General features: G+C 53.4%; 1 protein-coding gene across 1 annotated transcript; it reads right to left on the bottom strand.

The window, feature by feature from the left end:
- Positions 1 to 2,894: 2,894 nt before the first annotated feature.
- On the bottom strand, positions 2,895 to 45,745 carry LOC309602594 (zinc finger matrin-type protein 4-like; the record flags this gene model as incomplete). The annotated part of the gene is made up of 6 exons (XM_082336254.1): positions 2,895 to 2,907; positions 3,376 to 3,472; positions 13,142 to 13,369; positions 21,834 to 21,990; positions 30,961 to 31,050; positions 45,644 to 45,745. The coding sequence occupies 6 exons, from the start codon at positions 45,743 to 45,745 to the stop codon at positions 2,895 to 2,897; spliced, it is 687 nt and encodes a 228-aa protein (XP_082192380.1).
- Positions 45,746 to 71,360: the final 25,615 nt, after the last annotated feature.

Here is a 71,360-nt window from a genome sequence, read left to right on the forward strand (position 1 = left end):
AAAAGACATGGGTAACTCATTCCCTCAGTCCCATATAGAGGACAAGGAAGCTGCAAACCCAGCTTTAAACAAGGAGAGTAAAATCTGGTTACATACTAATTAGAGGGTGGGAAGAGCTTTTGTTGTGCACAAACCCAAGCTGCCAATCTATTGTCTCCCATGCTTCTGCGCTTTCCTATAGGCGCCGGAGAGATCTCTGCTGTGCTCGGATGCTTAGCCTCAAAGAAAATTGTGTGAGAATCAACAATGGATGGAGGAAATAGAATAATCGGAACAATTTCCCATAGAAATTGGGCAGACGAATGTCTCTAATTGGCATTCCATTATTACATTTGTAACATACTTTCTTTTGAATTTATTACTTACTTTCCTCTTGTACTGAATGCCCGTGAAAATCTCTCGGGACCAGATTTAAGCCATTATGAATAAATGATAAGAAACTAAATTTAGAAAGACTGATAAGAATATTAATTTGCAAAAGAGGAAGGTCCTTAAAAAAAAAAAAGCGGGAGTCCTGCAGGCTTCTGCACCACCCTGGTGTTCCCTGCACAGGCTGCCTCGATCCGCACCGAGATGAAGGAGAAATGGGCCTTCCTATTGATAATTTATGTGTTTTAGAGCTCGGGAATGCTCTAGGAACGCCTGCGAGTGCCACTGAGCCTCGACGCCAACACAGTGCAATGCTGTTTGGGTTGCTGGCGTCCCAGTGAGACGGGCTGGGACCCCGGGAGCCTCTGCAAACCAAGCGCAGCCCTCCCCGCACCGCCTGCTCCTTCCTTCCTCACCGCCCCGTGTCTTCAGGACAGTATTTGTATTTGTGTGCCCTGCTGCTTTATCGTCACCCCCCCGGTTCCCTGGCGTTTCTGCTCTGGAGGAGTCGCTCTCGCGAGTTTGAGCACGGCGGGAGGATCTTCTGCCGAACAGCAGCAATCCCCCCCCCGGAATGGGGATTCCTCCGTTTCCCCATCCTACAGCCTGGCCTCCAGCCATGCACGCTCAGTCGGGGAGCTGGGGGTCTTCTCCCCGATGGGCAGCAATACAGGGATGTGAATTACTGTCTCAACTCTTGCCGATTCTTTACCCAGGTATTCCCTTCAATCCCGAGCTCTGCAGCGCACGCGATCCCTGTTAGGCTCCTACTCCAGCTACAGAAAGAGATGAAGCAGAAAGATCCTTTGTCTTTGCAATTTTTGTCAGAAGAAAACATTTGGGAAAGCAAGAGATGCAGAAGGAATTCTCTGTCTGCAGAATTGCCTAAGTGCGGAGATGACGCTCTGCTAATCGCAGATGATGGAAAAACAAAACAAAGCAGGAGGTGTGGGCATGAACCAGAGGGTGCGAGGCACTCTCCCGACACTGCAAAGAAGTAGCGCATCTTTTCTGCACATCTCTATTTCCCGTCCATAAGGCTGCTCTGATTTGAAATGAACTCTTTATCCTTTGCAATAATACCAGCAGCAACAAAAGCAATAATAACACAAACTCAGAAGGACTGGCAGGGGAAGGATAAATTACAGCTCTGTGCCCGGGCAGCACACCACAGCTGCTCTCATTCCAGGTGTCCGACGGGAAGAGCTCTCAGCCATATTTTCCAGCAGTGGAAGTTTGTTGCACCGGGTACGGGCACGGACCCCATCCGCACTGTCCCGCACGCTGCGCACGTAACGCGGAGAGCGGGGACGCCCCATCGGTTAGATGAAAAAGAGAAAGAGAGATGGAGGCAGTAAAGGACTCCCCGAAGGTCCCAGATTGCTCGTGGCACAGCCCAAAACCACGTCTCGCTTGCCTGACGCCAGCCCTCTTCTCCACCAGCCCTCTAGACTGGGAGGTGTGCTGGATCACCGCGGCCGCTCCACCTCTCCTTCCACTTCACCCGTCCTTTGCACGCAGGGGAGGGAGGACGCCACCTCATTAGGAAGCCTCACGCCATCAGTTCCTTCTGCTAATTGAGATCTGGAACATGACTACACACTCAGGCCCAGAAAGGCTAGCATTTGGAAGACATTCAAATGCTCCATGAATAAATAGCATAGAGCTAATGTGAATAATACCGTGAATCTTTGAAGGTCTAACATCAGCTGGGGAAGGTCTGCACTTATCCTTTGGTAGCTTAAGCAAAATTAGACGTTAGTACTTACTGCTGGTTCTGATCGTCCTGCCTCATCTGTCAGACTGCCCGTAAAGCTACCTGAAGTATTTCAGTAACTAATGACACCTTTTATATCCCTCTTCTAATCTGGGCAGTCCTGAGTCCTTCAGCCAGAAACAGTTCCCAAAGCTCACATCTAAGTGTATTAAGAGAGATTAGTTCATTAATCTACTCTCTGGTACCATGTATCTTTATCACTTCATTTTAATAATTTGTACTAATTGACAGAGCAGACTCCCTCCAAGTCTCAGAGTTGGGTAATACAGAATTGCTCTAAATCGCAGCATAAACATTTTCACTTGGAAACACCTAATCCCATTACACTCCCGGTGTCTCTTCGGAGGTTTAACACATGAAAGAAGCTGCAAACTCGGTCTCATTAAGCACAAATGCTTGTGGCATCAGGGCCAGGCATCGTTAATGTCTTGGGTCACTGCTGCCCACTCCTTTATCCGTCCCAAACCGCTCAGTCTGAGGAGAGGACGGGCATATGTTGGGGTTCCCCGCCATCCTCTGCCGTGGTTCAGTGGGGAGGGACAGCAAACCTATAACCCGGCTGAGGACACGGGGAGGAGGTGTGCAAAGCTGTAAGGTGCTTTGTGCTGCAAACGCATACGGCGCTGTCGCGAGTACGAGTGCTCCTGCCCAAAAGCCGACAACCTAAGAAGGACAAGCTGAGGCCGAGGGGCGTCCCTGAGGACGTGCGGAACGACAGCCATGTCCCGAGGTTTCCTGAGAAGGGGGGCTAGAGGAGGGGCCTGCGGGAGAGAAGGAAGATGTTCAGGAAAGCAGGACATCCCCTTAACACACTGCGCCTCTCCAGGCAGGAGCCCCTGTCCCCGGGACATCAGCAGGCTCACGACTCCCCGGCCCCAGCCGAGCCTGCAGGATTATCCAGGCAAACCCCAGGCAACCAGGACAAACGTCCAGCGGCGCGACGCAGCAGGCTGCGCGGAAAGCGGGATGAGCTGACAGCAGGGCTCCGCCGGGGCATGCTGCGACTGGCAGGAAACTCAGAGCAAACAGCCCGCTCCGCTTCGGTGGGACGCTGGGAAGCCCATCTGGGCTGTCTCAAGCCGGAGCTGCCTCCCATATCTGTGTTTGCAAAACACCCAAAGCTCCTCAGATGACAGGGTTATCGGAGTGTAAAGCATTATAATATATATATTCATCTAGGCAGACACAGACAGACAGGAGGCCACCGGGAAAAGCACAAAGATACCCACTTGGTCTGATGTTTGGAGCCCTTCAGGTGCGCGTGGTACTGCTCTATCGAGTTCAGGGTGACGTTGCAGATGTTGCACGTGTAGCTGCGCTTCAGGCCTGCAAAGGAAACCCAGAGTCATCAGCTGTGCAGCGCCCTCAGCGCCTTTCGCTGTAGGCTGAGGGCAAGCTCAGGGCTGCAGCGGGAGGAAAAACCCCTTCGTGCCTGGGCTACAGACTGTTCAGAATGAAAATGGCAGCTGGAAAGCACAAATGAGTGAAAATGCCTGAAGAAAGGGGGGGGGGGGGAAAGGGCGGGGGGGGGGGGGAGCATTAGTCCTTGCCCCCAGCAAACTTCTAATTAATTAGAAGGTACTCAGATCTCAAATTTCATTTCCAGTTTCCTAGACATTTCTCTTTACAGTAACCCATCTATTTACTTTTCCAGGCCAGGGTATCCAAGCGTTAGTGAAGCCTAAAGGAATATTTTTAAGAGGCACAGAGCGAGCAGAACCAAGCAGGGTTCAAAGGCAAATCCCTCCGGGAGCCCACGGTCCCCGCAGTTCGCCAGCGCTGGCATCCCTCTCCCGCGGCTTTCTACAAAGCATCCCTGCGCTCCGACTAACGAGCACACGAGGCCCCGCTTATTCCTCTGGTTTTTTGGTGGCGAGCACAATTCAGGGCGCTTCTGTGTATTTAAGGAGCCAGATCCCTTAGGAACCTTTTTTTTTTCTCCAGAGGGATCAACTCTGATGTATCCACCGAAGCGGACGGCCTTTGCTGAACACCGCCGCTGATCTCCGAGAGCCAGGGACTCGGCAGCCTTCGTCTGAAGGTCAAAGCTGGAAGCCTGGCGCGGGTACCAGGTGCCCATCCAAACGCTGGAAGCCAGGAGCTCATTCGCCCGACGGATTTACTCTTGGCTGCAATACCTGCCTGCAGCCTCTGACCGCAAAGCAGCCCTTGCTTTGCTAATTTTAGCCCTTCACAGATACAATAACAACTATTTATAAAGCTGTTGCTCTTGCTGCTGGCCAACTGAGTACCACTGAACTAGAAATAACGTCGCAGTGGGTTCACAGCAGAGATGTTATAAGCAACTTTTGTTGTTGGTTTTGTTTTGGGGAGGTTTGGGGGCTTTTGTTTGGTGGTTTTTTTTTTTCTTACCTTCTAACCAATCTCTTAGCTGCCTCTGCTACTTTCCACTTCATTGGCTATTTGATTGCCACAGTTAACAGGTGATTTTCCAAGTAAATCTACTGCGTTTTATTTTATTGCTCTGTAAATTGCAGAGAAGGTGACCCTAAGGGCAGCAGTGCAGCTGGCTGAGCAAGCGGACGCGAGAGCAGACAGCGCAGGCGACCGCGCCGGACGCCGGAGAAGCGCGCAGGTCGTACGCGCGCAAGGTTTAGCTCCTGCTAGCAAAAAGGAGACGCGCGGTGCCAGCGGCGCTCAACCAGACCACACAAACACCCCCAGAGCAACAGAAACGGGGACTACGGCCCGTCCCACTCTCTGGGAGATGAAAAGGCAAAAGCTGCACCCTCGGAAGGGGCGGCTGGCCGACGGGAAAGACCCCGCGCGGAGCAGCACCCGCGGCTCCCCGCGCGGGAAAAGCGCGTGGGTTCAGCAGCCTTTCTCTCCTAATTCACTGCTCTGCCTCTGGGCACAGATTGCGGGGAAGAAAAAAAAAAAACAGGCAATTAAGCATGGTCACACACATCTCAAACAGACGCTGCAAAGCGATTTATAGGCAAAGTCGCAGAAACAGTCTCTCGGCGCATTCAGTGGAAAACGTCGGAGCTGAAGAACTAAACCCAACAAAATCAGCCTGGGCTCTGCCTGTTCAGCTGAGATCAAACCGCACATCTCCGGGACATCCACTGCAGCCACGACGTTCACTCCCCCAGGAGCGTGCGCGCACAGAACGTGAAGAGGCGACTGTGGGATGATAATGGCAGGCGCTGCCGACAAGAGAACGATAAGAGAAGAGCCACCTTTCTCTGTGTGCAACTCAGAAATGTCTCCAAACTGTATGCCACTGACTCATGTAAGGTAAAAAAAGCACGAGACAGATGATTTATGGATATAATAAAAATTGCTCATTTAAAAATTGTAATAGCTTTTACATTGCTACCAAAGTTCAGTTTTTTTACTGGAGATTGATACTCGGGCTGGGACAGTTATTACAGCTTTTCTTCCGATACCATCCTTTCCACTCCCTGTTATTTCAGACCTTGCAATGCAGCGAATTGCCCTGGGGGGGTCCCGGGGAAGGGGGAGGAAGGTCAGGGTTAAAGAAGCCGTCCAGGGTTACGGATGCAATCTCTGCGCCACGCAGCCCGAGAAGAACAGTCGCCTGAGGTGCCCAGAGAGACACCCGAAACGCTATTCTTGACACTATTTATTGTACCAAATCGGAAAATGATTTCTTCGTCGTTTAACATCTCAGAATTATAATGTAATGACTTAAGGCCGAGAGTATTTTCAGTTCTCAGCAGGACAAGGAAATCAAGACTTTGCCGCCTCTGAAAAGCTGAAAATCTAAAAATAGGAACCCAGCAGACAGGCAGCAATCAGAACGGGAGGTGAAGGAGAAAAGGCCTTTTCCCAAGACAGTGTGCTGCCCGCTGGCTGCTGCAAGCGCCTGGTATTATTTTTGATTCGTGTCAGTTTAGATTTCCTGGGAAAACGCAGGGCTCGGTCCATTTTGGAGGCATTTATTCTTAGTGCCCCGGTGCAGCCCTCCCTCCCTCCGGAGGGGATATTAGCCTGCTTGGCACAGGAGAGACCGAGTAATTATTTACACACTAATGTTCTAGTTTGCCCTTCTAGATGGGTTTTCACCCAAAACGTTCCTCAATGACTTTTGCAATCACAGAAGAACACGATGCTGCTGGGGAAGCTCCTCCACACCTGCAAAAGCTGCAAAAGCCGATTTTTGGGTTTTTTTAAATTTCTTTCTCCTTCCCGAAGGAAGTGACCTGGCCCAAGAGACAGCCGCTAGCTGGGTTCAACATCTTTTTTTTTGTGGGAGAAATGAGAAGTCTCTCTTACAAACTACAACAGCAACACCACCAGTTCCTTGCCCTTCTGCATGACGGGATGTTTCCAGTCCCTGGGCCGGGGCAGCGTCCCGGCCGCCGGCGTGCCCTCAGCAGGACCCTCGCCGGGCCCGGAGGACCGGGGTGGCATCGCAGCCCCGAGGGGTGAAAACCCGGACCCCGAACCGCCCGCCCTGGCAGCAGTCGCTGGCGGCAGCCCGGGGCGGAGGAGCAGCCTGCCCGGTGCCGCAGCCTCACCCGACGGCGCAGGGGGAGGGAAGGGCTGCGTCGCCCCGCGGCACCCAGGCGCTTTGCGGGCACGGAGGGCAGGAAAACAACGCGCTTTCTGGTTTCTACAAATGGAGCAAACCTGGCGCCAAGGACAGGGAGGGTCGGTACAAACCCAGGCGCGGCAGAGTCCCCGGGACAGGACGGGGCTCTCCTCTCCCTGCAGCGTAACTACAATTTAACTCCATTCTTCTTCTACCTCGGGGAAAGAGTACAGCCATTTCAGAGCAGATTTACAGAAACAGTCACTTCTCTGCCTCATCTAACATGTTTGCACCGAAAAGCCAGAGTGCAGCTGAACATACATTAAACGCCTGCTTCCCTTCTGGACGTCCCCGAGAGGGACGGCAACCCGAGGGCTCCTACTCCTGGTACGCAGGGCAAAACCTGACGTGAATTAAGCATATAAATGCAGACTAAGTGTTTCCAGACCCTGATTCTGTTGTCTTCCCTACTATGCTGAGTGCCAGAGAGTGGTTTCTTCTCTCCTCCTCCCTTTTGTATTTTAACATCCTGATAGTTCCCTCGGCATCACGGACTGCATTAGCATCACTGACATTACGCGTACCTTGGCACTGCAGTAAACCGCTGATGCTAAAGTAATTTCTGTCCTGTCCTCCTAGAAAAAAGGGAATTGCAAATTTAGAGTCTCTGTGGTCGGGTTTCTGCTTTGCACTGATTCACTTCCATGAAGATCTGAGCAGAGCGTTTCTAGCTTAATTGAAGGGCTCGGCTTAATAACACCAGAGTTGTGGAATTCGTACCATGGGCCGCTGTGCTCTTGAGGAACAGCTTTAATGTACCATGTAATAGTCTCTTTTGAGTTTCCACAGCATTATTTCTTTGCAGAAATTGTTAAAACAATTCATTTAGAACAAGTAATGTACAGTATTCTCAAATTCGATCAGTTTATGCCTATCGTAATTAACTGCATAGGCTATATACTCACGTACCGTTCCCCAGCTGTATCTACAGACTCCCAAAAAATCTCTTTTCCTTTTTTGAACTTCAGACGCTAGCTACACAAACAGTCCCACTTTTCACAAACACCTCATACATCTCTCACTTGGTCCAACATAAAGTTCAACATCTTCTTTAAAAAGATATTTCAAAAATGTTCAGATGAGCACTTGAAAAAAGCAAGCAAGCAATAACACAGAAGTATTTAAATAGTCACCTATATTTTTGTGTGCCATGATGCGGCACGGAACAAAACTCAAATTGCAAATATGCTTACGGATGCTCTCCTAACTGAATTTATTCTTGATGCAGCAGCAATGGTTTTATAGTCGAACCCTCTCTCCATAGCTGGCAGCTCCTGTTTCCTTTATTGAGCCAAGAGGAGTCAGAAATCACGTACATTCGTGCCACAACGCAGGGAAAAGGACGGAAAAGGCAGCGCGCGGCGGACACGGGGGGCGCGTTGGCACCTCGCCGCAGACCGAGCCCTCGGACCACGCCGTGACCGCCGCACGGCAGAGATCGGGACTGGGGAAGTAAGAAACTGGTAATACTTTAAATTAAGGTAATAAGGTTCTAATGCTCAGCAGCTAATTTAACAGCATACATTAACAGCAGCCTTATTGAATCTTAATTACTTGTGTAGGTGGAAACGCCATCAGCGATTACAGTTCCTAACTGGGGACGCTGATTTTTTTCCACCAGCATGTTAAGGCTGCTCACGACGATGAACAAGGGGGAATCCTGTCCCTCCGCCCCGCGTCCGGCACGGGAGGACTCGGCGCTGCTCCGCCGCAGGGGCTCTTCCCGCTGCCTGGAAAACGTGGCCGCAGAACAGGCCGGTCCTGCGAACTCACGCCCAGCAGAATCACACATCTGCTAGCGCACACGGGTACGTTTTAGGTGGATGGAAACGTTGTCGGGGCTGGACCGGCCAGTCGGGAAGACACCAGAAGCTGCACCGCGCTCCCCAACGCCGCGCTGCCCCGGGGCGGCCACGCTCCCGCTCGCCTCGCGCCGGGATCGCCGTTCCTGCGGCGGGACAACGGCTTGCAGGACCTCGCAGCTGAAATCCGGCATCCTGAGACCGACTTGTACAGGAAAAGTCTGGAGTGTGACGTGACCTCCACCAAAACAAGGCACAGAGGAAGGAAACTAGCCTCAGATCAACTGCAGGCCGAAACCACAGGCAACAATCACCTCTAGAATATCAAAATTAACAGTATCTGATCTCACTGGAGCTTACCAAAGCTGCCAACTTGGCTGAAACTGGCGTTTCATAAAAGGCACCCCACCAAAGCGTGTTGGAGCCGAGCATTAGCTCAGCGGGCAATGGGAAGGTGGTCCCAGCCAGAGCAGCCTGCGTTAGGAAACGCCGGGCTCTGTGTTCGCATCTACCTTTGCGGCCTCACGACACATCAGCATTCCCTACCCTGCATCATGACATGCACTCATGTAAAATTGAATGTGCTCCTATAGCCATTAAATAAAATATTAACAACTCAAGTCATTAATGTCATTCTGCATAAAATGCATTAAAACACATTCCAGGGGAGTGCTTGTTAAATCACCTTTTACTAACCAAAAGTGACAGCACAGAATGAAAAGTATTTATAAGGCATACAAAGAAATTATGAGCTGAGAAGGAAAATGAAACTCAGCTCTTTGCCTGATTTTTCAAGATATGCAACGATGACAATTTACCTGAAAATACAAAGGCTTCAGGTGACAACATCCCTGTGCAGCCGTCCCGATTCTGCTTTACTGCAGAGGCTGCTGTATTTTATTTTAGGGATTCACAGTGTCATCCCCTTGAGAGGCACCAGTTTTCCTGCTCACCAGGGACCAAGCGCCCTGGGAAGAAGACCCACGTTCCTGCGGTTTACAGCATCCCATCTAACCAGCTCCAGGTACACAAGGCTGGCCCCGAATCTAGCTCCATCGCTACGTAAAAGCCAAGTTTTGCTGGCAGGCATCAAAGAGAGCCCAAGGTGCCTCGGTAAGTCGTTTGTTGTCACGCAAAAGGCGCTGAAGCTCAGGTTATGAAGGCTGACGAGATGAAGGAGGGTCTGCCTGTACGTGAAGTCTTCTGCTCATGCTGTTCATTCAAAGGTGTACATATAGGAAAGGAAAGGACATACCGAATCCACTTAACGAAGCCCAGACTTTCAAACACTGCACCAGCCTTCAAAGAGAGAGCATTTTGCTGTGGGGTTTCGGCTCAGCACCAGCAATAAGCAGAGTCCATTATTAATTAAATCCCCCATGAAGGAGATCTGCCAGGCTCTGCTGCGAGGCCTCTGCCCCCGCAGAGCCCACCTGCGTTAGAGGAGGAATGACAGAGAGCTCGGCGATGGATAATGCCAGCCGTGAAGTAAAACTGGTGAAATGTGACCTGATGGAGCAAAAATGCAATTCGCTCTCTGCCTGGCGCAGGCTGCGGGAAGGCGAGAGCTGCCAGACGGAGCCGCGCCGGTGCCTCCGACGGAGCAGCTTCTGCTCCGTGTTGCTGAACAGGCGCAAGCTGTCGGGGGAAGAGCCCAGAATTCAGGGTTTGGTACCATACCCACCGGTTTTTGTCTTTTTATGATCTGCGCCAGGATGGGCTGGGGCGCAGCATCAGCTAGAGGAGGCAGCTCCGAAGGAAGAAAACTCTTCATTTCTCCCTCTTTCGGGGTATGTCCATGCGCTCTCCTAAGGAGTAAGAGCAGAGGGCTTTCCCGACCAGCCCTCGGAGCAGGGGGTCCTGGACTGGTGGTGCTGGCAAGGCTGGAAAGCCGCACGAAGCCGCTCGGAGAGACGGGGCTGGACTCTGCCCAGAGCAGCGGCGGGCACTGCCGAATGACCCCCAAAGCGCCCTCCCTCCGCTCGGCCAAAGCATGGGGGCCGCGCGGCCGTGCGCCCGCATGCATTGCGGCTTTAACTCAGTACAGACTAGAGAAACGGCGCTGTTAGTGAAACGGTGCTGCTAGTGAGGTTTCTTTTTCCTTTTTTTTTTCCCCCCCCCCTCGTCTTTTCATTTCTGAGAAGAAAATAAGACTTCAAAATTGCAGGATGAGCACTTGGCAAGAAGAATCAATGCTTTTGTTTCCTATAAATATCAGTTGTCCAAAAATATATCTCTATTCTTATTTCACCAAATACACATTCATATTTATCAATAAATATTTTATTATAGCCATTATCAAAACATCAAAGGCTGCTGGAATGTTTTACTTCAGCCGACACTGCTTGTTCCAGGCTCACACAATGCATCAAATGTTCATCTCCCACAGTAGTCAAAATAGAATTAATATTTAAGTTGCGATGGGAGAAGCCACCAGGGGTGGGAAGGAAAGGAGTTTGCATTCTAGGAGTACCGAGGCAGCCAAACAAGCGGGGAGCGAGGAGAGCGCGCGGCCGTGATCCTCACCGCGCGCTGCCCAACGCCAAACCCGCCGCACGTCGAAAGCAACGGTCAGGCAAGGCTTCGGACAGAAGTCCGAACCTGGGACAGACCGCCCCGGGTATCTCTGAACTGCCGCTGTCATCGCTTCTCTTGAATTCAGATATGACTTTATCTGCCAAGGGAAGGCTGTTTTCTCGGACAGAAGGCAGAGCTCATTCTGTGCTGGCTACTGCGGAGATCTGCCTTCTGCATCTGTAGAGATCTTCTCTAGCCTCACAGCTAAACGCATACAGCAGAGCATATCACACCCCCTAGTTCAGAAAAACTGTGAAAAAGAGGATTTCCCAGCCGCACCGCTACTCCGGCAGCAGAGGCAAGCTTTGCAGGACACCACCAGCAGGCCCACGGACACCGCCTCGGCTCGCCGCGGCTGGCTGTGCAGCTTGGCGGCACCAGAAAGCACTGGGCACCCGCGAACTGCAGGCTCCGAAACGACAGCCCGGCAGGGACAAAGCTGGCTTCCCCCCGTACCGGGGGACGCGTACGGCCACCGCACAGCTCCGCCGTCCCCCTCTCCCGCTATCCACGGGCACTGGCGGGACCACGCCAGATTGAGCTGCAAATCCCAGCCACCGCAAAGTTAAAAACCAACACGGGCTGCTGAGCACGTAACGCCCTCCAATTGCAACTCTCCTAGGCGCAAGCTAAATGTATAAAACACTTCACAATTGATTTATTTACAGTTAATGACATCCTCAGCCACTCTCGAGCTTGGCACAGTGCAAAGCACTAAGCACTTCCATGTTATTGTCCCAGGTTTTATTTCCCTGCATATTTTCAACAGCGGGCAGTGACTCAGCCCCATGAATCATTTATGGCATTGTGAGTCACACTAGGTAGCACACGAAGGATCTGGATAACCATTACAAGGTTTATCTGAGATCAAGAAATGCACAATATGCTGCATAGTCATTAGTATTTAAAGGAAAATTATTTCATTTAACAAGGGGAAAAAAAAAAGGTATTTTAAAATGTTAATGCAATGTCTTGCTGGCAAACCAGACTTCCTCTCCCGCATGGTTTTGAAAATCAAACCTGCACTTTTTCCTCAGCCTACTTCAGTCAAACACATTGTGTGCACAGAGGATTATAATCAAGACCACAGAGAAAACTTTCAACAGGAGGCTCGTACCTCTCCTCCTGCAATCCCACCTCTACCTTAAAAAGGCGCTTTGCTCAGAATTCAGTCTTAGCCGCATCCTCGGCCGCTAGGAATCAGCACATCTCCATCAACAGGCACAGCGTGATGGAGCCGGTCCCGCAGCAGCGCCAGGCGGCCGGGAGGGATGGGGTGGACCGGGAGGGACCGGGGATGCTCGGGGGCTCTGGCAGCCATGGCCACCGGCCAGGCGGGGGCTGCGGTGGCGGCTCCACCCAAGGGGGCTCGCAGAGGGGTCCAAGGCCCAAATCCGGGCGACCGCAGGGCGCAGCCCCTGCAGGGACCCCGTGGGTGCCAGAGCCCCTCCCGGCGGGGCCGGGATAGACGGATGGACGGACAGACAGGCGGATGGATGGCTGCTCTCCCTTCAGCGGGAACACAGACAACTCGTGTTTTCTGCTCTTTGCTGCCGCTGACCCAGGGCCATTGCAGTGTTTTATAAGCGCACTAATTAAATCTCAAAAGACAGCTAATGCCCTGCTCTCCAGCAGGGAGATGCAGGGAGCGCTCTGCCTCCAGCAACAAACAGCCCCGTCCCCACTTCCCAGCGGGGCTGAGCGCTCCACCGTCGTCTCCTCTCTCAGCTCCCAGTCCCCATTTGCTGGAGGACAGAAGCGTGTGCTAATGGAAGGGACTATTTTAGGAAGAGGCAAAAGAAACACCTAGGAAACAACTTTTAAAGGATGCTGCTAAAACTGCAGACTGTCATCTTAGAGGAGGGGATTTTTTTTTACGGGAACGGGAACGTCATAAAGCAGTAAGAGCACCACGGGCTCCCCTGCACCACTTGACCAGAGGACCAGTGACCGTGGCGGGCGAGGGCGGTGTCGCTGCGGCCACTGGATCCCACGGGGAGCCGGTCCTTGCTCTCCATGTACCGGTGCTCTCACCTCTCAGCTCTCCCAGGTCCAGGGTCTTCCCCAGCTGCTCCAGGAGGTCGGCCCTGGCCGCGTTCTTCTTGTGCTTTTTGCCATCGTAGTGCTGCTGTGCCATCATGGGGTTGTTGAACCAGGCTGCGCAGAGCTGGCAGTACCTGTCCGAGTCTCTCCGCTGATGCGGTGACGGTACCACCGGGGGACTATCCGTGTGCGGCTGCTTTAGGGAGCTCAGAGCGGCTTCTGTAAAAAGGAAACGTTCCGACATGAGCTTTTCCAGGCTAGCGTTGCTGTCTGAATAACAGTGGACCCCGAGGCAGAGCCCACATTAGACACGGGGAATAATTAGTAGCAGTTACAGGGTCCCACTGGATATTTTGGATGGTACTGCTTGGAAATCTACCATTTCTCATAAAAAAAGCAGCACGAAAGGACAGCCCAGGATTATTCCTCAACTAGCTGCGTTTCACTAGCTGGGAAAGGAGGATGCTCTCATTGCAGTTACACCTCTTACCACTGTTGTGACTAAACCCGCTAAACTTATCCTGCTTAAATTGGTACCTCCAGGAAAAATCGCCAGTGGAGAATAAACAAAACATGCAAAGCCATCTACTTCTCAAGATAGACAGACAGATTTATCGTTATCTCTGGATTCTTATTTTTCAATTTATTTGGTCTCGGAAAGAATAGGGAAAGCTGCAGTCACTGTAAATTGTCACGGATGGAAAAAAAAAAAAAACCATTCAGTAATCAGTCCCCTCATTCAAATACCTTCACATTGCGAACGGACAGGTACCAGCAACCCAGGACCTTAATTTAATCCCATTTCCCTTCAGATTCACCAAGAGGCCATCTGGGAACACAGACATGATCCCCAAACAATTTCAAAGAAAAATGGGTGATTGGTCTTGACATAATGGAGCTGCACCTTGTTTGCCAGAGTTTTCCTACTTTGTACAACATAAGTCACAAAGCTGTGGAAAAACAGTTTAAAGTAAAGTTCAGATAACATTGGGATACAAAAATATACAATGACGAGCACTTAGTTATCACACCTCATTCAAAAATTCCCTTTTATGTGGTTTTCCTTTTCTTTTCTTATCCAGATGAAATGCCTGCTATCTAAATAATTAACAAACCACTCTCTCCGTGACACAAGAATAGGCAGATTTTAAGGTGCTGAAGAGGAGCTCGATCGCTCTCCTTTGATCAAGAGGCCCCGTGCTATTCCAGCTGAGCCCTGACGAGAGCGCGGGCTGGCAAGTGACGGACCCACCTCGGCGTCTGATACTGGGAACGGCAGCAGTGAGCAAACAGGGAGCTATTTAGACGTCTAATTACAACCGAAGCCCACCGTGATTGACTCCACGGCTCAAGAAAGTTAGTATCATTATAAATCTTCTGCTGACCTGCTCGGGAAGGGACGTCTATTAACTTTCCTCAAGGAAATTGTATCTTACGTATAACGTTACTTACAACCTTATCGATTTCCAGGCGTTTAAAAGCTTCTATTGTTTTGGATGACAACTGCCACGGTATCGGAGTTTCACGGCCTGGCCGGTTGGTTGAGGCACCGTCACCCTCCTCGCCAGGCCGCCGCTGGAGCAACGCCTGGGGAAGGGTCTCCTCGCTCCTGCTGCTGCCGCCAGCGCTCTGCGCAGCGCCAGCGGAACGAGCTCTTGCGGGGATTAGTTAATAAAGCCATCACACAACGGGCTCCCGCGGAAGATATTTCTTCTCCTCGTTCTGCTGTCTCGCAAACCGCCCGCTCGTTTGGATTCATTTCACCCCGCTAGAGGATTCCACTGCCTAATCTCTGCCCGCCTTCCGTTTAACTAGCCTAGTTAGAAACCAAGCACGATGCCGACGAAGAAAACCTTCTTGCTTTGCGCCGGGCCCCTGATGCCCCCCTTGCAGCGCGCCGGGGCCGGGGGCCGCGCTGGGACACATCCCGGCTCTGCCGAGGCAGCCGAGCTCCGCAGCTGCTGTGCCGCCTCCCGGAAAACTGCTCCTGGCAGAGCTGGCGGGCAGCAGGCAGGGCTCAGGGAGGACCCGGCTCTATTTTGCTCCTAAAAATAACATCTTCCCTAACACCTATGGTTCCAGTACGAGACATGCACCCCCAGCCCCTCCAAGACGCCTGCAACATAAACAAAAGCACAAGTACAGCAAGGAGCAGAGCCAGGGCCAACACACGGTGATTAAGAAGAAAATTAGGAAATAACAACACTGCCTGTCCAAACTAAGATTACGCACGTTTTGCATATGCTTGATGCCTGAAAAGCAAGCGTAGCTTGCCTATTCCTCACGTACTCTTGCGACTACCCGCAGGCGCTCCCCAAGGAGCCTCCCTGCAGGAAAGAGCGGGTGCCACGAGCTGCCCCGCGCGGGGACCGGCACAGCCCGGCGATGCCGCGGGACCCAGCCCTCTGCCGCTCCCCGGGGCCAGGGCTGAGCAGCTCCAGGGCACGGGCGAGACGCGTGGGCATCTGGACCAGCATGAATAACCAGTTATTATGGCAGCCCGGGAGCTCTGTGATATATTTGACTTGCTGCTCTCCAGGCCCCAGGCTATGAAGTTAAATCTATCAGACCTTTTGGTCAGCTTTCTCCTTGTTTATATGTTATCTGCTGCCAGAGGGGAACCAGGGAGGCTGAAGTGCACAGAGCTGGTGGTGTCCGCGGGAGTTATATCTCCCGCTCACTAAAGAAATACGACTGAAGCATCCTCTGCTGCTCAGCCATCAGCCGGGCCGGCGGCCCCGGGGCTGCGCGTCCGAGCCCCTCTCGATGAGGCTGGGGGCTTGTGCTCATCCAAACGCGGCGCAGGAGGGAGGCCGTCGGTGGGACCGGCGCTCCTGCTTCGGGGGTGGCACCGCAGCCGCCCCGTGCCCAGCCCAGCCCCGCTCCGAGCCCACCGCAACGCCTGGCTCCCCCCGACCCCGTGGGCTGCAGGCACCCTGCACAGAGCCAGCGCCGGACCCTCGGCCCACGTGCACGGGTGCTCCCGCGTGGCAGCGATTTCCTCTTAGCACACGCAACACTGAATATTTTCTTGTAAAGCCGCATTCCTCAGGTTCCATTCACAGCTACCACTCGTCCCAAGGCGTGCTGAACCCAGCCTGGCACTTAATGAAAACATCCCCTGTCTTCCCAATCCTCCTGAAGAAAAATAGATGAAAGTTGACTTCTCCACAAATGTGGGTTTATCATTTTGATATGCGCTACAGAACTACAACAGAACAGGAAATATCATCATTCCCTGAGCAGCGACATGAAAATTAATAATAAACACTCACAAAACGTCAAATGTTAAAAATGTTTCTCCATCTAAAACACAAACATAAAAGCTGCTACTTTGACTATTTCAAGTATTTCAAAATGCTAAATAGCTCATGACAGTCTGCCTTACGTTCCCTTTTGCTGTGGGAGGGAAGTGAGAAAGTCTTACTTTGCTGCAAGAAGCAAAATATAAAGTTAGAAACACTTTAGCACTCTGGCAATGAACTAATGTTTGACTTATTTCTTGCGTGCAAAGCTTTTTATTCATAGCTGTATTTAAATGGCACCCAACTTTTTATCATCGCCACTCTCCAGGAACGGAGCACGAGAAAGGAACTGAGCCACGACAGCGGGGCACTGGAGAAATGCCGTTTTCTTCAGAAGGCAAACCTGGGACCGGGGCAGACTCCAGCTGCCGCTGGACGGATCCTCGCACCCCAACCTGAAAGCCATTTACTCTGTCTCCTTCAGCGCACCTGAAAAGCAAACCCTACGCTAGGAACTAGAGAACAAAGAGGCAAAAACGCCAAGGTAACTTTTCCCACTGGCAAAATCACGCCCTTATTCCTCAGCCCGAACGCAGGGGACCCCGGTGCCGGCATCGCCCCTCCCGGGAGCTTGGCGCCCACCGGCCCAGCACCTCCCGCAGCCGTGGCCCTCGGCGGCACTGCCGGCGCCGAAGGGCTGGTCTCCACCCTCCAGAAATGCTGCCTGCGGGTACCCGCGCTTCGATCAGTGAAGGCAGCAGCTATCCCCCCCCCAGTCCTTTGTTTTATAACTCCTACTGAGGACTGGAGGCAACCTGACAGAAGATGTTGGCAATGACTAGAGAAATTCATCAGCAACAGCAGTGACATAAAGCCTCTGAGGGCTACAACCTTGTACAGCAGGAGCAACAGAAAAGATCACAAATATTTCGCTGTAATGATGAGACATCGCTTTCCTATTGTGAAAAACCCAACTGTTACGGCACTTCTCCCTCTCCTGAAAGCACCAGCAGAGAAATGAGAGATCCGTACTTCATTAAGATGATGAAATTGAAAGGGAAGGTGTAACTCCGTAAGGGGACTGACAATAGATGTAATTTTCTAGGGGACTGGCGAGACAGAAAACCCAGAATATCAAGCAGCGGTCTGTTCGGAGGCAGAACGCAGTCGCCAGCGCATCCCCGTGCATCTGCAAAATGGATCCGAGCCCTCCCGAAGGCAGGCGACGGATGCTGCAGCTTAAGGTGACCAGAAAGCGTGCCTGGATTATCTGGTAGGAATGGGCCTGGATTATCCGGTAGGAATGGGGGGAACAGAACCGTCAGGGCACAGGGCAGGGTGTAGGTTAACGTCTTGCACCACTTCATGCAGAGCACAGGTTGCTCAGAGTTCAGGACTGACGTAACCGCCGTGGTGACGAGGGGGAATTCTGTTCTTTACCGACTCAGCGGAGCCGAGATAAACATCTCACCTTGCGGCATGAAACTCATCGGGAAGCCCCTGAGCTGCTCGCAGGTGTAATATTAAGCAGTGCCCTGGCACTACGCTGCGTGCAGGGAAGAACGCTCAGCACTGGGGCACACGTTGGATGCCAGCAGCAGAGGAGGCACCTGCAGAAACCCTTCCCTCCGCCGCTTTCTGGCTGGAAAGGGATGCGAGTCCAGGGTGAAGGCTCGGTGTTTGGAGCGGAGCTGCTCTGCAGAGGTGAAGCCTCAGGGAATTTCTGGCCACCGGCAGCGGCTCCAGGTCCCACGGCAGCCTTGCAGCACAGCGCGTTTCAGAGCCGATGCCTCCGGGAACCATGACCAGGAGCAGAATTCCAGTTGCAGACATTTTTCAAATTTTTGCCTTCACTGAGAGTATTACATATTTTTTGATGCATTTCTTTTTTTACTGGAAAACACTGCTCTTCAAACAGCTGAAGAATTCTTCCTAAATTTCCCCTGCAGTTTCAACTTCTTAGTCTTTGTTTTGTCCCCTAAATTCATTTTGTTACCGTGCGATTTAAAGAGATGCCATGCTCCAGAGGCACCCGCACACCTGTGTGAATGAAACGACTCCTGCCAAGACAGCTGTGCAAAGAATTTCACAAACTCTTTCCTCCCTTTACACACAGGCCCACTAATTAAGCAAATGGTCAACACAGAACTTCACAACGATTTAGGGGAGCAAAATAAATTCTTGTGCAAGGCTGAAAATCAGACATTGCAATCTGGAGGCTGTTACCTATTTTCCTTGCTTGTGGCCACTAAAATACCTTTTCAGATTAACTGTATATGTTTAATCTCAGCCACAATAAGAGCACTTGGGGAATTCTGAAAGCATTTTAAGCTTTTTTTTTTTTTTTTTAATTAAAAGATTATGAGAGTTCAAATATTTGTACAGAGTCTCACTTTTTGTTGATCGCACATGAAAGGTAAAAAAATACATCACTCTTAAGATCTTAGGGAAACACCAAGGAGTACATTCAACCCATTTAACCCTCTGAAGGATTACCGTGTTATGATCAGAATAGCAGCTGGACCTCTTTTAAAGATGCCAACCAGTCATACTGCGACCGTGAGCTCGTGGCCCCCGAACCGCCCGCACCCGCTCCTCAGTCACTGGGCTCAGCTCCCCGGTCCCCAGCACAGCAGAAGGGGCTGGATCCCTCGGCAGCGACACACTGCTGATTATCAATACCTCTTAACTGGTAGCAGCTTACGTCTGAGCAGATTAAGCCTATATTAAATGTTATTTATCTCCTTTAAGAAAACCAAAGGGAAAACAAACCATGACTCATCCCACCCCAAGGCGATGCGGAAGGCGCCCTGTCCCTGTCCCGCGGCTCCAGGGCTCTGGGACCGAGCGCGCCCGACGGCCATGCAACCACAGGGAACCGTCGCAAGGAGCAGCTCCGCCACCAGCACTTCCAGCCTCCATCGCAGGGGTCTCAAAGCTGACGCTGAAACGTTCATAGGCCTTCTGGCAATCAGGGCTTTAAGGATGACGTACAAGAGCCTCTGGAGTGCCCTTCCATGGAGCGGGGGAAGAAAAACGGCTGGATAATCTCAGTGATGAATTCCTATGGAAAACAGCAGAGCCACCACCCAAATCCTGCACAGCCACCTGCCGCACCGCAGCCAGGCCACGCTGTGGTCACAGACACGCGTGAAGCCCCCCGGTGTGAAGCCCTCCCAGGAGCCGGAGCTTGTGAAGCTCTGTCTGAGAGACCAAAGGCTCCCCGGTGCCAGCCATGACGGACTGGGAGAAAAATCCTGGGTGACTCCACAGGAAGCCCAGAAAAATGCTGCGTCCAAAGGGCACGTTTCTGAGAACTACTGGTGAGCAAGGAGGTGCTTATTAACGTATTCCTGCAGCTCAGCTTCATCAGATCAAGTGTCTGGAAGAGCTGATGAGTCCTTGAGTTACTCTTTCCTAGTGATTACTACAGCTGAAGAGCCCATTACTCTCGGAGCACGCGGTGCACAGCTCACTTAGAGCCTCTGCGAGGCTGATCCAGATGATTAAAAAATTAGACAGAAACACAATGCAAAGCTGTTGGAAAGCCCTAGCACAGACCCCACGGTACGTCAGCCTTGGCACCGCTTCAGAGAGGTCTCTAACAAAGGAGAGGGTACAACTGCTTCTCATCTACCTATTGCCAGTCCACGCACATCTCCGATTGCATTCACAGAAACGTTGGTTCACCGGAGTCCGAGCTCTCCACCGGCACCTGCTGTGCCGAGATCAATTCCCTCCTGCCATCGATTGAGAACCGCTGCCCACCGTTTGTCCGTCTGCCTTTGCGTGGCTCCAGCTCCGCAGGCAGACCCTGAGCTCCCGCCTGCTGCCTCTGACCTGCCCAAACAGCTCCAGACCCGCAGGCTCCTGCCCAGGACAACGGTCCTGGAGGTGAAAACACCGACTCCTTCCCCGCTGGCGGGTGAATCCCAATCGTCGACGTACGTGGGAATCGGTCCATGCACTATTCCCTGAAGTCCGTCACCCCTGTGACGCTCAGAAACTCACCTGGCTTTGACCAGAAAACACCAGGTTTCGAGGCAGGTCCTTTGGTGCTGGAGGATAAATCGCTGGAAGGCTGCACCCGAGGGATGGGGTTCTGAGTGCTAACGCAAGCACTGGACAATTAAATACCATAAGCGAGTACACCACTTCTCTCGGTGCCCTTGTAATTATTTGCCAGCTGCAGAGAAGAGCCTGAGGAGTCCTCAAGTGAGCCAGCTGCAAATTATCACGTTAGCTCACGTTAGATCCGTCCCGCTGGCTCGCTGCGGGGACAGGCAGGAGCTGCCAGCACCCCTGCCCGCCGCGGGATTCACAGCCGGTACCCAAAGCACCGGGCCGCTTCCAGACGCACCTCGGTGACTCGGGAACTCTGCCGCACCTTCGCTCAACCAGCCTCCTGGGAGCGCGCTCGTTAGTTAAAGCAAGTAAGCCACCATCTAAAGCGATTCCCCGTGCTCCCTCAAGGGCGGTAACATTTCCCAAGCCAATCCTGGTAAAGGACAAGTGATATTCTATGCATCAGCATCTACAGGCTGTAAAGTTAAAAAAGCAACAAAACCGCACGCAGCGAGCCAACCCCCCCTTATTTAATCACATCTAGGATTTATGCACATCGTGTTAGGCAGGAGGTAAAATGCACAGCTAAATTTACGCTCTGTTCTGACAGAAGTGCCGCTGGTAGTAATACTGAAATACATCTGTCTGCAGGACCACAGCCCAGTTATCCTGCCTGCTTAGCACGGAGAATATTTTGCTCAAGTATCCTCTGGCCCGACGAGCACAGGGGAAGTTTTGTTTCACAGTTTATTAGCGGTTTGCAGGGACTTTATGGTTAAGCAAACAATAAGATGGTTAAATTATCCGATTCCAACATTTGACTTTTTAAATGTGAAAGTTAATAGGCTTGCATTATCGGAATCACCGTGGAGGCAAGCATGAATACCCATCTGGGCAAAAATCAAAAGACAATCAATCCAACAGTTTGCAAAGACTAGATTTCCCTCTAAGGTAAAGGCAAATGATATTCTGTTCTGTACAGTAACACGAAAGGTTTATTAAACATATTAGCTGAGCTGTCAAATAACTCCTGATAATTAAAGTGAGGCTTGGCTATCGGTGCCCAGAGGAGAGATTGTCTTCCACCGAACAAGACATTTCAGAAGCATGGAGCCAGAGATAGGACTCTCGTACAAAGGCCAGCCCTGGCTGATAAACCACTGATACATGTGAACAAAGCAGGCAATAATGAGCATCAGCAATTTTTAAAGGTTGTTATGACAGCAACACAAATGAATAGCTGCTTCTGCCGGCCTTCATCACTCAGCTATCCATTTTCTGCCGCGCAGGCACCGAGCCGGCGCCTCGGCACAGCGAGCCCGCTCCACCCCGCGCCGGACCCTCCTGCTCCAGCTCGCTGGCTCTGGACCTACCTGTGGCCTTTAATGCTGGTTGTTCACCTAGCAACAGTTTTAACCTTTTGGCATGGATTTTCCCTTGGTAATGCGATTCGGCCACCACTGCCGAGGTAAAGGACATGTTACATAGTGTGCAGCATTTGTTCTTATCCACTGAGTCACCATCACTGCCCTGGGTGGAGACAAAAACACAGACAAAAAAAGAGGTGTATAAGCCCACCAAGCACAGTCACGGAGAAAGGAGAGAGGGGAATCCAAGTTGTTATGCCAAGGTTTCCAAGGGGCTTCCCTTCCTTGTCTCCCCCAGACTCACTCCTGCCCGGTCCCAGCCCTGCTCGGCCTGGGGATGCCTCCGACCCCCCAGCACCTCCGCTTTCACTCGCACACTGGGAGCTCATCCCGTTGCTTCGTGTTCCCCATGGCCGAGAGGCTCATCCTTCACATCCACCAGCCTGCCTTTCTTTAGTCTTTATTCCTATTCCCTGACTGAGGGAGTCATACAAATGTGGGGCTTTCCCTGCCATCAGACACCGGCGCTTCGCCCTGCCACACTTCTGTAAGAGACCCCAAAGCAGCGGCGGGGGACGGGGAGCAGCCCTCTCTGCAGGTGGGAGAAGCAAATGAACCAGTGGGACTCAGGCGGGTCCCCCAAGAAGGATCGCACGCCAGCCCCAGACGCCTCCTGCCTTTGCTCTGCCATTCTCGAGCCCTTGGAGGAGACGCCTTTATCCCCCGCCTCGTGCAGAGACCAAGACGGAGGGGGGAGATCGGCCGGAGGAGCGGGGACCCCGGCTGCACCCCCTCTGCAGCCTGGGCGCCTGCTCCCCATCTGCTGGCCCTCGCGGAGGAACCCGGCTCAGACCTCGCGGCCATAACCTCCTGCCAGCTGCTGCCCAGAGAACCCCGAAGGCAAGGGCAGCCTCATGGCACATACTAAAGACAGGAATAACCGCTTGCTGCAGGGCTTGCATAAAAGGAAAAAAAGAGCAAAACACGTAAAGAACGCATCTATGTTCTGCTGCTTTCCTAGAGGTGGATTTTGAGCTCTTGAACACTGCCAGATGAAGAAGGGCAACCATAAAAAGTCCAAGACACTTTGCAGACAACGGTAAAAAACACATCCTAGAAACCAATGTTGCCTAAGCCAAACTCGGAGCTGTGGCCCGTGGCCCTGTTTGAGGATCTGCGCAACGCGGCACCTTGGTGCACAGGTGATGATACTCCCTTGCGAGATCCTAGGCGGCAGCTAGCAGGTGACTGGAAATTTTAAGAAGTTATGAACGTCACCATTCGGTATTTCAGCATCAGCAAGAGGCTTTCATGGCTGCAGTGATACAAGTAGGGGCCATTCTTCGCAGTTACTAAACGCTGCATCTTTATTTTTACAAGTAAATCCCAATTTAATGAGAATATTGTCTCCAACCTTCATCATGGTTATTGTTGTAGGAATAAAAGCCAGCGTGCCTCTGCCCAGCTGTGTAGCTGAGCTTAGACCTTCTACTCTAAGCAAACCCCATGAGGAGGAGCGGTTGCAGCCGAAGGCTGCCTGTTCCCACGCTGCGGCAGGAGCCGCGTTGCTGCCCACGGCACCGTACATCCCGGATCCCGCAGCAGCTCCGGCACTGCCCCGTGTCTCACCCGGGCACCCGTTACCCCGAGGGGGCACCGAGCATCCTGGCATTACCCCCCGACGCCTCCCAGCACCCGGGTGGGAGGCACCGCCGCTTCCCAGGCGCAGAGGCGTCTGCTGGGATTTCTCCCCGCTCCGACGGGGGGTTCGGCCCCTGCGCTGGGGGAAGCGGAGGCATGGAGGCACGGAGGCATCCCTGCCCGGCAGGGAGGAGCTGAGCAGCCAGGGAGGCTTTGGGAGAAGAGCTCACCAACAGCCCCTGGGCTGAATGGCTGTCAGCAAAACATGACCGCTGCTGCCGGCAAGTGTTTACGAACGGCTTCCACAGACACAGGGGTAAGCGTACAAACAACAAGCAAGCAGGGGGAAAAGCACGCTTGCACCATTAGTCACAATTAATTATTCTAATCTGTTCCACAAAGGAAATGAGAATCACGTTTAGGGCCATACATACATGGCCTCGCTTTTCCGAAGATCTCAGTATGTCGTGCTGGCCCCTGAGCACAATTTATAAATGATCTCTTTTGAAAATACTCCTCTGTGCAGAGCAAGACCTTTCCAAAGCCGGGAGATGACCTGCTGCGTGCAGGCAGTTAGCATCCCGGTCCATTCCCTGGACAAGATGGTCAGATCTGGCCCCTGTGCCAGGGTGAAACTCCCTCTGGTGACAAGCCATCTGGAGACGGTCGTGCACTTTTTCTATTTTTTCTTTTCTTTTCTTTTAAAGCAAGTATTCCAACTGCTGGTATACAGTCAAAACAGAAAATAGTCTGCTTTAGAAGCTGCAATCTTCATTTCACAACAACTTCACAACAAGCTGCAAACGCACTCTGCGATTCATCCCCGTGCAAAGGTTTGGGCGCTCGCGGGGGCAGAGGAGCGGTCTCGCGCTGGCCGCCCCCGCGGGACCGCGTCCCCGCGCACCCAAAGCACATCGCACGGCTGGAAACCACGGCGCTGCTGCAGGGGCAGCGGAGGCCAAGGGAAAGTCAGATGCAGTCCAAAAGCCAGGTCCCCTTTTGCAAACGTCACGCTTACGTTCACCCACAGAACGAAGGGCCCGGCTCTTCAGCTGCCCCATGTACATGGGTGAAACGGCTCCAGCCGAGCACCCACGCCTGCTGCCCTCCCACCGAAGCCCAGCCCGAGCCCAGGCTAACACTTGGGAGAGCGAACCGACCACACAGTCAACGCCCAACCCACTACTTAAGGTCATTTTCTCCCCCAAAATAAGCACAATTGGGGAAAAAAAGGACCCATTGTCATCCCTTTTTTCTGTTGTTGTTAACTATAAATCAACTTAAACCTTAGGGAGAAATCTCAAGAGCTGAGAAGTACTGTTCTGAGTGTAATTTGCACTTCTTTTAAATACGTTTCTCTCAAGATATTTTATGTCTTGAAATCACTTGAAAGTTAAGAGCAGAGTCAAAAATTCCCAGACTCTATTGATCATCAGCGGTGGTAACATATAAAGAGCCTCCAACAGAGCTCATTTGAAAAGGTGATACACTTCAGTGTTTACGCACCAGGGTCTCTTCCTCTGCCCCGTCTGCTCCTCAGTGACATTTTTTCCTTCCAACCTACTTTCACAGATAGACTGCAGTTAGAAAAAAAAGTTTAAAAAATGTAAACCCCCTCAAACATCCCTCGGACACTTCATTTAGAGCCCAAGGTCCCATTTACGCTGGTCCACGGTTTGCTGCGCAGCTTATCCGAGTTCACCCAAGCCCCCGGGCGAGCGCCTCGGAGCCTGGATGGGCATTTGGCCACCAGACTGGCACTCGCCTGCAGCAGAGCGGTGTTCCCAGTTTTCTGGTCGTTCTGAGAGCCCCAGCCTCTGCACAAACCATGCCAGACCTTCGCTCTCTAACGGCCAGCCATTTTCCACACACTAAATGCTGCTTGTTGCTAGCGGGATGCAGATGTTGGGGCTCAAGTGGTCTTAAGCGTTCACCCAAGCCTGTAGCATTCGTCAGCAGAATCGCCCCCCTTCCCTCCTCCGCCACCCGAACTCCTGCAGCGAGCCGCCGTCCAGCCCTGAAGGGTAATTATGCCTTCTCCTTTGTCAGCGGCTGTTTTACCTGTAACCAGATGGGCCGGGGGAACCCGAGCCGGCTGTCTTTTGTCACCCATTGAATGGCACCGCGTTGACAGGATTGTGCAGCCAGCTGGTAAAATAACATCGCTTGTCTATCAGGCTGCCCCGGGGAGACGGCCGGGCGAGCCCAGCCCGAGCCAGGGCACAGGGCTCGGTCAACCCCCAGCCTGCTCGGGGCAGGCCCCTGCTCTCCAGGGATGCTCTGCACCCACCTGTGCCCTCATCCATCTCCAGGGATGCTCTGCACCCACCTGTGCCCTCATCCATCTCCAGGGATGCTCTGCAGCCACCTGTGCCCGCATCCATCTCCAGAGGTGCTCTGCACCTACCTGTGCCCTCATCCATCTCCAGGGATGCTCTGCACCCACGTGTGCCCGCATCCATCTCCAGGGATGCTCTGCACCTACCTGTGCCCTCATCCATCTCCAGGGATGCTCTGCACCTACCTGTGCACTCATCCATCTTCAGGGATGCTCTGCACCCACGTGTGCACTCATCCATCTCCAGGGATGCTCTGCACCCACGTGTGCACTCATCCATCTCCAAGGGTGCTCTGCACCCACCTGTGCCCGCATCCATCTCCAGGGATGCTCTGCACCCACGTGTGCACTCATCCATCTCCAGGGATGCTCTGCACCCACGTGTGCCCTCATCCATCTCCAGGGACGCTCTGCACCCACCTGTGCCCTCATCCATCTCCAGGGGTGCTCTGCACCCACCTGTGCCCTCATCCATCTCCAGGGACGCTCTGCACCTACCTGTGCCCTCATCCATCTCCAGGGATGCTCTGCACCCACGTGTGCCCTCATCCATCTCCAGGGACGCTCTGCACCCACCTGTGCCCGCATCCATCTCCAGGGATGCTCTGCACCTACCTGTGCACTCATCCATCTCCAGGGACGCTCTGCACCCACCTGTGCCCTCATCCATCTCCAGGGGTGCTCTGCACCCACGTGTGCCCTCATCCATCTCCAGGGATGCTCTGCACCCACGTGTGCACTCATCCATCTCCAGGGGTGCTCTGCACCCACCTGTGCCCTCATCCATCTCCAGGGGTGCTCTGCACCCACGTGTGCCCTCATCCATCTCCGGGGATGCTCTGCACCCACCTGTGCCCTCATCCATCTCCAGGGATGCTCTGCACCCACGTGTGCCCTCATCCATCTCCAGGGATGCTCTGCACCCACCTGTGCACTCATCCATCTCCAGGGATGCTCTGCACCTACCTGTGCACTCATCCATCTCCAGGGATGCTCTGCACCCATGTGTGCACTCATCCATCTCCAGGGATGCTCTGCACCCACGTGTGCACTCATCCATCTCCAGGGATGCTCTGCACCCACGTGTGCCCTCATCCATCTCCAGGGATGCTCTGCACCCACGTGTGCACTCATCCTTCTCTCCTCGCCACTTCTCTTGCTCCTGCGCCCAGCTCAGTCAAAAGAGGCAGTAACATCTCAATTTAGTTTCCATAAAACCCACACAAGCAACTCTCTAACCCTATGCTGCATGAAGCCAGACAATGTGCAAGGAATATTTCTACCATCTGTTTTTGCAGTCTCCTCCAGACGATCCCTTCTCGCTAACCTTTGCGGAGATGCAGCGCTGACAGGGGCAAACGGCCTCGCATAACCTGAAGCACAACAAAAGACGCCGCGGCCTCAGAGAGAAAGCATCCGTTTCCCAACGCTGACATCGCTCATCTTCCCCCCACTCCGTAGCCGTGCCGAGCCAGCCTAATTCACAGGGCTTCTTCTTGTAATATTATACACTTCAAAGCAAATCTCGTACATCCAACAGAATTAACTTCAGTTATTCAGATGCCTGTTAACAAGCTGCTAAAAGGCGTAATCCTCACACAGGGCCAGGCAGTTGCGGTCCTTTGCTGGATGTTCCTTAAGCAATCCTCAGGAAAAGTAAGGATTTTTATCCCACAGATACAAATCTACTGTCTTCATCTCCCTGGGTTTTACTAAGAAGAAAAGATTATACAAACCCTTGAAATATAGCAATATAAACCACAGCACCCAAGGCACTGCAACGGATCTTTTAAATTTGAGTTAATTTTCTGCGCGTGAAGAAGGTGTTGCTGCTAAAGAGCTATTTTCCGTAACGCTCTGTGTGAAATTTAGACCACTTCCATTTTGGAGCCTGTTTTTCTTGTGGTAGAAGCAAAGAGCCAGTACCAGTTTATGGCTATCTAAATCTGAAACGCTCATTAATTCTCGGAGGATCCTAGGACCTATACGTTCTCCGAAGGAAAGCCAGCCCGAAGTTAAGGAAGGGGGGTGCTTGCCAAGGGCAGCGCGCGTCCCACGGTCCCGCTCTGGCAGGGACAGAGCCACGGGCAGCTCGGCAAGGACGGGGGTGACTCCTCGGCCGGAGACCCCGGCTCCCACCGCTCAGCTGCGGCTCGGTGGGTATTTAAAACTGTCGGAGAATAAATTCAGCCTTCCACTGAAACCAATACCTGACCTTTTGGTTGAAAACCTCTGATCAGGTACAAAACACACAGTAAGAACGTTGGCTCTAAAACCAGACATTTCATCTTAGTTTCAGTGTAATCGCTGAAGGTTTAAGTTATAGCATGCAGTAAATTTTGCAGCAGAAGTTATAAAACTGTGATTTCCTTGCTGATTGGGAACTGAAGCCAAGCCTCCCAAGGCAGCCGCCGGCACCATTTGTGCCTCGGAGAGGCACCGCTCTTGGCTTACCCGGCTCCAGCGCCGCCTGGCAGGACACGCGTTACCCTCAGCAACAAAATCTAATACCCTGCTATCTTCCCCCAAGCAATTTCTCCTTGCTATTACCCCCCCTTTCTTTTTTAAGGAAGATGGTGCTGGTTAAAGCAATTTACTATCTTATAGTACAAATAGGGCTAGAAAGAATTTGAAGGCTTTTCTCCCATCCCCCAAAACGCATTTCGTAGCAGATCAGAACTTTTCCTCACGTCTGTCCTGATCATCAGTCGGGGTCCTATTTTTTAAAGGTAGTGAGAAAAGGCTGATTAAAACTGATTCACCAATCCTGCGACTTGAGGATACGACTCCTCATTTCAGAGGGGCCCTGACACAGGCAGCAACCTTCTCTGATTGCTTTCAGCTGAAATGTTAAGCAGAAATTTAAAATGAAAGGTCAACGATCCCTCAGTACACCAAAGGCATGAGGTTGTTCCCCTCCTCCACAAAAAAATTAAACCAATAATGAACAGCCCAACAACTAAGTCGTTAATCCAGCCAAGACTAATAGTATAAGCCTCGTACTTCTTACTAGGAAAGGATAATGGGTGTTTGGGGAATGCAGAATATTTTTATAGTCCTCAAACAACAGCAAATACTACCCTTCGCCTCCCTGAAAGGTCAGGTAGCAAATGCTCTCTCCAAGCCTATTGCACCGAGTATCTACAACCGCGGCAGCCTCTCCTCCCTCGTGCCAGGTGGAAGACAGAGAAGGTGTTCAGTTTTGGGGTCAAAAGCATACAAATCAAATGGCATGCGGTCATGTAACAGCGCAGTTTTTGATGAAAAAAAGGCTAATATTCCCTTTTTAGTTGCAGATGCTTCCACACAGAAATTTAATTGCTTTTCACAGATGGTTTTTAATATTCGTCAAAGTTGGTGTGCCACGGATTGCCTAACGCCGCGGCACCCCTGCACGGGGCCATGCAGCGGCACCCACTGCAGCATGGCAATGGTTAGCAGGCAGCATTAGGGATGTCCTGAATATTTCTGTTCTCTTTCAATACAAAGGTTTGGCTAATATCTGATCAGCAACAGGCCTACTTTGAGCTGTAAATGTCGGCAGATTTTCCCTGCTATCATCTTATAACATAAACAATTTTAGAATTTAGGTCCTGCATAGCCTATCATCCACCTTCTGCATAAGGAGCTGTTAGTTCATCCCCCACTAAGGGCTGCCCCGGCACAATCAAGCACCAGCAACCACAGAGCTACATTCCTTCTCACTGTCGCCTTTCCCAGAAGAAATGGGAAGTCGGTCAGCTTTGACTTGTTGGAGGTCTCTTTGGTTCTCTCTCCACCATATCCCTACCCTAAGGTGTACATGCAGCTATGTGGTTTCTTGTTAGATCACAGAATCATAGGATCATTAAGGTTGGAAAAGACCCTTACGATCATTGAGTCCAACCGTTAATAAATAAAAAGCACAAATGAATGCAATGAAGCTCATCAGAGGACCGTGTTCCAAGTCTCTATGTGCATGTCCACTGTACCTTTCACATTCTGTAATTAACAACTCAATAAAAATACTATAAGATTCTGTTGTTAAGGGATAGCTTGCATCTGCAATTACCCTGTGTGCAACATAAAAGTTCCACTAAAATTTTAATTACTGTGTGAAGGAGCTTTCAGATTCCTTTGGCAAAACTTGCATGCTTCTCCCTTTAATTAGAAGATACCGCACTAAATATTGATAGCATTAATCCACAGCCACACTCCCATAGATCTGAAATGGTTTGGATGCTGTCTGCTGGGAACCTCATCAACAGCTCTCACGCTGGCCCCAGAACATGGGAAGGAGCTGAATGAATAATTCACTGTGAATCAGTCCCTTATAAATTTAGTCTCCTTTTATTGCCTGACAAACGGCTGCGAGCTGGTCCAATTTCCTCAGGTTTGTTTGCTTATTTGAATGCAATTGAAGAACCCGATTGCAATTTCTTAAAACTGCAGACTGACCACAAAACTTTGCGAGGAGCCTTTCGGATCCAGCACTCCGTTTTCATCAACTCTCAGAAAAAACGGGGTTGGAAGAGCCCTCCGGAGGTGCCTCTGCTCTCCGGTGACCTCTCCGCTCACCCCGGGGGCTCTCAGGGGTTCCAGCCACGATGCGGCGATGCCACCGCAGGCAGGAGGGCACGGCACCGCCGCGCCGGGCGTAGCCAACAGCTCCGTACGCGGCACCGCCGCGCCGGGCGTAGCCAACAGCTCCGTACGCGGCACCGCCGCGCCGGGCGTAGCCAACAGCTCCGTATGCGGCACCGCCGCGCCGGGCGTAGCCAACAGCTCCGTACGCGGCACCCTCGCAATTACCCCGGCCGCCCGCGGGCACAAGCCTCCTGCGGCCATTGCCCTGCCTCACCTGCGCGCAGGAGCTCGCCAGCAAAACCCTGGCCATTGCACTTAAACTGAATAAACGCTGGATATTTGCTCTCAGCATATTTTTTTCCGATGAAAGAACATTCGAATAACTAAAAATGCAATTACTGTTGCTGAAACACATAATATTTCTTGTATAGCTTATTGAAAATTATTCCCAGTTACTTAGCATTTCAGCTAATCTAAATGTTACCTCTGGGTACCTGATCATCTGTGGCTGGAACAGAAAAAATGCTGTAGCCCAGAGTCAATGATTCACAGAGCAGCTGAGTAAACAGGGACTTAAATTATACCCACGTTTTCTGACCGGAGCTTTTTAGCTGGACAGCCTCCATCTATGGGATGAAGCATATAATAGAGACGAACTTTGCTGGCATGTTTCCGACTCTGGAAAGAAAACAAAAAAAAGAAAAGAAAATGCAAGAAATGAAGTTACAAAAAGCAAGAGGCTCTGTTACTGTGCATACAACACCAATCTGCAATAAGACTTCACATCCCCTTGACATACGTATCCAACACGGGAGGAGGGAAGGACCCAGGGGAGGAACATCTGCGTTTCACAGAGGCTTTACGGAGCTGTCCACCAAGCCGCAAGGAACTGTGGAATGACCGTGACACCTGCCATTAGCAGGAGAAACGGGCCACCCCCCTCGCCGAGTCCTGCTGCCTGCAGCCCCTTGCAGATACAGCGGGAATAAAGGCGGCGAGACACGAGCAACATTTGCTATCAGACTGTTTCCATAGCGGGAGAGCTTGGAAACATCAGGGTTATTTAGCTTCAGGCGGAGACAAGATGGCATCGGGAGGGATCAGACGCACACACACAAACCGAAATCCACAGCTCCTACGCTTAGAGGAGAATAAAATACGTAAGGGGTATAAAACCTCACGCTCTAGGAAATAAGCCAACTGATACCTGCCAAAGGTTTGAAAGAAATTTCTCCCATGGGTAAATTATCCGGTAATTGTGTGTTATGGAATCTACCGCTTTCCTCGTACACAGCTGGCGCTGGCCCTGCAGAGAGGGGATAAGAACTACGCGGATGCTGAGCCTGAGCCCCTCCTCCTCTCTCAAGCATTTCCAAGGGGAGTTGAAGAGTAAAACCCCCCAGGCGGCCAGGAAAACGGGAGGGTTTGCGCTCCGGGTTAAGCAGTGCCAGCGCAGCAAAGCCCAGGCTTGACCTGACGTTGGCTGCTGCAGAAAGCAGCCCCAGGAGCCCAGGCACCGCTGCGAGGTCCTTCTGCTTCCCCGAGTCCTGCCCGGCAGAGTCCTCGCCCTCCACCACCGCAGAGGACAGATGCAGACCGCGCTTTCCAGCATCAGCAGCGGCCACCGGTCCCCAAACCCGCTCTGCTCCTTCACACCAAGCCCCAGTAAGCAGCCAGAGGGCTGGCTTCCCGCGGCAAAGCAGACCCGGTACTTCTGGTGCTTTCTCCCAAGGAAGGCACCCAGCGGGCACGTACTTTTCAAACGTTATTTATACCGCGGGGACCTGTATTTTTGTAGAGGAATCAGGGAGAGCTGAGAGATGCCTGGAGGAGACCCTTCCCATGCGGGACACAGCGGGCAGCAAGGGCAGGTTTCGTGCCTTCGGGTACCACCGGAGCAGCAGGGGAGGACGAGGAGAGACAGGGAGATGTCCTGGTCATGCCAGCATCAACAGACAAAGCAATCCTCGTGATTTGCAAAACGTAAAGGAAGATTTAAAAGCTTCTACAGCAGGAGCACAGACATAAACCTGCAAAACCCTCCCTTACAGTCAGCTCTTGTCTTTCAGTAGATGTAAGGGGGGGAAAAAGACTGCAACTACGGACTACCTGCACCCAGAGCCCAGGCTTGCACGGCAGCTATTATTATGCAAATGTTGTCTCTGAATCTCCATTTCTGATTGCCTCATAGAACAACGGCACCGTAATATTATAATTTCAGATCCCAGATTTGCAATTTTAAAATATTAAATTAGCATGTTCTGGAACATTCTTTTTCCTGTGGTGGGAACTCGGAGCTACATTTGCAGAGAGCTACATTTGTATGCATAAATGTGACTATGCAATAATTTTTTTTAATAGAGCAAATCAGTCAAGATAAATAATGTCAAATATCTTTCCCTAACTCGTCTTCCTGCATGCATTTAGAAAATGTGACCTGCTGTAGTCAGAGCTAAGCGCAGGAAACCCCAAAAGCTCCAGCTCCCAGCGATTAGCAGTCCAGACAGCGATGGCGCAATTAAGAAATGACAAGATAAACGCTTGAAACGCAAAGGACAGATGTGCGAAGTCAGCCTCGGAGTCTGGCCGCGCTCCTGCTTTTCTGCCCGAAGGCTGCTCGGCTGCTTTCACCTCGGGGAGGTTTGCACGCCCCGGGCAGGGCGCGGGGGGACAGGCGACCGCCGGCCCCTTCGCACGGGGCAGGGGACAGGACAAGCCACCGCCGTCCCTCTTTGGATGGAGGAGAGCCAAGCGCGCCATAAAGGTGACGTGGCCAGAGCTTTTCAGCTGAATTCCTTCCCTGAATTTACACCCCTGGGAGCAGCCAGCCAGCCTCGAGTCATCCCACAGTCACGAGGCCCTTCCCTCGGGTGAGTTAATCCAGCATGTCATGATGCTCACTCGCACACAAGCATAGCCTGCTGAATTTAAAGGTTGAAAAGTTTGTGGGTTTTTTGGTGTTTTTTTGTAAGATGAAAAGGCAAGATTTTAACAGTAGTCATTTTTAGTGTTCCTTTCCGTGGCACTCAGCTGTGCCATAAATGATGTCCAAATGTCAGCATTAAAAGGCAGCGAAGCTTCAACCTTCTGTAAAACACCTCTCACCTTTACTTATGCGCTTGTTTGCATTTGTGAAAGCTAAGGTAAAAGAAATAACTTATGTTTGGCAAAATTTAAAACTACGTGGCTCCTTATGCAGCCTTATTATCCTACGGTTATAAAAGCGGAGCTTAAAATCATCCCTGGCCTTTGCAAGTATGCAGTGAGCATCTCATTCCCTCTCAGGGAGCGGAGGTAGCACAGCCCATTTGTCACCCATTTTATCTCTGGTATTTTCTACATTTACATGTGTATTTATCATCCTAACACCAAGGCAGGAGCAAAGTGATTATTCTTAGCGTGCTGCTTGCAAACAGCCCTGCGGGTTATCTTTTCCCCTCCACAAAGCAACTTGAAATCTACAGCTCCGAGGCGCGAGAAGGGCAAGTGCCAGGGAGGGGGTGGCACAGCCCCCATCGGCAGCACCGCCGCCGCCGCGCAGGAGGGACTCACCGCGCTCCTGAGCGCCAGCCGGGCCCCGCCATCCCGTTCCGAGCCCCTGCGTGTTTGAAGGAGCTCTGGAGGACACGGCACCAGGAGGACGTCTGAGAACAGCGGGGACAACGGCAACGAGCGCTGCCAGGGCATCGCTGCCTCCCCGCCAGCCGCCCAGCCCTCCGGCCCCAGGCAGAGACCCGCCGGCAGGTCCCTGCAGGACAGCTCGCGGCCGGGGCTGGCTTGGCCAGCTGAGCATCTGCTAGCCACCGCCACCCAAGTTATGACAGATACACGGGGGAAAAGGGGCCAAAGGAAGAGCCACGTACAGGAGTCGGGAAACCGGGATAAAGTGGGCTCAGGGCACATCCAGCGCCCATTTTGATCCGTCTCACCACACGTACAAGCCTTAGAAAAAGACAAAACCTTGACACATCTGTAAATCCATGGTCTGGAAGAAGAACGCTGCCTTTGGAGATACCTGCCTGTTCATCAGTAGCCACCACAACTTTACCTTAGGGTGCACGAAGAGAGTATTCTTGTGCCCGTGAATATTTCTTTTGTAGCTTTACAAAGTGTTACGCCAAAGGCATTTTCACTTAAATTCTCTGTCTCTAGGGTCTGGAAACAACCCCTTTAGAAGGCAAGAAGTCTAACTTAATACTATATGCCTTAAAAACAACCCTCTCTATGCAGGGAGGGGGGTGCAGCTTAGAAAGAGCCTGTTTTCACATAGCAACTGCAGGCTTCTGCATTGCAAGCTCATGTGCTATTGTAAGAAGGCTCATCAATAAAAGTAAATAAATGGATCATTTCTGTCTATATCAAATCTACTTTAATACAGAGGACTGTGGCAGAGGCAGCAGAGTTCTGGCAATTCAACCCTAAAACATAAAAGGGCAAAGCAGAGCTAAATTGTGCTATGAAACGCAATTTGATTTTGCATAAATCAAGTTTTGCAGCACACTTACGCCCAGAGCGAGCAGCAGTGCGGCGAGAGCAGACAATCGCGGCTCTGTGGGAGCGGCGGCAGCTGGCGGGACCCCGGGAGCCACGGCCGAGCTGGCCTCAGACGCAGCAGCCCTGCTCGCCCTGGCTCATGGAGGGTTTGCTCGCTGCCATCGCAGCTTCACAGCTTCTCTGCAAACGTACCAACAGCAGCACTGTCCCCGGGGAGGGCTGAGACACATCTCCCTTTCCAAGGCCAGAAATCCCCGCTGGAGGCTTTAGCCCGGGCTTTGCCAGGCTGCGCGGAGACTGAGATCCCTCCTTCCCACGATCTGCCCGGGGGATGCGGGGAGCCCTCCCGTCAGCAGCCTGCAGCGGCCCCGGGATCTGCTCCCGCTTTGCACCGCTGATTTAAGCTGACCTGACAGGCTAAAACATTTCACCATCTTGTGAGGGACTTCTTCCCGTACCCCCAGCCACCTCGCCAGGTTCAAATCAACCGTTCCTGCTGCTCTCCTCACGCCGCGCTTGCATCTGATCTAATTTCTCTATTCCCCATAGCTCACTTTATCATCTGCTTGTTCACTCCTCTGCTGGCAGCATCAGGTTTTCGGTCGGTCTGCCTTTCCTCTCTCGCTCGCCCTCCTCTGTGCCCTGTTCTCCAGCCGAAGACCAGAGCCCCACGGCACCGGGGCACACGCGGCCGTGCCGAGCGCCGGCAGGGACACCCGGCTGGGAGATGAAGAAAGGAGCCATAATGGCAGCCCGAATGGCTGTGGCTTCCCCTAGTTTGTAATAAATTCTTTTTCAGAAGCCTGTTGGTTGGATTTTAATCCTTTTAGTGTGTACTGTGTTGATTTTTTGGTATGCTGGCAGTTTCTTAATTAAATTGCCATGAAACATGCAGTCATATGATTACACCAACTTTTATTATCTGTATTGGCCCTACTTGTAATCTCATCAAAAGAGAGAAAGTTATTTTGGCCAGACCCAGTTCTCTCAACCTCACGCAGAATACCAATCCCATCGTCCCCCTGGAGCTACCTACTCGAGTCCCTCTCCGGGGCCTGTTTCGCTCAGGAGCCGTGCCGAGCTGGGGGGCCCCGCTCCCCGCGGCCGTCCCCCGGTGCTGCCGTGCCTGGCTCCGCGCTCGCCCTTCTCCTGGAAACTTCCGCCACTTTCCAAGTCCGGCGCCGGAGCAGCAGTGACGACGCAGAGCGCCCGGCCAGCTCTTTTCAAGCACTCGCTTGCAAATTACTGGACCCGCTGACTCAAAAAACCAACATGCTAGATTTCATCATTGCTGCCTAACAAACTTCCAAATTTCTACTGGAAGAGAACCAATTTATTCCTCATTCTGTGATATAACAACATCCTCTGCTTTTTTTTAAATAGAGGACAGAAGTATTTTCAGCAAACGCCTTCCCTTTTCTGCCTCTTCTACCCACACGACCAGCAAACGCTATTGTCAAGATCCCCGTTGTTCGCCGCAGAGATAAACTCCCGTCTGTTATTCCAGACGCTGCTGGGTGCCAATGTCCTTTTTCTCCCTTTGTAATTTTTGCAAAGCCTCATTTATAATTTATGGTCATTTCTATCCACTTCCCCTTTTTCCTCCTTGAGTTAATTTTTTAAAAAGCGCCTACTCATGCTTTGACTTTCTGGGCACACAGATACACGTCCGTAATTCCCAACTGCACGCAGCCGAATTTTCACCCCACGAAATTGGCTTCTTCAAAGCAACAGGTAGACATATTACCAGTTTGGACATTGATTTGCTTACACGTAAAGGCAATTACTGATGATCTATTCAACCACTAGCTCATTTCGTTTCCTCTAAATCTGTGATCGTTTCTCTCCACTCGCCAAGCCGACCCTGAACGTGGATCCCCTCCCCAGGGACAAGGACAGCCTCCTGAGATGGGTGCCTGTGGCTGGGAGCAGTTCACAGGCCCCAGCAGCTTCTCCCGAATCTCGATGACTGCAATTTTAAGAATACAAAAACAAGACTACAGAAGCTCCCAGTAAAACGAATAGCAGCGACCTGCTGCACCCAAAGGCAGCGACTCGCAGGGAGCGAGCGGGCTGCCGTGTCTGCCGCTCTGCCATCGCACGGGGTCAAAGCGTCCAGTCCAAGCCTGACAACTTTAATCATAATCGACATTGTCGTTGCTTCACTCACCTTCCTAAGAGAAAAATCTCACCCGCTAGATCCGCCTCTCCAGCGTGAGCTGGAGCCCCTGCGGCCACATGAAATGCCGTTCCTCCAGGAGAGCCCCTTCCCGTCCTGCCGCGCTCGGAACGTTAACGCTGCACAGAGGCGGAGGGGGCTGACGCCGCCAGCCCAGGAGGCCCCCCGAGACAAGGGTTTCCGACTGCGCTTGTGCAATGGAAAAGAAAATGCCACCTTTGGTTTTTTCCCCTTGGTGCAGTCCCCATCGCACAGGCAGACCAGGTGGCTGGCGCTGGTACCCCGCGTGGGTGGGTACCGCGGGTACCCACAGGGTATCGCCCACGGCTGGAGCATCGCCCCCGGGACCCAGCCCTGCCCTCTCACGGCTGCCTGATCCAGACGGATCCAGGCTCGGCTCTGCAGCTCCCTGCGTGATAAATACCTGCAGACCTCCAGAACAGCCAGGCATGAATTTTGTGTCTCAGGAGTCACCGTTTCAGCTTATCTGATCTTTAATTTTACAGCTTCCTATATTGATTTTGACTGTAGTCAAAGTATCTCTTGTCCTACGCACCGCAGCGTACCCTGCAGAGAGGAAAATAACTCTCTTTACGGCCTGTTGCCGGAGCAGCGTGGCACCAGCAGCAGGGCTCAGCACCCGGCTCGCAGGCTGCCGGTGCCCCGCGGACCTGCCTCCCAGCGCCCGGGATCTCCTGGGATCGCCCGCAGGCTTCTGGTCCTCCCCAAAGGCACTCAAAGTCCCTTCTCACTTCGCGGCCTCGCATTTCTTCTGCAGATGAATATTACACCTAAGCTAATGCAACCATGAAGTTACTTTTCCATTGGTTTTTAGGGTTTTTTTCCAGGCAGCGCGCCTCCCTGTGAACAAGCCAAGGGAAAAGGGATGCAGGGGATGGAGCGAACCTCCGAAACATGCTTCGCTCAGCAAGCTAAACCCTTGCTGTTTGCCTGCAGCTACTCGTGTCAAGCAGCTGCAGCTGAGGTTTCTCAGCTCAAGGCCACTCCGCCGTTGGGTACCGATGCTCGAGGTGCGGATGAATTTCAGTGCTGGTACAGAACTCTCGTCCTGCCATCAGGTGGGAAGCAGAAGAGTTAACACAACCACACCGTCTCCTCCCCGCACAAGCCGCCCGGCACCGCGCTCCGCAGAGCGGCACGCACCGGCAGCGCCGCCGTTGTTCCCATTCTATCTTTACGTGTCGGAAACAAATCGCTTTTAAAGCGCGTCAGTGCTAGTCGTCACTCCTGAGAGCCCGCTCAGCCCGGCGCGGCGCGGGGGCGCGGTTTGTCACAGCACACGACGATAACTAAAGACGCCGCTTTCAAACACCTGGAACCCAAATCCAAACACGGGTTGCGAGTTTAAAATATTAAAGAAAAGCAAGAGTGAATACCTGGAACAAACAGGTGCCCTGCCGTGCACCGGGAGCAGAAAGGGGGTGCCGGGGAAGCGGGAGCTGCAGGGACTTCTCCCGGGGACGGCTTGGCCAGGGCGCGCCTGGCTTGGGTAACAGCAACGTTTCACGGCTTTTATTCCGCGTAAGCTTAATGTGACATCCCTTGTGCCTCCCCATTACTGCTGGCCTCAGGGTCTCGTTCCTGGTGGATTTTACCACTGCTCTGAAAGTACCTTTGAACTTCAGCTATTTTTAGCCAGCAACGAGACTCTGCACCTTGGAGGGGAGCTGTACGAGAGGGCTTCGTCTGCTCTGCTGCTGCTGCTATTTAGCGATAGATGTTGACACTGGGAGTGCATTAAAAATAATGTTTAGCCATTAATGTTGACAACAGCGTAGTAACGCGGAACCTTGTAAAGTGCTATTTAATCTACATTGGTTTCCTGAAGCACACTGCGATCCAGCAGCTAACCCTGCCCTGGTGGGTACGTACTTACTGCATGCAGAAAAGGGAAGCGGAGGCACGAGCACCTCACCAGAAAACACTGACATCCACGGATCTCCTTCCTATACGACGTGTGGCCACGTTTACTGCAGCGTATTTTAACTGCCGTTGTCAGACGGCACTACACGGACTGGGTACCAAGGCAATCTGCAGAAGGTCTGCATCTGCACGTACAAAAACCAGAACAGTACCTTCAGCATCTTTGCAACCAAGCCACAGAAAAGCTTTCTTTAGCCTGATTTTTTTTTTTTCTCTGCAAGACAAGGTTCTCCTACCAGCACAATCTGCAGAATGACAGTAATGGCTGAGCAGCCTCTAAAAACTATATAGCACGCGTACACCACGGCAGAGCAGATTCGCAGCAGTTCTGGGGAAGGACGTAGGAACAACAGATAGGACGTCCCCTCCTCCTCCATCCTCTGAAGTATTTACAGGTTTCTCTCAATAAAGCAAGCCAACGCTTGGCAGGTAAGCAGCGGCAATGGCAGAACATACGAGAGAGGGCATTGCTAGCCAACGTTAGCATTCCCTTCAATAACAGACGACCAACATCAGCGGACTCCCTGACGCACGAGAGCCCCGCGCAGCCCTTGCGTCCAGCTGAAGCGCGGCCTTTCCGCTCCCCCATCCCGGGAACGCCTGCAGCACCTCGCGCGGGGAGCTGGCACCAGACACGGAGCGTTCCGGCTCCTTGTGTTCCAGCACAGCATTTCTTTTGTTAAATAGAGTACGTGCTCTTCCACCGCATTAATATTTCAGACACAGGATTGCCTTTCTGAGCACACGCATCTTGATCCTTAAGGCACTAATGTGCCAGTAGTAAACAATGTTTATTATTCCTTCAGACAAGCCATCATTTTATGCAGTTTCCCAGAGAAGGACGGCCCAACTGGAAGCAGATTAACCCGAGCACCGCTCCAGCCTCGCGCAGACAAGGAGTATTGATGAGGCTGTCGATACCGCTCGCCCGCCTCGCTCCGGAGACAGGGTGAGAAATTCCAGAGAGCACTTGGCTCCGGAGACGAGCCAAAGGGCACGGCGCTTTATTTGTTCTCCCCAGTTCCCTCCGCATTTAAATTTTAATACACTTTCCCTCTGCCCTCCCCCAGCCTCTCAGGCTCCACCACAAGCACGCCGCCTTCCCGGGCTTCTCTTCCTACAGACCCGGCGTATTTCTTCAATTTAAAATGAAAAAGCAAAGTACCATCTGAACACCTGAAGCAATAAAGATTACAATGGCAAAAAGTGTTATAGCAGCTTAAGAAGCAAATGTGGTGATGAATATGCAGCTCAGGGTGGAATCTGAGAGCAACTTTGCATATTTGGTAACTTTCCTGCAGGATTTTCAAGGAGAAACTTGAAAATAAATGGTAACATCCTCCTAATGGCTGTGAACGCTTCTATATAGAGATGAGGACTTGGAGCTAACTAAAAAAGCTTAGCTTTTTAAATTCATGGAGCAGCTCACCAAGGGGACTGATAAAACCTCTCTCAAAGACAGAGCTGGAAGGAACTGTTAAATGACGGACGATCTAGAGAGCATCCAGCAGCAACGAGGCTTCCCGCTCCAGAGGAAGGGGAGATGCAGAAATACAGAAAATCTCATCTCTGGGGCCCAGGCTTTCAATGGCATTGCAGCAAGCAGAATACATTCTGTATTTCTTCTCCTCCTGGTCAGCAAGCTCTGCGGCACCGGCCGCTTCCCAAATCACTGCTGCCCTCTGACCCCCTGGTTCCTCCTAGGCTCTTCCCCTTGCAGAGGGCAGCGGGCGTTGCTGAGCGCATTAAGCAGCTGGTAAAGCACCCACGCAACTGCAAGAGCTTCTGACCACGGGGCAGCAGCCTCGGTTATTCCTTTGCAATACCTTTGAGGGGTGAATGGCATTTGAATAGCGATGCTTTGCTGATAACAGTCACAGGAGCCCGATGCGAGATAGAGCTGCTGTAGCACAAACCGTGCGCTCCGAATCCCAGCCTTTTGACAGGCTCTCCCGTCTCCCCAAAAGGAGCTCTGTGCGAAGGTACACGTGCTGGGTAGCTGCCTTCTGGTTTTCCCACCCACAAATGTCATTTAAAAACAACAACAACTAAAAATCAATCCCTTAATTTCAAAGTTGTGCTTGAAAGACACACGCTGTCTGTGCCATCAAAGCCGAGCAAAGAGGTCGATGGCTGCGAGACGCTCCCGGTCTCTGTGGCCGGCACAGAAGGTGCCCCAGGAGGAGGGTGCTGGCAGAGTGCCCATTGCTACGCACCCACCTTCCCCGCCACCCAGGGCGCCGGCACCGGGAGGAGGTGGCCGAGCCTGGCACAGCCCGGGCACCCCTCCGCCCCACGTACGCCGCAGGAGCCGGCCGCTGCCGGCGACAATTAAAGAGCATCAGGAGGAGGCTGGGCCCAGCCTCGCGCGGATCAAGCGTCCCGTCTGGAAGGGCTCTGCCAGTCGTCCCCCCACACCTGAGAGCAGGCGAGCGAGCAAGAGAGCAGGCTTGAAATACCCTCCCTCCGCCAGACAGCACCACACATTCGGCCACCGCCTGCCCGATGCAGCCAGCGCTCGCCCGGAGCGTATCGCATCCTTCTGCCTTTCCTTGCGATTCCTGATCTCATCAGTCATCCCGCCTCAGCTCTGCTCCGCCGGCGGGGGGAAAGGGAGAGCCGACGCACGAGGAACGCTTGGCACATCACGGCGGCACAGCGAGCTATGACCTAGCAGGGCTTTTATCAGGCATCCATACTTGGATGCTTTATTCCAGCAGCAGAAACGGGAAGGGAGTTTTCTAGTACTTCAGGGGACAAACTAAGATATTAATTTGCTTTAAGAATTCAAATATTCAAACGCACAATCTTTTGGGCATTGACAACAACCAGTAAGATCCGCCTACATCTCTCACTTACCGCTGCGTGGAAGCTAAGCGATATCTGTAAAGCCACCTCCTGCGATGCCCAGCACCACAGTATGCCGAGAGCTTGCTAAGGCATTTCTCATTCGGGCACCCGCAACTTCATTACGAGTCGATACCCCAAGGCCAGCTGCTCAGCTCAGCTCTGCCCTGCGGTGAATCCCGGAGAGGAGAGCAGCACCTGGCAGCTTTGCAGGGATGGAAAGGAGAGCAAAGGCGCAGCAGACGTATCAGACAAAGCCACAGAGGCAGTTGCACAAAGCACATAAAATAAGGGCGGTATTTTGCTGTATATCAAGTTGGAAGCAAAAATGCGCTGCAAATACTCTGATCCTTTTGTCATGTTTCCACTACACTTGCCCTTGGAAATAATACTGCTTAATATTGCACGACTGACATCAAATTATTTTTTTATTCCTGGCAAAGTAGCGCAGAAGAAAAGAAGAGTTATTGGTTGATGATTTGGAGAAGGAGACGAGACAGCGATTGGAACTGACTATTCCCGTTTGGCAAGATAAAAACACCCCCTTTCATACACTGCTTCCCTCTATTTTCTTACAGAGAAATGTCTTATTTTGCATGCGCAAAGGAGCCAAGATTTCAGTGCCTGGCACAAAGGCTGCAGATCTTACCCGGCTGCAGATAAATTCCCTTTCTCTCTAAGCTCTGGCTTGGTAAGGGTAAGGGCACTGCTGACCAAAACAAACCGAGCCCCGGAGGAAGACGCATCACCAGCACAGTCCGGGAGCTTGAGATTGCTGGTTTCCAGTCAGGTCTTCTGCAGGCACCTTCCCCAGCTCCGAGCGGGAGGCTCGGTGCAGCGCGCTGCTCCGCACGCCCCGTGCGCTGCCCCGTGGTGCAGGCAGAGCCCCAGAGCCCCAGCAGCCGCCCAGGCTGCGCCGCGGCCGAGGCGCGGCGGTGCCGGCGGGCAGCCAGGCCGGCCCAGCCCCGCGCGCTCCCCGCCGCCCAGGAACCCAAAGGGGACGGATGCTCCGGAGCCGTGCCAGAGGTTTCCCCACGCAGCAATCCCGACACAGCGAGCACGCTGAGCTGGCTGGAAACGCTGAACTCTTCCGACGACGCTGCGTGCACCACGCCAGTAGCGAGTTTTATGTTGCAGTGTTTCACTTTTCCCCATAAAGTTCAAGTCCATTCAAAATGAAAAGTTTTGCTCTGTGCAAAAAGTTCATTTATGTTGCGTTTTTCTCGTCTGCTTTGATATTGGCCGTATTTTTTTTCCAATCAAAAAGCTGAAACAAAGCAACTTTAGAAGATTAAATGAAAATTTATTTGCAGAGAATTTAGTCTTCTGAAGTTGATCTTTTCCCTACGAAAAGAATCTGTTTTGACGATAGAGTGCTTTTTAAGGGGGGAGGGGGATAAAAGGAGTGAAACATGTGATCAGCTGCTTTTTAATTAGGAAGAAACAGTGAATTTTACATTCCTGCTATTAACTAACTGGCTTGCAGCGAGGGCTGGCGGTCTCGGGCAGGACGGAGCTCAGGTACATTCAACACCACAGTTTTGTACAAGAACAGTCATGTTGTGAATCCTGATGTTATAAAAGTGAATATTCTGACCACAGACTTGATCCGCTCCTCGGACCGGGGAAGAGGAACACCTTCTGAGCAGGGGCCTGGCAGAAAGCCCAGCCTTCTCCGTTTGCGGGGCAGAGGCTCCGACCAAACTCCTTATGAAACAGCCTCAGAGCAAGAATGGTTTGCAGAAATTATTCCCCAATAATTTTCCATGATTAATGTACCCAGGGAAATCGCGTACTGCTTGTCCCATGTCGGACGAGAAAAAGAGGCCGAGTTCACCTAACAAGTGACTCACTACAAATTATCTGCTCGGGTCTCTCGAAACCCCGTCCAGCTCGCATCGGGAAGGAGCCGGGAGCGCTGCAGAGCCGTTCTCCGCTCCCATTTGCAGTCAAAGCACATGGACTCGGGAACCTCCCGCGCAAGGCTCGATGCTGCACCGAGCTCCGGCAGCCCCGAAGGCTTCGTGCATCGGCCGCACGGAGGAAAACACCCAGGGTACAGCTCCGCTGCGCCCCGCGAGAGCTCCCCGCGGGCACGCCTGTCACCCAGCACCACCTGCCCCATCAAACCTCGGGGCAGATTTTCAGCCCCCTCACTGCACCTGCGGGTTTCTCGGGACCGGGGTACGCGGAGAATTTGTGTCACGCTCCAGAGCGGCGACCAGAACAGAGGCTGCAAAGCACCGAGGCTCCCTGTCGAGAGCAGAGGCTGCTGCGGGGCCACGGCAAAGCGCGGCAGAGCTGCGGGGCAGGGGCACCGTCAGCCCCTGGGGCCACCGGAGGAGCCCCCGGCCACGGCGGGCCCCCCGCCCGCCTCGCTCTCTCCATCCCTCTGCTTTGCATCGTGCAACCCAGCAGGCAAGGTCAGGGAATGACATTATCGTGCCGAATGTCTACAGCGTCTGCTGGGATTTCACAGGGGATGACAAATGAGCACAACACCTCGCGCTAGAAATACACAACAGAAAACCGCGTTGTTTGCCACGTTTCAAAAACATCTGCTATGAATTAATGATTCAGCTCATACCTACGATTACAGGCACAGAAGAAAAGAGATTGGCTGAGCACCCCGTTGCTCACCAGTCGCTACTCCTGTTTCTGCGGCAAGGCTTCTGCCTCCTGTAGACAAAATCTGGCATCCACACCGCCCATTCGCAGGCTCTGGAAGGCGTCCCTAAAACTGCAGCCTCAGACTTCCCCGCAGCTGCCAGGGATCTCTGCTGCACGCCGAGGGCAGCCAGAGGAGCCTTTACAGGAGATGGCTTAAGAAATTCCCCAAAACAGACATGTAAAGCGCCTGACAAGGAAACGTGCAGTATGGGTCGCATTGTTTATTAATGCGGCACAGCATCCTTGCATACCGTACGTTGATTAAGCTTCTTGCATGTCTCCACTGGCCACGCCGAGACAAACGTCTCCCCTGTGGATCCACTGCTAAACACCCAAATCAGAGCAAAAGTTTGAAGAAACTTCATCTTCCAGGCCTCTTAGCACAGATTCTGATTTTGCTGAAACACTGCAGCCACTGACAGTGTATTCAAAAGCAGGGGCGAAACGCAGCCAGGCCACGCAGCCCCGCTGGCGCACGCTTCCCGCGCCCCGGGGAGCAGATGCCGAGGCACGGACAGGCAGCGGGTTTCCTTTCTTGAAGGATTTCACAGCAGCAGATCCCTCAGTAATTTCCCCCCTTGTTTAATAGGAATTTATTTAATTTTGTTTTGAAGATATGCAGCGCTGTTAATTGCTGTTCTAACGTGTCTCTAATAATATATCCTTTCTAATTGTTTATTGCTTGCCTACCTCTTAAGTGCGTAAATACAGGCACAAATACTAATCTGTTCTCTGCACAATCAGTGATTCCTACTCAGCAAAGCACAGTGCAGCACATTTAATATAAAAACTTGAGCTCGTTTTGCTGATCTCTGAATTGATCTCCTTACTAACTATGTTTCTTTGAAAACTAGCTTTCAGTCACGTTCAAATTGCAGCCTGGCTTTGCAAATGTAGACAGAAGAAAAAAGCAGGCGCGCAGCAGGCAACATTGCAGTGACATTATTTACAGAATAGGAGGCCACCGGTAAAAATAGGCTTTTGAATCTTGAGTTTTCAGAGAGGAACTTTACATGCTGGTGTAGCTACTTGCTGGGCAGGCGGTAGCCGCCACCGCCCCGTAAAGCCCGCAGCTGGAAGAGGCAGCGGCGGAGGAGCTGCAAACCGACGAAGCAGAGTTACCGAAGAGCATCCTACCTCGTAATGGGCCACGCGCTGCGACTCGGATATTAGCTGAGCGCTGCACACTTTGCAGTAACTTTCCGTGAATAATTCCTGGTCGATGTCGGACGACTTCATCTGTTCATGGCAGAGAGAAGAGACAACAAACAGAATCAGTTACAAAAGGCAGGCAGAAGAGGACGTTTGACGGGGGTCCCTACAGAGACATGGGCAAAGCAACGCTTTGAGTCGAGCGGTTCTTGTCACCACGAGGGAACGAAACCAACTTGATAAACCTGGGAATGTGAAACACGCGTGGTCCTCATCCCATCCCCAACCTTTACACTTTGGAGTCCGCGGGCTGACGCACCGTCGGCCTGTGCCGAGCGTTCGGTCCTCGCCTGCAGCAGCTCCCGGGCACGGCTGGCGGCCGGCGGCGTTTCCCCGGCCCCGCTGCGCCCCAGGAGCACCCGGCCCGCCGAGCGCCCTCGGCCACAGACACGGGCTCCGCAATGATCTCTCACGTGCGAGCTTCAGCTGTAAACGGCTGTTCTTCTCCATTACCTTTCATATCTAGAAATACCACGTACACAAGCAGCTACAGCATATATCACCTATGGCTCAAAGCACGCTTAACCATTTGTTATACAGTACGAAAGAGCTGATAAAGAGTCTTCTATAAAACGCAAACATCATTACAACCTGGAGGAAGGGGTTTTGAAGCTGGAAGGGTGCTCTGCTATATTTCTCCATTTAGACATGGAAGGAAATTGCTTGGGTGATTTACTGGGCCGGGCTGTTCTCAGGCAGCTGTTTAAATATTTGTGCATTCCCCGCAACTTCCAACGAGGCCGCTTGCACTTAGAAAAGCAAACCAAAGCGATCTGGTTGACAGCAATACTTCAGTCCCCCGTTCACACCTTCCTCGTCGTGCAAGCAATTGCAGGTATCCAACTCGGGACTGACCGCCAAGGTGCAGATCAGGAAGGTCGAGGCTTATAAAAGACTGAGCCCAGGCAGAGGCAGAAACCCCAGAAGCAGCTTCACAGAGAGGATATTTTAAAACAAAAAGCCCCAGTGTAATTCAAGAGGGAAATAGAGGGCAACGCCTTCTGACTAATGCCAAGATAAAGTCTATTAATTCACAATCATAACAAACCTGGGCATAATGAAGACTAATAATACAGTTTTTATAGAGTTTATTCTACTGATTGGGAAGAAAAACAATAAGGGAAGGAACAAGTTACGAGATCTCGTTAGCAGAAAAGCTGGCGGAAGACCCGTCGCTGCTGGGCTGTGCAGCGGAGCTCGGGCAGCGCTGGCTCTGCCTCGGGGCTGGGGACGTCCCAGGCCCCCGCCACCGCCCTGCGCCAAGCGCCCCTGTTCCCGCGGGCGCGGGGAACGAGGCTTCCTGCGCGCCCGCCTGCCAGCCCCAGCAAGAGCTGCCGAGGTGGCTGCCCCGAACCCCCAAACGCATTGCGGTCTCACAGCTATCGAGATCCCTGCAACGCTTTATAAAAACAAGCGGCTGAGTCGCCATCAGAGGCACCCAGCCTGGAGCCACCGACTCGCCCCCAGCTCCAGCAAAAAGGTTTATTTGGGTGTTCGTGCTCTCGGAGCTCCTCTGCTGGTGCCCTTGCTCTCTGACTCTGCAAAGATACTTGCTGCTTTTCTCTTGCCATCTGCCCAGGTGTAATCTTCATTTACTCTAACTAGAGAAACGCTGCATCAAGGAACTTTCAAAGACACCAAAAGACCCTTTTAGGAGTACAAGAAGTGTTGCAGAATTGCATCAAAGGCAAAATAAAGTGGAGGGAAGAAATCTCACTTAAATACAACAGACTGACACAAGGCAAAGCAAAGAATCTCATTAGACCTCAATCCAGCGACCAAGACCGAGGCAGGTAATATTGCCCTCATTCGCATGCAGTCTGCAATGCTCAAAGTATAAACTCTCATTGCAAAAATCAGAGTCAATCAAAGGCTGCTCAGTATTAGCTTAGCCCTTCATGCTCTATCAACAGATCCCAAGTCCAGTCTGCCTCTAATGTGTGCATCCGAATGGAGCTGTCTGTCCCCCCTTTGTAGCAGCAGGGGCTAAACCGGCTTGTCCAGGAACAGGATTTAATGTCTTTTCTCTAAGCAGTAACTTCTGATACAGGGATAGGATTTGTTAGCCTCAATATTGCCGGTTAGGTTTTATATGCCATTGTTACTCCACAAGGATGTAATGCATCGCAACAGGCGAACACAGTTATTATGCTGACAACGTGAGTGTTATGCAGCATGATTCATGTACAACTATTCAAGTTACCTAATAAAGTCTCTCTGGAATGGCAGACCCTCAAGCGATGCATTAAGAGCACAGTTCCAGGCGACACGCGCCAGGAGCGTCCCCGGTGTGCTGTCCCTGCCGGTGACTCGAGTACCGGCGGGTCCCACCCCGCTGTACCAGGCCACCGCAACGCAGCTCGTCCCCTTCGGCTGCAGCACCCGTGCTCGGCCGCTGCCCCGCTCGGGGTGGCCACGGGCCCTTGGCTAAGGTCACTTGGCAGCTCTCGGCCAGCACTGGCACCTGGCAACGACTCTGCTTGACTCGGGAGCACAAGCGGCACTCGCCGAAATGCCGGCACCCGCAGGGTCCCACCAAGGGCTGCCTCAGTCCCTTGCTCTTTTTTACTGCAACTGCCTTTTCCTACCGCCGCACACAGCCTGACCCAGTCCACGCCTCTCAGACAGGACCAGCGTTCAGCCACGCGTGCCCGGTGTCCCCAGCACATCTCCCGAAGGAAGAGCTGTCTCTCCCCGCATCCCTTCCCTCACCCACGCAGCAAACCCCGTAGCTGTGGCTTGGGGCAAGAGCTGCTTCACTCCCGTTCTCCTGCCCTGCTCCCAGGACCGGGTGCATCCTCCCCACCGGCAGGGCCACGCTGCTCTGCCTGGCCGTCACTGGAGCATCTCAGCAAGGAGCAGCTCTTGGCTGCCTGCGCCCCGCTCTCCGCAGCGGGACAGCCAGGCACCAGGTCGCTCTGACCGTCTCAAGAGCTTGTCGGGTCCCACTGCTGGCTCTGAGTTGCCGAACCGCTGGCAGAAGGACGGGGCAACCCTTCTCCCCCCGGTGCTGTTCGGGGACCAGGTCTTTTTGCTTGGCTTCAAGCACTGGATGCACAAGGGAGCAGCGATGCCACAGGAGATCGTGGTTCCCCGAAAGCTCTCCGTGCCCCTGGGAAGCGCAGCAAGCCCAGGCTCACTAAACCTTGCAGGATGGCCGAGTCCCCTCGTCAGGGAGCAGAAACGTAACTGGGTGTCCTCCTCATACCTAGGATCCTGGCAGGGGCTTTCACTGCTTGTTTCTGCATGCATTGCTTTGTAATAGCGACGAAAAGGACAGCAAGGCAGCGGAGTGAGGGATGGGGATCGGGGGGAAGAGGAGAATAAACGGAAGCAGAGCCTCCTTCATGCTTTTGCATGAATATAATAGGCTACGCTGTAAAGAGGATTCAAGTATATGTAAGCTTGGCTACCTAAAATAATTAGAAAGCTCTGGTAGTAACAACCGCTTTGGGCAAAATTTATTACAGAGGATTCGACAAAAAATAATAGATTCGCCTTAGCAAGGAAGATTTCCACACAAGCAATCCACTACCAGCACCCATTTATACAAATCACCCTTGCAAAGCTGCCACTAAAACCTAGACAGCCTGAGAACACGTTTAAACTCAAGTACCAGCTACTGACTCAGGAAAACAAACTTTTACCTGTCCCCCATAAATGCAATAGAAGAGCAAAAGTCCCTTCCCCTCCGCAGTGGCCTCCTAATCGCCCCTCCGCTGCCGAGAGCCCCCGCACAGCCGCGCTTCCCGGGGGCCCTTCCTGAGCACCGACGCTTGAAACCCGGCTGGTGCAACCTGCTGGCTCCAAATAAAGCTTTTCTGTCTGGTGGCTGTTAGCTGGTTCCTTTGCTTGTCTTAAAATGTATTTTTTTTTCTGTACTCTTCTATTTTCCTTTCTAAGATGACATGCTAGAGCAGTACATCAAAAGGATGTCAAGGTAATATGCAGTGAAATGAATGCATGAACACGCACCTCTCCGCACCATGTGTTTTAAAGCGGGCTCGCTCACTGCCAGGACTGGTCTTGCACGCAGACCATAGCAAAGGTCCCAGGCTAATATTTCCCTGGGGATCCGTGCAGGGACCCCGTCACAGCGCATAAACCGAACAAGGGACCTGTCTGCTTCCCACAGAGGGACTGGTACAGAGATGCTGTAACCGCAGCAAGGCCGGCGGATGGCATCTGTGCACAACTGCAAGGGCTCCCCTCTGCAGCAAGAGGCAGGCTCTAGACGTGAAGCCCTGGGAAAAAGAAAACAGCTCTGTTGTGTGAGTACCTGACCTAAAAACAGGGCCTTCTCCTGCTCCAGAAAAGCTCCCTTTCCCCCCCTCCTTTTGTCTTGTCACCGATACACTATGCATTATCGTTTTGTGGGTCAGTCCTAGCAGTGATTTATTAACTTCTTCCGCCTGCAAGTGTCATAAAAGGAGTTCATAAGCAATTAATATTTATATATTTCTAATCATTTCATTCCACTCTGACACTCCCTGCCTACAAGTGCCGAACAGCTCCTACAACTGACTGGCCTTTGGCTGAGACTCGCTACGCAGCCCATCGCTGTCAAAAAGCAGGGTGGAAGGGGGATTTTGTCCACCACCACCACCAGCAGCCTTCGGCATGTCGTGGCTGCAACGCACCGCGTGCCTCCGAGACGCTCGAGGAGAACCGCGGATGCTGAGCAAGGAGGAACACGTTCCCTGCACGCTCTCGGAGGCTTTTCCTGCTGAGAGTTGAAGAATTAATGTGCGATTCACAGCCTTGCCAGCTGGACTCAAACCGTTCGGCTGAGCAGAAGCCCTTGGTCTGCACACCAAGGTCTGAGTATCTAAAACTCTTGGTCTCCTCCTCCTCAGGTGGGGACGGGAACGGCGGGGCCTCCGCCACAAACACCGGCCGCTTGGTCTCCTTCCAGTGGGGTTTGTCGTCGCCTCTTGCGCTGGCACTCAGGCGTTGGCGTCCCCCCGCCCCGCTTCGGATCAGTAACCTCTGCACATGTCAGCTCAGCATCGCCAGGAACGGCAAACTGTGTCATAAGAGACTTCATTTTAAATACCTTGTGCCATATGGCTACGATTCTTCTCAGCAGTTTCAGTGACTGTAACAGCTTAATGAAAATCCATTTGATGGGGCTGACTCCAGCTTTTGGCAACTGCTAGAAAGATGCTAACTAAGTTGCATTAAATTTTAGAGGACAGCAATCGACATATTGACATCAGAGACATATTCAAAGCCAAATTCCTTTTTAAGGATATGCTTTGCACCAGCCGAATCCCACCGGCCACGGGCACGTGCTGAATGTCTACCTGTCACGAAGGGGAGCGATGGAAGTGCCCCTGCAATAAAGGCTTTTGCAATCCAGACCCAGCCAGGACAGCAACGCGGCTGCAGGCCCTCATTTGGGTGGGAGCAGCAGCTGGGTGGGTGCGAGCTGCAGCAGCCCTTGGCCCTTGCGACCGCCCCCGGGGTCCTCACCCACAAGGCAGGAGCAGAAGCACGATCTGCAGCCACTGCTAGCAAATACTTCCCGTCATGTTTCCGATAAATGCTGTTGTAATCTCCTTTCCGGCAATCTTCCCTCCGCAAGCCGCTTCTAGGTTTATTGTTGTATACCCCGTTATCAAGTTCATCGCCCCCTTTTAGTGAGCAATGAGCTCAGTGAATAGGAAAAGAAGTTCTTTTAATAACGGGAAACGCACGACTGGTGACAAAAGTTCCAGAGCACATGACAAACATGAACAAGACAGTTTTTCTAATTCCAAGTTTTGCCTTTTATATCACTTCGCAGGCTACCCTTGGTATTTTTCACTGTCAATTGTATTTCGAAAACAATAAGCAGAAAACCATGAAAACCCTGAGCAGCTGCAGACGACTTCACGTCATTTCAGGGTAGGGAGTCTGAAAAGGCAGCCCCATCCCTCACCTAACCAGCCTGTTGTCAGAAGCAGACGGCTTGCAGCTTTTCCAAACGCGCCTGCTGCGCTGCTCGCAAGCGCCCGCGCCGGCAGATCCCACGGCACTTGGAGCAACGGCTCAGGAGGGGACGTGTTAAATAGAGACAGCAAATGAAGGAGCTAAATCCGAGATCGGAGCCAAGTCCCTGGGTAACCGTTGTCTAAACTTTACAACGCATGCCTCAGGTACAGGGATAAAAGTTACAGGCAGACACCCCAGATTTGCTGACTCAGCTGCTGTGACCGCAGACCCACACCCAACCCCTTCCTCACCCAGCCAAGGCCCTGCAGACCCAGAGGACTCGGAGCGGGAGGTGGCAACGACCTGTGCAACACGTCCAGACGCGAGCAGGAGAGGCGAGCCCGTCCCCCCGCTCTGGGCACTGCCTCGCTGTGCTCCGCCAACAGCGCCGGCACCTGCGGGAGGGAAACTGCTTCCCACCATCCCCGCTGGCCATGCCTCCAACTGGTTGCTTCCAGCTACGTTTCTGCCTTTCTGACCGAACTTTTTAAAAAATTTTTTAAAATCACTGCTTCTCAGTGCCCGATTTCCCCCCCAGCCCACCCCCAAACACCGCTACCAGGTTTAGGGGAGCATCCCGCAAGCGACCCTCTGCGCAGGGCTCCGCTCCCCAAGACGGCTCGGCCCCGCTTCCCTGCCTGCAACAACTCCAGGACAAATTCGCTCCCACGCGTGCGTGGACCCGGAGCAGCCACACCGAGATCATCAGCTGATACAAGAAAACTGCCTTTGCACCATCACTTAAGCAACAGGTATCAGAGACCTTGGGGCAGAGCAGCCCCTCGGCCTGGCCCACCCCTGGTGCCAGCGTGCTTTGCCCTGCGCCAGGGCTGCCCCGTGCAGGGACCTGAATGCCTCGTCCTGAGCCTTGCCATGGAGATGCTCATTCGATCACCTGCTTGCGGTGATGCACCAGGAATTTCTGCACAGCGTCATTTTTCCTGTTGTACAATCAAGGGCAAGGAGCGCTACGCGATAAAGCACTGAATTCAGCAACTTGGTTTCTCCCAGTCAAGAGAAAAGAAAAAAAACTGTGGTCCCTTATCCAATTTACTCTCAAGGGCCTTAATCACCTTGCCCAGAATTAACAGCTTCCGAAACCTCTGTACTGGAGCACCAGAGAAGTGGCAACTAAGCATGCGCGTGAATGCCAAACGCAAACAACAAGCCAAAAATTAAATGTCCCGATTTTCATGTTATGAATTATTTGTGGCTTTTGCTGCTGTCACTCTCCCATGGATTAACATCTCATGTAACACCTCTTGGTTTCTTCTGTTGTTTAATTTGTCTTGCAATAAAAAGAAAAAAAGTCTTTACTAATAATTAATGTGCTTTCAGCAACTCTGTCACTGCACTTACAACAAGGCATCTGAAGAAATGCAAAATACTGCCTTTTGAAGTGCCTTATTTCCCAGCACTATCAGCGTGATGGATGGTTGAGCCTGGTCCACGAGTTCAATTCTCCTTCTGCTTTTATCGTCCTGAGAAAGGAGTGCTCTGGACGCTGCGACCGCAGCAGGCTCCCAGCGCAGAGAGCACCGCCGGCTCCCAAGAGGAAAGGGCAGGGGACGGGGCAGCTCATCAGAGCGGCACTGCCGGCTGTCCCCAGGGAAGAACACCCAGCAGCAGACAGGACGGGATGCCCCGTCCCACGGGGACGACGGGACCCCGCGCAGCCCACCCTCAGCCTGGTGCAAGAGGCTGATATCGCAGCCGTGGGATCTGTACCAGCACCTGAATTCACTTGCTCTCCTCTGCAGCCCCAGCGGAGGTGGGACAGGGCCCTCGCCGGTGAGTGACATGACGGAGCCCAGATAATCCCGCGTCCCACAGGTGATGCTGGCGAGGTCCCTACCCACGAGGAGCTCGCTACGAACCACATCCTCGCAAGACGGGCACGCTATTTTCAGTTTTTTCTTGTTCTCCTGCCAAACCAAAGATGCTGTGTCCCTCCAGCTGTGCTGCACATCTGCCGCCTCTGCCACGCTTCGCGTTCCCTGCGGTTCGTGTTTGGTTTGGGGTTTATCTGCCATCTCCCTACCCCCTCCATTCCTGAAATCCTCTCCAGAGTCAACTTGCTTCACTTCTGCATTCAGCCTTTGATGCATTTTGACACGCTTTATTGGAGCCTTGAAAATCAGAACAAGATTGTGTGTGGCATGAGCTGGGGAGCAGGAGAAATCCTGCACGTGTCTGCTCCATGTGTCAAAACTCAGAGGAGAGGCTGCAGAGAGCAACACAGAGGAGACGGAGCCTCAGCGCGGACGAGAGGCTCAACCCGAGCACCCCAAACGCCCAACTTCGCACAGCTTCCCCCAGCATAAGCAGCCAAATTGCTCCTTTGCTGGGACCTACTTCATGATGCTTGCCAGGACTAGGAAAGGGATGCTTAAGACAGCAACAGTCTCTCCTCAATGGACGGAGATGATGTTTTTGAAAGGAGCCTTGCAGCTCCCACGCCGTGGTGGGCAGAGCACCTGCCTCGGTGCTCCTCGCCCCGCGCTGGGCGAGCGCTGCCCTGCTCCCCGCAGAGGGGGAGAAACGGCCCAGGGCGCCCCGAGAGCAGCCCCAGGGCAGGAGGGACCGGCCCCACGCTCCTCTACGCGGGATTCGGCTGCGGCAGCAGGATCTCGCCAGGGATGGCTCGCTGAATTCCCCCGAGGCCCCCGAGCGGGGGGAGCTGCAAGATGTTCCCACCTCCTCACCTCATCACAGGCGTCACCGAGGTACCGTTTATAAATAGCAGAACCAAGCAAGAAAAACCCGATGACCGTGTCAGGAAAAGCAGTGCCCTCCGGCCAGAGGGAAGGCGCGGACGGTACCTTCCAGGCAGCAAAGCAGCACAGCCAAGGCTCAGGGCGCGCACGGTGCTCTGCATCCCCTAACCAGCACCGCGCCACGCGCTTGGCACGGGAGCAAACGGCAGAGACGCGCGCTTATGCGCGGCAGTGAAATCCAGCCCGTGCCTTTTTGACCTACGGCCTGCCTGAGGTGGGAACAAAGGGCGAGCCAAGGAAATTACAGGCACGGAGATTTAGAGAGCAAAGGCAAGACCTGTGCGTGCAGCAGACAGCAAGCCCTCTGTGCCACAAATTGCCTCAGGGGGTGACGGAGGAAGGATGCTGCCAAGTTTAAAGGCAGCTACGCTGCAATTTTGAGAGTGGCACCATCCCTTCCCTACAAATATGTGTAGCCGGTTATACGCATGAATTGTTCTAATTATTCACACTACATCGTGTGGCAGGATTTAATTGCAAACATGTGCTGACTTGAATAAAAATGTATTTTAAAAAGGTGATTGATATATTGTGACTGCTTTAATAAAATTCATGGGAAATGAACGAAGAGCAATTGCATTTCGTGCCTCAGGGCATCAATTCTGCACCCTGCATGCTTCAAGGACGGGGCCCTGGCACTCCCTCCAGCACGGCCGGGCGGCACAGCTCGGCCCCGGAGCAGCAGCGACGGCTCAGAAACGCTCCTGAAAGAAGGAGTTAAACCAGACCTGTGCTGGCTTCGGCAGAGGCTGCGCTCTGAGATGGAGGGCTTGATGTAGTCAGATGGCAGAGAGGAGGGACTCGCTCGTACTGGGATGAGCGGAGAGCTGGTGTGGGCAAGAAACCAGGTACCCTGGCCTGGGACATCTCTGCTGCTGGCAGAAACAGATTCGCCGCGACGGAGCCGTGGCCAAGCCCCACCCTGGGAAGGGAGCCTGGTCCCACACAGCCTGGCACGCAGCCCTGGCGCCCGCTCCTTTCCCTCCGGCTCGCCTCCCCTTTAAAACCCTCCCACCGCTGCCCCCTCCATGCTTTGCCCCCAGCCCCACGCTGCCCCAGCCCCTCCAGCACCCGCGCTCCCCAAGGACCCCACACCCCTCTGGGGACCCGCATCCCCCCAGGGACCCCGCGAGGCGTCAGGGCGTCGCGGGGCCGGGAGCGCGGGGCGCAGCGAGGCGCCTTGCGGGCTCGCACGCTGCGGAGCCAGGGTTACCATGTGATGCTCGTGGTTGCTATGGAAACGGTGGTTTCTCACAAAAAGAGGCATAAATAGTCTCCGAGCCTCCCCGGAGCGCGGTCTGCGCTGCCGGGCTGTGGGCACCCCGAAAGTCGGGGGGTTGCTGCTGCCCTGCCCCGGTCCCTGCCCGCCGGTCGGTGCCAGGGCTGCGCCGCAGCAGGAGCCGAGGCGGGGGGAGAAGCCGGAGAGCGGCTCCGGCACAGCCTTTCTCTGCAATTACAATCAGGACGCCACATTTATTTTTGGATAAGCAGGACCTACTTTTCCTATGGCTCCCTAATAACGTACAAAACAGTAGGAAGCGAGTCAAGCCGAATCCCATGCCTGCAGCTTGTAGCCGCCGGCACTTAGCATAATCAGGGCTTGTCATTCCCCATCAGCTTCAGCTCAGAAACCCAAGAGGCAAAGCCATGTAAGGTGGCAACAAGCTCAGAAGAAGCCTTTGGAGAACAAATCTGTCCATCACTGATGGGGGATTATTTTAATACTGAATTCCTTGATAAAAGTCCGCACACGGGTCTAGCCGGCCGAGCTAAAGCACTTCTTACCAGAACCAGCTTCAGCCTCAACAACATTAACCCCAAATCAGTTTAACGTCACTGCTTGCCTGCCAACAGCACTAAAAGCTCCCTGCCCGGCAAAGGTTAACGAAGTTAGCGACAGCAGCAGCAGAGATGCTCCCGGTTACCCTCGCTGTCATCCCAGCTCCCGCGGGTGGGCTGAGCTCCTCTCCCCTCCCGTCCCGACACATCCGATATTTGCCAGCCGGAGCTGCCTCACCGAGAGCCGCCCGGTGAGGATTTATAGGAGCCCAGGTCTCCCCGAGGCAGCCAAGCAGCGCTGGCCAGGAGCCCTCCCTACTTGTAATGATTGATGGACTCTGCTCCCTTCAGCTACAGCTCCCCTGCTACAGCAGAGCTTTTCATAATCAATGAAATGATTTAGAAACAAGACACCGGGAATGCAAATGGTTTGTATCTAAGTCCCCTCGTTAGCATGGCGCAGCCACACCCCCGGCCTCATTTAATTGCACATCCAAATTCCGCATCTTCTACAGGGTATCAGCAGATTTCATTAAACTTCTTCACATTATCATGTAATCTGTCAATTAGCTTTGTGTGCCACAGCAAACAACAAGGAGCTTTATCTTAAGTAAAACATAAAACATTTACATCCCTCCTACAGCCTTTCCTTTTCTTTGCCCATCGCTGATTTAAAAACTGAAAACCACAACCCTTTCCTTTTGTTCACATTTGTGTTCCTCTAAGAAGCAGGAGCATCTCCCATGCTCATCCACACGGAGCAGAAGCATGCTGGACTTTATGTCAGACCTGCCTCGTAGTGGGGAGCATGTCAGCAAGCCATTCGGATAATTCATGCTTCATTTTCCCCTCCGGAAGAAAAGCACAACGCTCCCCTCTCCCTTAACAACAGCTGAGCAATGAGAAATGGTTCATCGATGCCCATTGTAGACCTCCAGCTCTGCGTGGGAAAGGGTCTCCAGCAATGCAAATTATTCGATTTTCGGCAGTGAGAAATTAAACTGCCGTTTCAGAATGGCCGGAGCTGGGCGCGCTCCAGGCTGGGCAGCGGCCGCTCCTTTCGGAGACCGGCTCTGACTCCAGGATTTGGAAAGATCTCCCTCTCTCTGCAGAGTCTGGGGACTCCTATTCCTACAGGATTTATTAGCCATTCCCTGTGGTACCGAGAAGCAACAGAAAGGCATTAAAACAAGTTAATGTGTTTCATACAACACCAGTTTTCGGAGTGGGGTTTGCAAGTTATCCTTCAGTCACGGCCATCAGCCTTCCTTTCTGGCTAGAGAGGAAAAAAGGCTGGAAAATGCTTTTTATATATCCTGCAAAATCGAAAAAACCTCTGTGCTCTGGTATGGGCGGGAAAATACCTTTGCATCATGTGCACGCAGATCCAAAGCTTCTAAAAAGGTGCAGACTTCTCCAAAAAAGCAGACTGAAGAGACGTCTCGGTTATACCACCCACCAGAAGCAAAGGGGTCAAGACCTGGCGGTACAGGATTTCTAGAAACAGGAAAGCATCCATCGGGTAACACCAGATTCCCAAAGCAAAGCATCAGCTGGCACAATCAGAGCCAGATGAGAAAGAAACGCTCATTAGGGCATGACTTATTCCTGAGAAGGCTGAACGTAACGGGGTTCACCATGACCTGCGTCCACTGGCAGAGGTGATAGGAACCAGCCCTATGACCTCCTCAGCACGAACAGCGGCAGAGCTCGCTCTGAAACCGCACCAGAGCTTGGCGATTTGAAAAGGTCTGAAACCACCTGCATTGCAGAAAGGGACTGGGAAACTCCTGAAGAGTTTCGTACCTATGAATTTGCGAAAATAACCATAGATGGCACTGAGAACTCGGCTCCTTTCTGCTTTGCGATATCATTTCTTGCCCAGTTTCGGAGCTGTGCGCTGCAAAGCAGCTCCTCACCTCCCTCTGCTTTCACGCCCCGTCCAAGCGCTACCCCGTCCCCGCACGTGGGGGTCCCCGTGAGCCCCCAGCCCGCGCCGCGAGGACCCGGCACCCCCGGCAGCGGGCGAGGGCAGCGCCGCAGAGCGCGGGGGGCCGCAGCCAGCGCCTCTTCACGTCAGCACGGCATGTGGAAATCACAGCAAAAACGTCTGACAGTTCAAGGGAGAAAATAACAGGTCCCCACACTCTGCATGGCTCCCGTCCCTGCCAGACTCCTGTGAACGACAGTCATGTGCTTGAAAATTAGACAGATTAATTATTGCTACAATTAGTAGTATCGTGAAGCATCTCTGGTGGCAGGAAATAATATTGTCATAAACTTGTATAATTGCTCAATATTTTCAAATGAGCAGTTGGATCCACAGTTATCATCTTGATGCTTTCACCAGTGACATTGTAGGGTGGAAAACCAAAATTGATTAATTAGTTTTCATTTTAAGTCAAGCTAAACTCTGGCTCTCTCTGCCACGTGCCATCGTCACTGAAGCCGAGGGCGTGGAGCTCAAAGAAGGGGTAAGCGTGGATGTGGAAAGCACCGGCGTCCCACGATGCACCGGCCACCCCCTCCACGCACCCGGCGTGGCGCGGGAGGAGCCCGGGCCGCGCAGACCCGTGCCGGCTCTGCGGCCACCCCGCTGCTGCGAGACCCGGCCGCGGAGCCTGCGCGGCCGTCCGATGCGCCGCGGCGCGCGTGTGCACACCGACGTTCCAGCCTATCTTTTGCACAGTGGGAAGGAAAAATCCCGCTGATCATTCCAGTCTCCTGCAGGTTCACCAAGAGCGCACGGGCATGTCCACGGACCCCAGAGCGTTTCAAGGCACGGGTGCGCCGGGCAGCACCTCCACGCTGCGATCTGGATCAAAGCCACGCTGCACCCGCACCGTGCCAGCCCGAACACCTTACCCGTGCACAGATGCCACTCGAGTTTCTGCCTCTCTTGCTAATACCGTCAGCTCACGCGTGCTTATTCTATTCCAAACAATAGAGGAGCTTGCACAGCATCGCATACAACAGGGGGTTTAACCAGTTCATTTACAGCTTGAGAAGCAGGGGGGGTTCAATTCCATCCCGTTCCCGGGGTTTCTGACAAGCCCCTCTGGGTGCCGCGGATCCAGCGCTCAGAGCCTTTCCCATTTTCTTTATGGAATTTTGAGACCAGCGTGTGGCTCATATTCGCGGCTAGCTGCTGGGTGTCATGTCTGTGGCTGTAGCCTTCAAGACAGCTTTAAATACCAATGTCTCACTTTGCCACCAAGTCCACCCACTGTTTGTAAGCGGCGGGATCAAATTTAGGAGCAGTTTTGAGTTCACAGTGCAGTTCCCTGCGTCTCCGAGCATTGATACCGCTTTTTGAGAGCCACACGTGCAGCTCCATCACACCCAGCTCATGGGCAGCCAGGGTCTTGTTCAGGCACCCTGTGTGACACACAAGTAATATGGATGCAGTATATAAGCAAGTGGATCAAAGGGGGAGGCAGGTGACACTTCTAGGGCCTCAAGTGCAGAGGCTGATATACTGAAAAGGTTTATTTATACTCTCCCACCTTGAGGATTTGTTTCACCAACAAACATGCATTGGCAAGAAGCAGGCCCAAGCTTAACTACATCTTCTACCCCATTTCCCCTTTAAGAAGACAAAATAAATATACTGCTGCTTTGGAATTAAGAGGAGCGATATTCTTCTCCCCTATCGCTTTCCAAATGAAGCTCCTGAAAGCCCTTTTTAAAGCTTGCCGGTTGCATTTCCAGACCTGCTCCCCCTCCATGCTCCAGAGGAATGGATTAAATGAGCCCTTTGAAGTGCTGCTGCTCGTGAGCCGCTCTGGGGCGAGCTCGGCTCGGCTTTTTGTCACGTCCTGGAAGGAGGACAGCAGCCACCGCTCGCCTTCCGATTTCCCTCTCATCCCGCAGATGCCGAGGGGCGATGGCGCCGGAGCCCCGCACACCCCCAGGTGGGACACGGCGCTCCCCCATGGAGCCCTCGCCGCCCCCCGGGCACCATCTGCAGCCACCGCCTCCCTCCGAAAGCGATGCCCAGCTCAAGAGCAAGCCCCTCGCAACCGGCACAAGCCCCCTCCCTCCTGCTGCGTCCCCCATCCCCTGCTCGGCACGAGAGCAGCGCCCTGCAAACCCTCCCAGCCGCCCAGGGCCCTGCAGCGCTCCACGGCCAGCGACCACCTGCGCAAGCGTCTGCAGTAGCACAGCCTGGGGGCACCGACCCTGCCCCGCTCACAGGCCAACCGGCCCTTGCCTTGGTGCCACCAGATCTGCAAAGTCTTGCAAAAACTCCCAGGATCCGAACCTCGCGCCTACGGGCAAAACGCCGTCACGGGACAAACGCTGCGCGGCACGCGTGAATTCCCCTGCGCGGGGAGCCTGGCAGCCCACGCAGGCCAAGCCACCGGCGGCCCCTGCCAGCACGTTAAAGGCCTAAGAGCTGTCAAGCATTGCACAACAGGCAAGTTTTAATATTGAGAATATTCATCTCCAGCCATTTCTACTTAATGGAACAAAGCAAACCGTCGAGAAAAATGGGAACATTACAGTAAAAACAACAACAAATTAAACTCTAATGCAATTAGAGAGCAATTAGGGATCTATCCTCTGGGAGCATTTTGGAACTCTGGGTCTTTCTCAAAATCTGATCTCTCTGTAACTTTATTTCTTTCTAATTAATAAACGAAGAAGCGAATGGCATGGCTCCCCCCCCGTCCCCTGCAAAATGCCATCTCCCTGCTCTGCAGGAGCAGAAGGTGGTGGCAGGTAGAAGCGTTCACACCTCCGGTCTGAGGAGAAATGCAGCTGTCAGCAGAACCAGGCGCAAAGGCAGGGAGAACAGAAATCACCGCCTGTGGTTGTTGCAAGGTGACCAGAAACGCAAGGACCCAAATGCTCTTGTGCAAGAGCCAGGCTGAGCAGGCACGAGCAGGCAGCGGAGCACAAGTGACCCTGGAAACCCTTTTCTTTTCCCAGACACAGCTCCCACAAAAGCCACAGCCCAGAAAAATGCGTATTTAATTCCTCTTGACTTTTTACACTTACCCACGTATATGGCTATAGATAAGCGCACCCACTTAACCAAATAGCTCAAGTACCTGCAGAAAGGGGCAGGATGCCCTCTGGGCATCGGTCTCTGCTGCGTCCTGGCCAGGGCACGAGGAGCTTCAGCAGCCCACGGTGGCACGGGTGGCCCACGACCTACACGCTGCCTGGGCTCGCCTCTCCACCACCCCAGCAAGCCTGGAAAGGAGCGTTTGGCATGTCCTTCCCCGGAGGGCAGGGGACATCGAGCGCGGTGCCAACAAAGCGCCCAAGAAATTACAGAAGAACTGAAACGAAGCGGCAAAGCTGCACCGTCCCATTCAGCCACCGCCTCTCCAGTCTCACCCACAAGATGCCTGAAGGTCACAGCTGCAAAACCGATACAGCAGAGCCTGGCTCTGTTAAACCTTCCCTCAGTGGATGCAAACACAGCAAACGCTCTCTGCAGAGGAGAGGATGGCATGGTGGGGAGGAAAGCCTTCCCCCTCGTTCCCCGCTGCTGCTATCCCTGGGGGCAGCCCTGCCTGCACTACGCAACTCCGGTCCTCTTCAGCACAGGGCTGTTTTTCACACTTTGTAAGGAATAATAAAGCTTCCGTATGTCCTGCCACCTGCCTGGCAGCCGTCAGGGAGACGACTCCCTCGGCGTTCAGGGGAGGAAGGCACCTGTGCCATGGAGGGAGGTGGGATCCTTGACCTTCATCTGTTTCTGTACCCAAATCCACCCTTGGGAACACCAGCGGCCCCGTTTTGGCCTAGAAATTGGCCCAGTTCTGATCTCTCAAACCAGTTCTGGGTCTCAAGTCACACCTCTTTCCTTGGGAGCTTAACCCAGATAAAGCGAGACACCCAGATCTGACAGTGCCCGGGCCACCTGGTGCAAGGATCCGCCAGGACCAGCCCCAGGAGCCCAGCTTTGCCTGCTGTCTCCGACCCTGCAGCGATTTCTGAGGGGCTTCTGGGAGCCCTCCCGACTCTGGAGAACAACTTGCAATGAAAAAGGGTCTGATTAGAGACTCACGGGTCTGAAAAAGATGCCGACTTTTGGTCAAAAGTTGCTTCCCGCAAAGGAATAATCCTCAAAAAATCCCCACTAATATTGTCTACATTTGGTTGCCGATGCGGGGAGGAACTGTTTGTCTGTGGGTTTGGGGACTTTTCCTCCCCTCAACAGCAAAACCCCTGCAGGGAGGGGTGATAAATCCGTAGCTGGACCAAACTGGCCACCAGCATTCCTGGGTAAATCTCCAGGCACGAAGAGGGTGGTGCGGTGCCAGACACCAAGCCATAAAGCCCCCCAGAGAGAGAAAGCCAGGCTGCTCACTGGGAGCAAGGTGCTAAGTCAGCAAGGATCAACTGGCTGCAAACTGGAAGCAGCAACTAAACCAGATCCAGGCAAACATCGGCAAAACATCTCCCTACATAGACAACACCTTTTCAAGGAGGGTTAGCCAGCAGTGCTGTGCACAGGCGGGGAGGCCCGTCGGGTGCAGTGTGTGCTCTACAGCACACCTGGGGAAGTGGAAACGCAGCAGCGCTCCACCTCCTCTGGGCTTTTCAGCACAGGAGAGGGCAGAGCAGGGCGGAAAAGTCGGAGGGAGGAAGGCTGGATGCAGAAGGAAAGTTAAGACAGCGCAACTCGGGGCCAAGGGAAGCGACCTCCGAAACCTGCGCACCAAGCGGGGTACGCACGCAGAAACGCGGTGCACACCGCTACCTAGGGACAAGGATTAATTACGTAGAGTGACTCAGAAGTGACTTAAGAATGACCAGATAAAACCAACTGGGGGGCTGGGGGGGGCGCAATCAATCCGAATTTTGGAACAGTCCCATCCCCAAGATCCTCCCCAGGGAAAGGGGTGCAGGAGGTGCTGGAGCAGGCGCAGGGGGCACCGGGATTAGGAGGTTTATAATCGACAGGTCTCCACTGCTCTGGGAGTAATGAAGGACTCTCCTGACCTCCCATTTCTGATAAAATCGGGGGGAAAGACCCAGTTTTACTCTAGAAAGCTCCTCTGCTGCCCCTCCCTCCTGTCCCTTCCTACAGGAGATGAGTCACTGTCTAGCAACCTTTATCAAAATACCTCTTCCAAAATTGTTTATCAAGTCCCTGCCGTTCCCCGCCCCACAGCGCAGTGCAAGGAGAAGCGGCAGGAGATGCTCCAGGTCACTGTCCCTTTCCTGTGGCACAGTGAGAGCCCCGAAGCCGAAACTCCTCTGCCCGGTGCCCCCTTCCCACGCCGCCCCTCTCCAGCAGCATCCCCCTGCTCCCCTCTTACATTCCAGAGCCGGCTGTTTGTGTTTTGCAGATGGATTGCACGTGCTCACGCCAGAGCCAACAGCACAATCTCATGCAGAAAATGCAAACTGGTGATTTTTTAACTGTCCCCTCAAAGCTTTGCAAACCTCCTTCTTCACCCGATACTGCACGCTAAGGTCATTCCAACATCGGAGGAGGGCAAAAGGAGCGTGCGGCTGCCCGAAGGGCAGCGATCGGAGCATGTTTGACACCAGGAACTGAGGGGGCACTGCCCAGGTCTGGTATCACTAACCAACAGATACGGATCGCCAGTAATTCAGACAGCTCAAGGGCCAGTTACTAGAGATCCTTCACGCAGCCCAAACCAGCAGTCACCTCGCTCATGCTGCATAAGGGACAGCTTTTGCTCGGGCTCTCAGACCTACGAACGACTCCAGTGCAACACACGGGGACAGCCAGCCCCACGGACAGGCACAGACCGATCCCCCTTGGCCGGCGACGAGCAGCCGCGCAGGCTGGCGGCTGCTTTCCCCACGGGTGCTGCAGTGAGTCGGGTCAGGGTGCCCCCAGGGACGGCAGCCCCGGCCCCTGCGCTCAGCTGCCTCCCTGGAAATGTGCTTTTGCTCTCTAAGCAGTGCTGACTTGGGAAGTTCTCCAAACTTCCCAAACAACAGAGAGAATAGCCTTGTTTTCCTACATCTGCAGACATCCACGCTCGCATCCCGCAGCCCTAGGAGCGCCCGTTCCCGCGCTGGACTGTGGGGACGCCTGCACAGAGTCCATTCGGTAAAAGCACCCCGAGTTTCCACCGACCGTCCGGCACAGGGGCTGCCCCCCGGGGGATGCCCGCACCGAGAGGCCTGCCCGGCTGCGGCCGCCAGCTCACAGGTGGATGCAGCGTTCGCTACAAAATCCACCGGGAAAATATTCCCCCGCCTGGCACGGGGCTGGACCACTCGCACAGCGTACGCGGGTCGCCTCTGACCTCCCGCCAGGGGCCCGGGGGTGGCACGGCCAGCGCGGGCAGCGGGTCAGACCCTGGCCAGGGGCTGCCCCAAGGCAGCACCGCTTGCGGTACCACCGCCGCTCCGGCAGCCTCGCCGCACCTGGCAGCTGGTCCCAGCGAGCCTAACAGCTCCCCTCCCACTGCTCTCCCACAAACGCTGCTCTCAACCAGCTCTGATTCCCCAGTAAACTTTCCTCCAACTCTAATCAACAGATTCAAGCAACAAGCAACGCGCAAGGCGGCGGGGACGGGTGGGTACCTTCGCGTCGCCGGCTGGGCTGCCGCGCCGAGGACAGCGATGCCGCTCCAGCGATGCCGCCCCAGCGATGCCGCCCCAGCGATGCCGGCAGGGAAGGCGCCCAGCGGAGCTGCGAGCACGGCTCTCCTCTCCCCCGACCAGCTCTCCCAGCAGCCCAGGCCAAGTGCGCTGGGAAGGCGCTGGGCGAGCCTCCGCGGGCATCCAGCTCCACCCCTGGCAGCAGCGATTGGCTCCGCCGCGCTCCGCAAGGCTGCACTGGTCCCAGCAGCCTCCCTCCGCATCCAGCTCCCGCTCCCAGCGAGAGCTTCCCCGGGACCGACTCCCGCGGCCCCAGCCAGGCCCCGCTCTTGGGCAGGCTTGGCAGGGCAGGGACGGGCAGAGCTGCCCGACGCAGCCTCCATCACAGCCCCCGAGAGGGATTTTCCTCACTGGGAAAACATAAGGATGTGCAAATCTGATTTGCAGGGCAGAGGCTGTGAAGGATAGCACAGGCTCCAGGGGGAACGTATTTACTTCCAGATTCATACTTTTGCAGATGACGCACTTCTTTTAATACCCTGGATTTCTGGAGCGAGCGCGCCTCGCGCTGCAGGCACCCGCCGCGCTGGGCGACAGCGGGAGGCAAGCCCCCCGCGCGGGGATGAAGGGCAGAACGGCTCTCTCCAAGCAGCGGCCCGAGGAGAGCAGGTAGCAAAGGGAATGGGACGGGTCTGTCTCCATCCAAAGGGCAGTCACAGCCTCCCTTAGCAGGACCGCTGGGACGCAGAAGCCAACGAACAAGTGCCCAAGGCCAGGGGCAGAGCAGAGGAGGGCAACGCAATAATCAGGGGAAGGAGAAATCAGGGGGATGCAGAGCCCTGCAAACCATATGCGATGAGAGACAGTCCCTAATACAGCACCACGCACACGTGCCCAGGAGCCTGCAATGCACAGCCAGGCTTAAACCAAACCGATCTCCCCGCTCTGAAATCCGGTAACAGCTGAATCGAGAAAGAGAGTGGACTTTCCTTATTTTTTGTGCACAATATCCTCCAGGCAAAGCCACTTCAGACTGAAAGTCCTGAAAACCAGGGTGTAGGCAAGCACGATCCCGTACACCTTCCCTCTGCCCACGCAACGATTCAGAGGCAATGTCATCTCACTGCCCTCCTTTCTGCTTACAACGAAATAAGGAGGGCGAGGACCGGCTTGGTACCGCGGAGGGTTTCTGTCCCTGCGTTGCTGAATTGGCAGGCACCTCATTTGCCAGCCCATGAACCTTACTACTTGCAGGTTAGGTAAGAAATGGGGACACGATGGAGCAGGGAGAGGTGGTGCTCCAAGCCTCGCAAGGTGACATTTCCAGCCTGCGATGCATACGCACCCAGGAGAAAGGCAGTTAATCGGGCTCCGCTCTGCCTCCCTCTGTTCCCATAACGTCTCTCAGCAGGGATGAGGGCGCTGGGTCTCTGCAGGGGAGGGGAGATGTCTCAAAGGCCTTTGCAGCTCAAGGCAACAGGGGGTTGCACCCTGGAGGAACTGGGGAATACTCGGCTTGCATACCAAGATGTGGGAAGGCTCCTTGATGCCTTCACTTCCAAAGCCAGGGAAAACCAACCGTGCTTCATTCCCGTTCTGAACATTCGGCTAATGAAAGCGATGACAGGCCTCCCTCTTTTCTCACGAAAGAGCTCTGCTGCCTAGGCATCACCTTTGCCAGAGCCTGGTAAAAATGCTGTATCTTAAGCAAGACGCCTTACTGGCAAGCATATGTCGCATACCTAACAGAGAACTAGCCAAATCTGACCGGTGCCCTGGGCGAGAGCTCGCCGGCACCGACAGGTCAGCTGTGGCTGATGGGCACTAAGGGGCTGTGGCGGCGGCACCTTTAACAAGCGACTCTATTTAGTTGGATTTCTTTCTATTAAATACACTTTGCAGACAGTCTCAGGAATTTTGTTTGTGCAAAGTAGCTGGCTGAGCCACGCTGCCGCACTTTTGCTACCGGGTATCTGGAGCCGCACCTGGGTGGTGAAATGGACTTTAAGTCACCCTCTCTCAGACAAACGTTAGAAAGGAGAGAAAAGACTTCACCAGCAATTTTTCCATTTCCAGCTTAATCTGCTTGACAGCAGTTTTACAAACTATCTGAGCTGTGGTGCTTCACGATCCTCCTTGGCTCTTTAGCTGTAAAAAAAATAACTGCTAAGGAGCATATAAGCCATGCATCTAAGTCTCCAAAATTGACACAGACTCCTTAGAGCTGCCACCTGGAGCCTCAGATACTTCAGTGCTAAGAAGGGCAGATCAGACAATATTTGCAATGATGCAGCTGCCATCCAGGGAAGAGATATTTCTTAAATCTCTTCCTCGCTTCTTTTTTTAGGATTATATAATTGCCCAGAGCATCCCATGCTCCCTTGTAATGGCAGCATCAGCACAAGAAATGTTGGAAATAACTTACAGGTTAATAAATCCTTTAAAATGTTTCAAGGTGCAGCCTCTCACCATCTAGCGTGCTCACCCTGTCTGTCGCAGAGCGCTAGCTGCCTTTCTTCGCGTTCGCCTGTGGCTCCTTGACCCCGCGAGCATTTTGGGATGCTGCCTGTTCCCCAGCCACCAGAAAGGGACACGGGGCCACTCAGCTGCCTTGCTGATACGGCTGCGGGGCCAATCCGCCCTGTCACCCCAAACACAGGCGGCTGGGGAAACCCCGGGCCAGTCCAGAGACCGAGCTCCGCACTCTGGGCAGAGAAAGGATCGGAGATAACCGAACCCCGGAGGAGCGGGCTGTACGGCTCCCCGCCGCCCGCGAGAAAGCATGCCTGCCGCACGGAGCCTGCTCTTACCGCGCCGGCACCGGGAACCTTTCCTGCAAAGCCCCAAACGCTCCCCGAGAGCCTGGCAGCATCCCCGCGGCACTGGCTCGGCGTGCCGGCGCGGCACGGCTCCAGGGGGCTCACAGAAGGCTCCCTGGACAAAAACGCCTCCGAGCAGAACTTTCTTTTGCAGAAAATAATGGCGAGAATGAGTAATTCGTTACTGCCCTCCTTTGTGCCGAACAAACAGGCTGCCCCATGGCTCTCCCCGATAGACTTGGGCAGCCTTGGCTTTCAACAAAGCGCAGGACTGGAAAATTCAGCTTTTGCTCCATCTCAGCACCCCGCCAGGGCTCAGGAACGTGTTTACTGGCCCTGAGCTGGGCTAACTTTGGAACAACTTGAAACGCATCAAAACATGGAGCTGTAAAAGCAGCAGCTGTGATTGATTAATCACAGTAGAGAAGCTGAAGGGTTTGATCATTTTCAAAAGCTCTTTAACATCTTATTCTCCAAAGAAGGAGAGGTTACCGCAGCCACAGAACAAAGCAGAGCACAACCCGGGGCCATTTCCCCCCGGGAGAGCTCCGGACAGGCTGTGCTGCCTCGGCCGGTGCCGCTGGGAAGCGTGGGATCAAGACAGATGAGCGAAGCCGCCAAGCTGCCGCCGGCTGGGAAGGAAACGCTCCGACATCTTGGGCTGGCTTCTCGAGATGCGCACGGCCACCTGCACGGGGAGGCCACTTGCCAGCACGCACGGCCCTAATCCTGCACGGGCTGCAAGCCCTCAGCGGCTGCTTGCATACCCTGAGCCAGCAAGGGCGTTTTTCACCTTGGAATAGCCTGGTCAGGCAGGTCCAGCCCGTTTCCATCGGCGGCCACTGCCTGGGAGACCTCTTCCCTCTCGTCACCGCGCAGCCTCGCGGCTGGAGGGCTGCCCGGGACCGGAGCGTGCGCAGCCCCCGCTAAAAACCCCAACCCGCAAAGGGCATCGGTTGCTCTCTGCCTCGAGGGGGAGGCACAAACCTTCCTTCGCTTGCAGGTAGATGCCGGCAGCCCTGCAGCCAAGCGAATAATTGAATTTCCCATCCAACCTCCTCGCCCAGAGGAAGCTTACCCTTCCTCTCACACACATTACAGCTATGAAATATTTCAGATTCCTTGTATTTTTATGGGAACATTACATTTTTCCCTTCCAGAAAGAAAAAAAATCTATTTCTCTCTAATTTGAGTCTGGTGGGCAGTCACATTGATTAATTTGCCTCTTCCACCAGCCCTGCTTCCTCCCAAAGGCTGAGCTAAGCACTGTCCATAGCAAGCACATGGTCCAGTAACCCACAGGGCTGTTCAGCAAAATCTTTTTCAACCACCAATTAAATACAGAACTGTTATCTGGTCAGCAATTAATTAGCATAAACATCAGGGTGCGCAGGGAAGCAAGCCCCCCGCGGCAGCGCTGAAGGCACAGCCCTCGCGCAGCACGCGGCTGCAGCGCGGCGCGGGGCCGGCTGTGCCGGGAGCCCCCAGCCCCGGGGCAGCAGAGAGACCGATGCACCCGCTGAATCGGGGCCCTGCTGCCAATTCCAGGTGGATTCCTCTCCACCTCAGTGCACCCAAGATACAAGAACCAGCCACTCAACTCTTGAATGGTCTCACTTGCTTAGACATGTGCAACGTGGTCAGGCTGGTCCAGCCTAAGGCATACGTAATGAACGTTCAGCATTTACATGGCATTTCATGCTTCCAGAGCGGTGTAATTACCTGGAGTCCTGCAGCAATCTTTGCAGAGCTGAAGCAGGCTAAAGAGACGGACAACACAAAGGCAAAAGCCCCGGAGAAGGGAGAGGTACAGCCTCGAGGCGTCCGAATAAACCCCGCACCCTTCACCTTCCTTCTCACCAGAGAAGAGGAGCCCCGTGCTCTTTCTAACACCTCCCGGCTCCCACTCAGGCAGCCGGGGGACGAGGGCAGTCCCCGTGCGGGAGGGTGTCCCCAAAGCCCAGCACCACGAAGCAGGGCGCCTTCTGCACCGAGGCGGGCACGGGCAGCTGGCGGGCTGGGCGCCCGGGGTGCTCTGCTCCCAGGCTTGTGACCTGCCACGGAAACCAGCTTTTCCCCAATGAAACCCCGCGTCTGACCGTCTGCTACTAATCTACTGTTCCTGAGGCGCTACATAGCTCGGTGGATAATTATAAAAATCAGGAATAAACAAGATTTTAGTCACAGCGGTAAGCACAGCTCCACGTTGCTTTGCTGCCCGGGAGAACCCCCCATCGCTTTGCTTCTCCTTTCTGCTAAGACCACGCGTTAGCGCTATGGCAAGCGGGGAAGCGTAACTTGTGGCACGATGCGGCCAGAGGATAAATGAGAAGCAGGCCCTGCAGGACCATCGATCTGCCCTTGGTGTAAAAGCTCAGTTCACCCTCCTTTCCCCAGGGGAGGAAAAAAAGAAACCTGCTCTCTTCAAGGCCATTTTCTTAATTAGCTGTCACGGCACGGGTCAAGGGGCATGGCAAAGGCTCTGGGTGGAAGGGAATTAAGCAAAGCAAAATTATTATCTTGGGTTTTTCACAAGGCACAGGCAGGCCCAGCTCCTGCGTGCATTCACAGCTCCGTGCCTGCACATCAGAGCATGTCAAAGGACACAGCAAAATCTGCCCAAGCGCATGTAACCAGGACTAGCTAGGTGTGGGTCGCCTTGTGGGACGGAGGGGGGGCTGCTGGAAGTAGCTGCGTTTTGCACTTTAAAAATCTACTTCCTATCTCATGCCAGTAAAACAATTGGCACATGGTGAATGCCACGCTTTCCAGGGGCCAGCAAAGGGCATCGTTCCAGGCCTTCCCCTGAAACGCCACTGATCGGACATCAGCCTGTGGGTTCAGAGCGAATGCTGGAGACGCGGTAGATGATGCTCTACTGATAGATACAGGATACTGATAGATACGGGATAGATGCTGCTCTGCTGTGCAATGCAGCAACATCTGGTGTTCCTCTCGGCGTTTGCTGTTCCCCTTCCCTCGGGCTATGCTGTGCTATCCACCTTCCATTTTCTGCACTGGCAGGCATGGGGGAGCAAAGAGAGGAAACCGCAGGCAAAGGCACAGGCACCTGCGCGTTGTTTACGAGGCATCCTTGCAGCACACTGCCTGAACTGGGACATCATTCCCAACGGGACACGGGACAAAGCAAGCTGCTGGCGCTGCCCGCTCCCTGGTGTGCCACCGGCACAGGAGGCTGCAGGCAGGTGAAAGCTGCCGCGCTCGCCAGAGCAGCCTCCGCTCGGCTGCCACTCCTCTCCCAAATGTAATTCCCATTGCCGATCAGAGCAGAGATCGCGGATTGATGCAGAGCACAGAGCAGCGCTGGCTCAGGGAGCGGCAGCCTCTCAGCACATCTGGAGCAAGGAGGCACGGGCTTGAGCAAAGCTTCGTAGCAGAGTCCCCAAACCCTGTGGCCACGTGCACGCAGCACGAGGCTGTTCTTGCAGCAACGCGAGCGTGCAAAGCTAAAGCAGGGCAAAATGTCACCCTAATTGTCCATCTCCTTCAGCCCTGGGTGAAAACGCTATTTGGCATGCCAGTAAGAGGCTCGGGCTCCAAGACCAGGACATTCAGGCTCTCCAGACAAGCCAGTTCCCATCAGAAGGGCTGAGCCTTGACCAGACGCTTTACGCTTGGCCCCCCCAAGGCTCGCTCTGCTCTGCCCCGCCGCCCCACAGCCGCCTGCGGACGCTCCCCGGCTTTTGCCCGGCCGAGCAGCGCTGCGGCAGCCTGCGGTGCGCC

This window comes from Platalea leucorodia (assembly GCF_965183815.1).
Source record: "Platalea leucorodia genome assembly, chromosome: Z".
Taxonomy (NCBI): Eukaryota; Metazoa; Chordata; class Aves; order Pelecaniformes; family Threskiornithidae; genus Platalea; species Platalea leucorodia.